The 70,911-nt window shown below is 37.5% G+C and overlaps 5 protein-coding genes and 1 non-coding gene across 10 annotated transcripts; 3 read left to right on the top strand and 3 right to left on the bottom strand.

The window, feature by feature from the left end:
* Positions 1-19,324: 19,324 nt before the first annotated feature.
* On the bottom strand, positions 19,325-26,399 carry LOC130734183 (RHOMBOID-like protein 8). Its single transcript, XM_057586533.1, has 6 exons — positions 25,808-26,399; positions 22,459-22,622; positions 22,167-22,330; positions 21,815-22,086; positions 21,559-21,685; positions 19,325-19,691 (listed from the first exon to the last, which is right to left on the bottom strand). The coding sequence occupies exons 1-6, from the start codon at positions 26,092-26,094 to the stop codon at positions 19,572-19,574; spliced, it is 1,134 nt and encodes a 377-aa protein (XP_057442516.1). The 5' UTR covers positions 26,095-26,399; the 3' UTR covers positions 19,325-19,571.
* Positions 26,266-26,337, top strand: TRNAW-CCA (transfer RNA tryptophan (anticodon CCA)). The gene has a single exon. It is a non-coding gene; the product is annotated as a tRNA-Trp (tRNA).
* A 3,221-nt stretch (positions 26,400-29,620) lies between the features above and the next one.
* LOC130734159 (phosphopantothenate--cysteine ligase 2-like) lies at positions 29,621-34,658 on the top strand. Of its 3 annotated transcripts, none has more exons than XM_057586489.1 (10): positions 29,621-29,816; positions 30,681-30,833; positions 30,928-31,051; positions 31,144-31,188; positions 31,265-31,353; positions 31,799-31,851; positions 32,007-32,066; positions 32,336-32,437; positions 33,154-33,273; positions 34,052-34,658. In XM_057586489.1, the coding sequence occupies exons 2-10, from the start codon at positions 30,689-30,691 to the stop codon at positions 34,289-34,291; spliced, it is 978 nt and encodes a 325-aa protein (XP_057442472.1). In that variant the 5' UTR covers positions 29,621-29,816; positions 30,681-30,688; the 3' UTR covers positions 34,292-34,658. The 3 variants fall into 3 exon arrangements, with proteins under 3 accessions (XP_057442472.1, XP_057442479.1, XP_057442489.1); XM_057586496.1 differs by lacking the exon at positions 29,621-29,816 and adding an exon at positions 29,830-29,971; XM_057586506.1 differs by lacking the exon at positions 29,621-29,816 and adding an exon at positions 29,949-30,486.
* Positions 34,659-36,922: 2,264 nt separating this feature from the next.
* Positions 36,923-40,042, bottom strand: LOC130734149 (chaperone protein dnaJ 11, chloroplastic). The gene is made up of 5 exons (XM_057586479.1): positions 39,552-40,042; positions 38,974-39,048; positions 38,426-38,565; positions 37,694-37,831; positions 36,923-37,355 (listed from the first exon to the last, which is right to left on the bottom strand). The coding sequence occupies exons 1-5, from the start codon at positions 39,793-39,795 to the stop codon at positions 37,146-37,148; spliced, it is 807 nt and encodes a 268-aa protein (XP_057442462.1). The 5' UTR covers positions 39,796-40,042; the 3' UTR covers positions 36,923-37,145.
* Positions 40,043-41,143: 1,101 nt separating this feature from the next.
* LOC130734127 (transcription factor TGA3-like) lies at positions 41,144-45,151 on the bottom strand. 3 transcript variants are annotated; one of them, XM_057586459.1, is made up of 10 exons: positions 44,994-45,112; positions 44,536-44,628; positions 44,110-44,281; positions 43,812-43,883; positions 43,354-43,413; positions 43,147-43,224; positions 42,977-43,040; positions 42,533-42,804; positions 41,761-41,988; positions 41,144-41,491 (listed from the first exon to the last, which is right to left on the bottom strand). In XM_057586459.1, exons 3-10 carry the CDS (start codon positions 44,230-44,232, stop codon positions 41,321-41,323), a joined length of 1,068 nt encoding a protein of 355 aa, XP_057442442.1. In that variant the 5' UTR covers positions 44,233-44,281; positions 44,536-44,628; positions 44,994-45,112; the 3' UTR covers positions 41,144-41,320. The 3 variants fall into 3 exon arrangements, with proteins under 3 accessions (XP_057442442.1, XP_057442425.1, XP_057442434.1); XM_057586442.1 differs by lacking the exon at positions 44,536-44,628 and having other exon boundaries at positions 44,994-45,151; XM_057586451.1 differs by lacking the exon at positions 44,994-45,112 and having other exon boundaries at positions 44,536-44,973.
* Positions 45,152-58,917: 13,766 nt separating this feature from the next.
* On the top strand, positions 58,918-63,137 carry LOC130734118 (uncharacterized). The gene is made up of 7 exons (XM_057586426.1): positions 58,918-59,199; positions 59,553-60,855; positions 61,068-61,123; positions 61,241-61,474; positions 61,647-61,938; positions 62,177-62,373; positions 62,742-63,137. Exons 2-7 carry the CDS (start codon positions 59,614-59,616, stop codon positions 62,893-62,895), a joined length of 2,175 nt encoding a protein of 724 aa, XP_057442409.1. The 5' UTR covers positions 58,918-59,199; positions 59,553-59,613; the 3' UTR covers positions 62,896-63,137.
* The last annotated feature ends 7,774 nt before the right edge of the window (positions 63,138-70,911 follow it).

The following is a 70,911-nucleotide window of genomic DNA, read 5'->3' as shown; positions in this document are numbered from 1 at the left end:
AAAGTCGAGGAGAAAGGAGTTAACAAAGTCCTTGTCGACGGAGGAGCTGTAATCAACCTGATGCCTGGGTTCATGCTCAAGAAGTTGGGTAAAACTGAAGCAGATCTAATCCCACATGATATGGTACTTTCTGATTATGAAGGAAAGACAGGTTCTTCCCTGGGGGCAATCATGCTGAACATAACCGTGGGAACAGTGGCCCGCTCCACATTGTTCATTATGGTCCCTTCAAAGGCCAATTACAATTTGCTGCTGGGAAGAGAATGGATTCATGGCGTGGGGGCAGTGCCTTCAACTTTACACCAACGTATATCCATTTGGAAGGCTGATGGAGTTGTCGAAAATGTACAAGCAGATCAAAGCTACTATTTAGCAGAGACAGGCTACGTTGGTAAGAAGAATTTCGAGAAGAGTTTAGCCACAATTGCTCCTTTAGACACAGTGGCTAATCAATATTTCAACCCATATTCAGAGTACTCAGTGACATTGGATCCCATCCGGGGTCTAAACCTCAATGAAGCATGCAAACCTGATGCCATGAGTGGATGGCACAGCGATGAAGAAAAGGATGTCACTAGTGAGTGGCAAACCAGTGGTAAAAATGATTAATTCGAGCATAGCTCGAATTTCGGCTTACGCAGCCGAAAACAAAATAAGGACGGCCTTAGAGGCCGAAAGAATGGCCAAAGAAATGGCTATTGACGAAGCTAATGTCTCAGTCCTGCCTGTCGAATTGACACCTCAGGAGGAGGCAACAACGAATAAGGATAACACGCGCTTGGAAGAAGACGAGCAGAGTGTCGAAGAGTTTGAAGATCTCCGCAATTTGAGGCTGGATTGCATCTATGATGACAGCCCATTGGGCTTCGAGAAGCCAGCGATCGACATTTCCAAGAAAATGGAAGCTCAGGACCCTTTGGAAGAAGTGGACTTGGGTGATGGCTCAGAGAAAAGGCCAAAATGGAAAGATGAGGGTTTGTATCGACTTTCGTGATCTCAATGCTGCCACCCCAAAAGATGAGTATCACATGCCTATTGCCGAGATGATGGTGGATTCCGCTGCTGGTCACGAATACTTAAGCTTGTTGGATGGTTATTCAGGCTACAACCAAATCTTCATAGCAGAAGAAGATGTGTCGAAAACAGCTTTTCGATGTCCTGGTGCCTTAGGGACATACGAGTGGGTGGTCATGCCATTTGGATTGAAAAACGCTGGCGCGACCTACCAAAGGGTAATGAATACCATTTTTCATGATTTTATTGAAACTTTCATGCAGGTTTACATTGATGATATTGTGGTGAAGTCCCCATCAAGGGATGACCATTTATCCCATCTGAGGAAATCCTTTGAGAGAATGAGGAAATATGGCTTAAAGATGAACCCCCTTAAATGTGCCTTTGGTGTTATTGCAGGTGATTTTTTGGGTTTTGTGGTGCACAAAAAGGGCATCGAGATCAACAAAAACAAAGCTAAAGCCATTCTCGACACAAGTCCACCAACCAGCAAGAAGCAACTACAATCGTTATTGGGGAAGATTAACTTCCTAAGGAGATTCATTGCCAACCTTAGTGAAAAGACCAAGTCATTTTCCTCGCTTCTTCGACTAAAAAAGGAAGATGCGTTCCGCTGGGAGGCAGAGCACCAAAAGGCATTCGATGAACTCAAAAAGTATTTGTCCAATCCACCTGTAATGGTGCCACCCACCAAGGGGAGGCCAATGAAGCTGTACATTTCCGCTACAGATGAAACCATTGGGAGTATGCTGGCTCAGGAAGATGAAGATGGCAACGAAAGAGCCATATTTTATTTGAGTAGGGTGTTAAATAGCGCAGAAACTCGATACACTATGATCGAGAAATTGTGTCTATGCATGTACTTCTCTTGTGTAAAGTTGAAATATTATATAAAGCCAATCGATGTAATGGTTTTTTCTCGTTATGATATAATAAAGCACATGTTATCCAAACCAATCTTGCATAGTCGAATTGGTAAATGGGCTTTGGCCCTAACCGAGTATTCATTAACTTATGCCCCATTAAAAGCAATTAAGGGGCAAGCGGTTGCTGATTTCTTAGCAGATCATACTGTGCCTAAAGAAATCGTAACTTACGTAGGCATACAGCCTTGGAAATTATATTTCGACGGTTCCAGCCATAAAAATGGAACTGGAATCGGGATGTTCATTATGTCCCCGCAAGGCGCCCCCACTAAGTTCAAATTTAGAATCGAGGGCAATTGTTCGAACAATGAAGTCGAGTATGAGGCACTGATATCAGGCCTCGAGATCTTGCTAGCTCTGGGGGCAAAGAACGTTGTCATAAAAGGAGATTCTGAGTTGGTGGTAAAGCAGCTTACCAAAGAATACAAGTGCGTCAGCGAGCATCTAGCCACATATTATGTAAAAGCAAACAATTTGTTGGCTAAATTCAACGAAGTTGGAATAGGTCATGTTCCTAGAATAGAGAACCAAGAAGCCAATGAATTGGCGCAGATTGCTTCTGGGTATATGATATACAGGCTAAAGTTGACAGAGTTAATTAAGATCAAAGAAAAGCTGAGCCCTTCGGATCTCGATATTATGGTCATTGATAATCTAACTCCTAACGATTGGAGAAAGCCAATTGTCGAGTACCTGCAGAACCCAGTAGGGTCAACTGATAGAAAAGTCAAGTATAGGGCTCTAAGTTACACCATTTTAGGCGACGAGTTGTTCAAAAAGAACGTTGACGGCACATTGTTGAAATGCTTAAGCGAAGACGACGCATTTATAGCAGTATCAGCCGTTCACGATGGCCTGTGTGGTGCTCACCAAGCAGGGGCCAAAATGAAATGGATTCTATTTAGGCAAGGTCTGTATTGGCCAACTATCATGAAAGATTGCATTGAGTACGCAAAAGGTTGTCAAGATTGCCAAAAACACTCAGGAATCCAGCACGTGCCAGCTAGCGAATTGCACTCCATTATCAAGCCATGGCCTTTTAGGGGATGGGCAATAGACCTAATTGGCGAAATTCACCCAGCCTCATCAAGGCAACACAAATATATCATTGTGGCAGTCGATTATTTCACTAAATGGGTCGAAGCCATTCTACTACAGAACATAACACAGGAAACGGTAATCGAGTTTATACAAGACCATATCGTGTATCGATTTGGATTACCAGAGTCAATCACAACGGACCAAGGCACAGTGTTTGTGGGGCGCAAAGTGGCAGCTTTTGCAGAATCCTGGGGGATCAAACTCTTAACCTCGACCCCTTACTACGCTCAGGCAAACGACCAAGTAGAGGCGGCTAATAAAATTCTAATAAGCTTAATCAAAAAACACGTGGGTCGAAAACCAAAAAGTTGGCATGAGTCTTTAAGCCAAGTCTTGTGGGCTTACAGGAATTCTCCAAGAGAAGCGACCGGAACAACGCCTTTTCGACTGGCCTATGGCCAAGAAGCCGTGCTGCCCGCAGAAGTATATTTGCAATCGTGTCGAATTCAAAGACAAGAAGAAATCCCAAGCGAAGTTTACTGGAATATGATGCTAGATGAAATGATTAACCTCGACGAAGAGAGGCTCTTGGCACTGGACGTTTTGACAAGGCAAAAGGATCGCATAGCTAAAGCGTACAATAAAAAGGTTAAAGGTGGATCTTTTATTACAGGTGATTACGTGTGGAAAGTTATTCTCCCAATGGATAAAAAGGATAGAGTTTATGGGAAATGGACCCCCAATTGGGAAGGGCCATTTACAGTCAAGAAAGCGTTACCCAATAATGCTTATGTAATTAAGGAATTGAGTAACCAGCGCCAATGTGTTACGATAAATGGCAAGTATTTAAAAGCATATAAGCCAATGTTGCACGAGCTTAAAATCGAATGAAACATAAGCGTTAAAATTGCCAAATCACATTCATTGATCGGAAAGATTACAGGTATGGCAAAATACAAATAAAACTAGAAACCTAAAAAGGAAAAATAGCTCTGTATCCGTCATATTTAGCTTGCATGGGTGCTAATCGATCCACCAGCGCCACCATCTGGCCCTCAAGTCGAGCCTTCTTTTGGCGAGCAACCAAGTCTTCAAGGGAGGCTGCAAGAATCTCGACGACTGATCGAACAAGACCTTCAGGGTCTTGCTGATCCAAAGAGGCCTGGAGAAAATCGAATTTCTCCCTCCACTCATCTATTTGGTGTTCCTGAAAGAACACCATTACTGAAAGTTCCCGGAACTCTTCAAACAGAGGTTTGGCCTCCAAGAGAAGCCCCTGGAACTCCTGAAGAGGAATTCTAACGCACGCGATGATTGGCCTATGAAGCAGTTGATCAATGAGCCCTAGGAGCTCATCGAGGCCAGCAGAGGAGTCATACAGGTTCTGGAAAAGGTTCTCCTGGAAAGCCAAGTCCCTGATACGACGAAGAATAAGTCTGCTATCCATGGTGAAGAATGGAAGGTTCTTGGATCGCAGGAAGAAGATGAGAATGGAAAGAAAAAGAGTTGTTGTTGAAAGACGAGTAGAAAACGGCTCCATTTATAATCGGGAGGTAACAAAAAGCCGCATTAATGCAAGCATGCAGTTACCAAAGCGTCAGCCAAACACGGCAAGCCACGTCAACCACCATCACAAGTGGAGGAAGTTCTTGAGTCGTTGAACAAGAACGTGATAAAAGCGTTATAAATTATCGTGGTTTTCAAAGAAATTCGGAAGTTGAAAGGTTAGATTAAGCACCAAGTTAAATGGTGTGAAACTTAGCACAACACAATGCAGGAAGTAATATGACAAAGACTAAATCGAGAAATAAAGCATATCAAGCATCGCCAACACAAATCCATCCATTAATCAAAAGTCGAATAAAGGCACAAGAATGATTGTTAACAAAGTTGGCAACAAAGGCCACAATAGATTCATGGCCATTACAACAAAACCACAATTATGAAATCTAAATCCTCGACTTGAAGGCCTCAAGCTGAACCCCAGCAACAGCAATCCTAGAATCCAAGCTTTGCTTCATACGCTGCTCCGCTGCTACCTCCTTAGAAAGTTGAGATGTCGATAGCATCACGCTCGTGCACTCAGCAGCCAGCGCATTCAGTCGAGAATTCACAGCTGGGCCTTCATCAATCAACATAGCCTTTTGCTTCTCGAGCCTGGCCACCTCCCTGTGAAGCTCATCCAGTCGAGCATCAACACTCGACAACTCAGCTACGATGAGAGTCCTCCTAGCAGTCAGCTTGAGAGCCTCTTCTTTCGCTGGCAATAGGCCATTGGTATTGGAGGTCACTCGTGCCTTTTTAGTCTCAATGGATTGCTCCACCGCATTGGCCTTGTCAAGCGTGGCCACAATATCGACCACGAGAGTTTGCAACTCGACGAGAGCATCTGCCTGAATCTGATCAAGTTGTTGGCTTAAGAGGAAGGCAAGTAGTTCTTTCACTTCTTGGCCTAATTGAGGGGTGACTCGGACACTGCCAATGAAGCCAGTATCGAAAACCAGCCCTTTTAACTTAACAAGAGCCGCCTTAATCCGGCTATCATCGGGCACTCGACCAGACTGAGCAGTCTCAGCAGTTTCAGCTTGGCGCGGCGGAGACTCGAGATCCAAAGTACCATCAAAGAAGCTCTGGAAGATGGAAAGAGGATCCTCGACTAAAAGACCACTGAGCCTTTCACTCAAAGTATGAGAAGAGGCAGCCGTCTTAGAAGAAGTTGAACCTCCCTTAGCATGGGGTGAGAGCAAAGCGGCTCTGGCATCTTGTTGAAGTCGCTGAGGAGAGAATCGAGGCCGTTGAGGAGAAGTTGGAAGCTGTCGAGGAGAAGGTTCAGAATGAGCAGAGGCCAGAACCCGTTGAGGAGAAGTTGGAAGCTGTCGAGGAGAAGGTTCAGAATGAGCAGAGGCCAGAACATCAGCCTTGGGTGGGGGCATTACGCCAATCACTTGGTCAGGCTGAATGATCGGATCCTCACCACCCTGCACCTCATCATGTGGTATATTTTCTTCACGAGCAGGGGAAGGCAGGTTCTGCATATCCTGTGGAGGAAAATTAGAAAGGTTATCTCGACATTCTTTGGTATAATAGGGTTCACAACCAGGATGTTGCCAAGCAATTGGTTTCGAGTTAAAATAGAATGTCAGTTTGTCCCACACAGGGTCCAACTCAGTAGAGTCTAAACTCGAGCTAGAGGACTCTAAACCGCTCGAAGAGCTGGATAGGGCAATTGGTGAAGGTTTAGAAGAAAACCACGTGGCTCGAGGTACAACCATTTTAGACATGCCAACCTCTGAAGAATAAAAGTAAAAATGATTGAGAAAGAGAAAAAGAAAGCAAATTGAAACAAGATGTGAACCAATGATTCACCTTAGGGCCAGATGCTTTGAGGGGACTGGAACTGGTTGAACTCTTAGAATGGTGGGAAGAAGAGCTGCCAGATTTGCGACTAGACCTTTTCCCGGAGGTCTTCTTGGCTTGAGCCATCTCGACAGGAATTGGTGTAGTACCTTGAAGCAGAGGATTAGAAGCCTGCTCATCAACACCTTGTTCACCACCTTGCTGCACTTCCTCACGTTGACTGGCTGATTTAGCCGGGGAAGGATTTCCCGCAGAAGATTCACCAACACCTTTAGCCCTCTTTTGGCTCGCAGAAGTAGTAGGGGTGGCCCCCCGTTTTTGACTCTGAAACAAAAGCAAATGATCACAAAGATGTACACGTCGAGTAAAGGTCAAAGTTTCACAAGGTTCAGTATTACCTTAGGAATTTTGAGCTTATCAGCCAAGGCAACATCATCATTATCATCATCCTCCACTTCGACAATCGCAAAAGCCACCCGAGGAGAAGCCTGAGGGGTCGGTCGAGGAATTGGTTCAGCTACAAAAGGAAAACAAAGGAAGATTAAGCCATAAATATCGCAAAGATGCCAGGTCGAAATGATTACCTTGACCAATAAGCGTTCTTATCGATATGTGGTTGAAGATTTCAACCGGCACATGGAGAGGATAATTCCATAGGTAACGCTTGGTCCAGGTCACCCGCTTCCGAGGGGGCAGTGCACCATGGTAAAAGTTTTTGATACTTACATGATCAACCCACTTAGGAAGCACCACCGGGAAAGCCAAAGCATACTTACAAGTAGGCAGTGGTGGGAACCTAAAGCCGGTTTTTCGAATAATAAAAGAAAGACCATCCTCATCGGAAGGAAGGCTCAATCTAGTTTTCTTGGCTTTAGCTTCCCACATTCGCCTTAGAACTTGGGCTGCTTTGGCAACCGTTTCCTGAAGTCGAGGACCCGAAAAGTATACTACACCGAAGAATTGTTGAAAAGCTTTGATCTCAGATGTATGCATACCTTTGGTTTTCTTTGGGGCCTGCCTCTGCAAAAGAAAAATGTTTGTTATGCGCTGGAAGCAATCCTCAATTGGCGTCGAAATATCATGCCAATAAGCAGACCACCACGCCTTGAACGCCTGGGTGACGTAAAAGGATGGAGTAAAGCTGAAAGGACTAAGACCAAGTAGCTCCTCCTCGTTATAGTAGCCAATGGTACTGTCGAAAACACTACGTTTGGTGATGGTACCAGGATAGAGGATGAGGGATTTGTCGAACAAGGTATTGGGCAAATCTTGACTCAGCCCAAACTGTCGAGACACGAGCTGAGGATTGTAACCGCAAAGGGTAAAATCATTACTGGCAAAGTTGATGGTTAACACCCTGGGAGACAATATAGTTTGCCAAAGCTCGACTTGGTGTTGAGAGAGGTTCTCCGAACCGGGAAGATTAGGGTACGAATTCCTTAGCCACCGAGGGCCATAAGAGGGTTTGTGATACGGTGCAAAGCTCGAGCGGAAACGTTTCAGCCCGAAAAACATGGTGAAATACTTCTTAAAGTCAAACTCGAACGTGGAGGCATCATAAGGAGGGGTGAGAGCTTCAAGCCTGAAAGCATCGATCCTTGTGTTAGACACTACAGGAGGAGGGTTCTTGGCTGGAAGAGATGGTTCGAAAACCGCATTCATCCAAAGCTGAAGAAGCCAGAAAGGACCGGCTGCATTCAAAGACGCAACCTTAGGATCTCGAATGTCAGCTATCGCTTCATTGATCATTTGGTAGAGATTACCGAGCACGAGCCTGGCCATGGAGATAATTCGACCCTCGTGTAACAGATTGGCTAAAGGAAGGAGTTTAGCCGGAATCCTCAAAGATTTGGTGCAGAACACATAAGCAGAAAGCCAATACAGTAGAAACGCGACATGCTCAGCATCGGAGACTTCACCATTCTCGACATAGTGATCTTTAATAAACTTACTGAAAGCAATGTTATCTGTCGGAATGGCAATAGGATTGGTGGGAGCAGCAGAAGAATGGTAATCATCACCCACCACCCAAAGGCCAGTAATCGCAGCAACATCGAGAAGAGTGGGAGAAAGCATCCCAAAGGGGACATGAAAGCTATTGGTGGACCGCTTCCAAAAGAAAAGATAACTCAGAAGCATAGCGGGGTTGTAACTAATCGGCGACCTCGACAACTGAATGAGGTCGAAAATTCCAGTCACTTTCCAATGCCCAGACTTGCTGGCCTCCACCCTGTCGAGCCATCTCAGATAGGCTCCTTCACCAGCAGATGGGTTAGGAGGCGCAGACCTGAAAGTCCTTTTGGGATCTTTCAGAAAAGGGAAGCGGTAAGAAGGTTGAAATGCAAGAATGAGCTCATCCCCACGAATGCTGGGGTGAAAATGCTCGTAGCCCTCAGGGAGACTGTTAGGCCTGCCCTTCTTTGCCTTCTTCAAAGGGCCTAAAATGGCACGTAAATTGTCATTCACAGAAATAGGAATAAATACGTGGGATTTCCAGATAGCCCGTTTCTCCACGTCATACGGCGGATCTGGAATGGGAGTGCGTTTGGCTTCATTCATCTCACATGCAGCAGCCAAAGGGATGACGTTGTCAGAACCAGAACCAGAAGCCATAGAAATGTTCAGAGAATACACCGGGAAAGCAGAAACCAAACGATTGAAGGTGATCACAAGCAGAATCAGGCGAAAGCTTGAGGGTTTGGAAGCTTGAGTGTTTGAAAGAACGGTAAAGCTCGCAGAGGGCCAACAATGGCGTATTTATAGGCAAGCGAATAGTCGGACGTGAAGCTGCATTACAGGATGATGCATAAAAATGTTTGAAATCCAACGGTTATTTTATTATATAACCGCAAACCCTAATGAAAAGGCTAGAAAAGAGCCATGATTACTCTAAAATAGAGACGGCACACGGCAGACGAAGTCAGACGTCAAGGCTTCTGATTGAAGCAAAAGTCAAACGATTGGATCTTTGATTGGGACTTGAAATCAGAAAGGGAAAAGTCGCAAACAGCCGTCAAGCTCCGTCGAAATGCACGGGCAAAAAATGCTTGATCTCTCCAAGGACTGGTAGTCGAGAATCAACATTTTTGGGGGGCATCTGTTGGCCCAATATTTTGGCCCAAGAAAGAAAAACGCATTCAGCCCAAAACACTCAAGGTAGTCGAATTCTGACTAAAGAAAGGAAAAGGAAAATGCACCAAGTTAATGGGGCAGCCAAATTCGACAACAACAATAACTACTAAACACAGACACATGTAACACGTGCCACATTGACCAAGTCAAATTCTCCCCACGATGGTCGAAAACGTGGCCAGGAAACGGTTGAAGCAGTTGAAGCACACGATCTCCACCACCATGCGTGGAACCTCCGGAGCAAGTATCAGATCGTGGGAGAAACCAGACCTACTAACCTATCCATTGAGGAGGAAAACCGTCAAGGACACGCGGGGCATGAAGCTCTATAAATAGGAGAATCCAATTCAGAAAGAGGGTTCCCAACTCAAACTCTGAAAAATTCACCAGAAAGCTCTAACGTCCGCATCAATGAGACTCAAGGAGCAAGGCGTGATGATGGAGGAGTATGTTGCAGAACCAGCATTTTTAGTTTTCTTGCATTAAGCTTGTTTAGTTTCGTGTCGAATTCTACATCTTTGGTAGTGTTTATGTTATTTTGATCTATCTGACTTTATGTAATCAATCCTTACGTAATTAAATCCAGTTTTCTTCACCATTGTCGAAAAACACTAGTTCACACACGACACTTTGGCAAGACGTTTTCTCAAAAGGACCCTGAAATCTAAACTTCCTTTAGTCGAACCAAGAGGATATTTGTTTACCAAAAATCCGTGTAAACAACTACCCAGCAAAAAACTATCCATAATTGGTAACATCCACAACCAGCAGCAGTCCAGGCAAGGCACAGGAAACACAAACCAGAAAAACAGAAGTCGCTTGAGATACTTACTACCTTCACAAAGTTGCTCAAAGAATTGCAAAGGAGGTTGATGATCGGGTTTCTGAATAAACCAGAATCTATTAAAACCCAAAAGCTCTAAAATTGAACCCAAAAGCCCTTTCAAGCATTCAAACCCAAACCCCCCTTCAGAACCAGAATCTGCAGGAAACAGACATAAAGGAAGATGGAGCAGATGTAATGGCTTCTGAGCATGGAGATGCCACGCCGAGACATCGACCACGTCATACTACCACGCATCCGCACGACCGCCACCGTAGCCGCAACACAAGGAAACGAATCAGACGAACAAAATCTGAGGAACAAAAGTGATTTTTTTTCATGAATGGAAATCATCGCACGGGATCTCGCCGAAGAGCGACAATGGAATCCAGTTGAAGCAAAAATAAGGGTGGTTTCTGTAAGTGTAAGTTTCAGATGTGTGTTTGGGAAGAGATAGAAACCTAAATGCTAAGATGTTTTGGGGCTAAAATGCAGTATTTACATTTTATATCAGGGACTTTTCTATAATTTAATTAAGTTTTATTCCTTAACATTAATAATAACAAATATTACAGATGTAGTTAATTCAGTGATCCACATCACTCAGGTACCCTACCCAAAAAAATAATTGGGGCACTAGAGAATTCGCCAACTTATACTGTCCTGTTTAGGATAAAAGGTATTCGAAAGTGAAGGTTAAAGTGCAATATGTAGCTAGCATTATGAGGTAGGTGGCACCCACACAAACTAAAACAACTGAATCATAATTATATTCTCAACCTTCCAAAGTTAAAGATTTCTTTTCAAGTGGACCACCTAATGACTTTACTATGGAAACTTCACTTCATATTTCATTTGGGAAACAGTTTAAATTAAAGAAAACAAGACAAATGTCGTGCATCCAATCATATAGTGCAATTATTTGTGTGGACTTGTTCTTTGTAGGTCTTTGATTTGCATTTAGTTAAAAAATTGGAAAAAAAAAATCAATCTTATTCTTATCTACATATTAACTCATAATAAATAAAAATGATATGTAAATTTTAACAACAGATAGTAATCAGTCTCGGATATTTAGATATTTGTAAAAAATACATATGTTTAGTATAAAAAATTAAAAATGCATGGTATGAGTTCCTTAAATGTAGGAAAGCACATAGCATTCAAATAAAATTGAAAAGGACACAAGTTGCAAATACCAAGTTGAAGAAGGTGCATGCATATGTTTGGAGAAGATATGACGGGGCATAAATTGATTCCACCTCTGCAAATTGCTTAGAAAAATATAGGTTGATACTTATTCCACCTCCACCACAACAAAAAAAAAAATTAAAAATAGAAGAGAAACGAGTGAAAGATATAAGGGATTTAATTTATACACGCCTCACTTTCTTTTCCATATCATTTTTGCTAATTTTAACTTTTGAGTTTACTTTTTTTAATCAAATCGCATGAGTCATATTTTTCTCACTTTTGTTACTCTATCGTTTGAGATATGGGTGTAATGAGGTGCGAATTAATTACTACTTATCAATAAATAAGGATAATGTTGACATATATCTCTCTCAATATGGGTACAGTAACCACGTCAACAAAAGCCAACAACAAGCTCAGTGGCATAATCATCTCAAAAACCTCTAAAAACCCACATGCATAAGCACCAATATAAGTAAATGTTGATTTACTTTCATTTTTAAGAGTTTTGATTTATTCACATAAATATTTTCTTTCCATCACATTTCCACTCACATTCTTAGCTTATTCTATCTTTCCCTTTTCTCATATGAGTATATGACGTCATGTATTATATCTCTCATTTCTCAATCTTTTCTTCATTTCTATCTCTTGGTGTAAGGATGAAGAAGTGTGAAATAGTCATACATATTGATTTATCAATACTTTCACAAATTGTCATATTGTCCAACAAGGGCAACCGTTAGAGTCTTAGAGCTGTTTTGATAAAACCACCAAGCATTCACAAACATAATAGTTATATTTGGCACACTCAATATTACACTGTCTTATTTAATAATTTCAAAAGGTCTTTTATTTAGCACTTGCAGTTGCACTAGAAATTTTGTGCGATGGCAAGTGATGAGGAACTCCTCGGTGAGGAAAGGGATCTGCTCAATTGGAAATTTAAGAAGGTGAAAATGGATGGTGATATCGAGGCTTCTATTTTCAAGAAGTCAGTCTCATACAAGAACGTTTTCCTCGTGTAAATGGTGGATGGTTATCGTAGGATGAGGCATTGCACAAATGTTTTAACTCGAATTTGGAGGCTGGGGTGAAGATTGGAAATGGCTATAATGGCGGGGAGGATCAGGGCGATTATGATGTTCTTTGCCCCAACGGTAATCATCTCGAGGAAGGAAAGGAATGATATCTGCAGCTCATGGAAGAAGTCTGTGATTGACAAATTTCTAGCTAAGAGGCTCAATTTGAAGGGTGACCACTCTATTAATTTTGTAGGAAGGACTCTTACCCACATTGTGATTGTTGCTCTATCGTCAGGTTGTATGCAAATGGTTCTCCTCCCTAAGGGAACTTGTAACCAGTTGGAAACAATCCAGAGGGATTTTGTCTAGGGATATATGAACCAATAAGCTAGGTGGGAAGTTTCACACAATCTCTTGGGAAAAGATTTGCAATCCCAATGATGTAGGTGGTATGGGGTTGAAGAAAACTTCTCAATATAACAAGGAAATGATTATGAAACTCGGCTAGGGCCTTATTTCAAGAGGTAATTATAAGTTGGTTTGGAGGCTCTACCTAGGGGTGTCAAAGTGTCATTTTGAATCTACATCTTGGCGTGGAATAAGATCAGTGTGGAATGATCTGTTGAAAGGGAGTAGATGGAGAGTGGGTGATGGGAAGGATGTCTGTTTCTTGACAGATAGATGGACTTTTTCATGGCTTACACTCTTAGAAGTGGCTATTGCTAAGGTTCCCTTGAACATTCTTTATAGCCTTGTAGCTGATTTCTAGCTACTATCCGATTTCAGGTTGAAAAGTGGATTGTTTTGCGCCTTTCCTTCTTGATATTATCATTGAAGAGATTTTAGGTATGCCTGGACATTATCCTCTTATGGGAAAGTACAATTCTCTTTGGGCCCTGCCGCCCTGACATGTAATGGCTCGTTCTTACTGCTACGACTTATGATTTGCATATGCAGACGAGTGTTGTAACGGATGGACCCCTTCTAACCTTAGGAGATTGAAGGCTAATATCACATACTTGCCTCTTTGCATCATGTCTCTATCTAGTGATGAGATCATTCTGCACTTGCTAAGGGATTGCATAAATGTTGCCCCAATTTGGTCTCAGCTAGTTCCTCAGCATAAAAAACAATCCTTTGTTTGGTGCTGAATTTTTGGCCTGGATAAAGCATAACCAGGGCCGTGTACAGACATTTTGGGGCCTTAGGAGAAAAAGGTTAAAGGGGCCTTTTTTTTTAGAGAATTTTTAAGAAACTTCACATAAAATATTAATTTTTATAGTAATCTTCTAGCTTTTTTATAGAAGCAAAATCATTTATCAGAGTTTTATAATCAAGTCATTCTAACATTTCACTTTCAATAGATAAAACAGCTAATCCATTCAATATTTTTTGGTCTTGACCAAGGTATCCCCACAGCCGACAGCCGTGAGACTAATCCCTCGCCCCACGGTCAGCGCACTAAGCGGTAGGGGGCTGGCCAAGGAGTTTTTTCTATTCGCAAGAGTTGGGATTCGAACCCCCAACCACTTGCTTAAAGGATGAAGTGCTGAACCACTACACCAACCCACTTGTAACATTGTTGACCTTAAATATTATTTCATCAATTTTAATTTTGAAAAACTTCTTTCAGCAGTAGCAACCGTTAGAGTAAATTTGAGTAAAGTAAGGGAAAATTTATACTCTTTTTTGAGAGAAGGAATCTCTTAATTTTCTAAGGGTAGTTTTGTTGAAGATGATTAATATTCTGACTCAAATAGTGGTGAAAATAATTTTTTTTGGGAAATAGGAATTTTATAATTTTTTTATGAAATATTTTTTATTTTTTAAATAAGTTATGTAACAAAAAATGATGGGGTAATTTAAAAAAAATGATATATCGGTCTAACTTCCTTTTTTGGTTAGCTAATATTTAGGAAATAAATAATACTAATTTTTTTATACTTTAGTTGTTTAAAATTTATTAATAGTTAGTAAGTAATTTTTTTTTTGGGGGGCCTAAGTAATTTAATATTTTTGGGGCCTTATAAGCTATAGCTTATTTTGTATAACACCATCCGCGGCCCTGAGTATAACTTGTTTGATAAGTCTAGTTCTTAGTATGGAGCTTCTTGGGGCATGGCATTTGGTGTATTTCTTTGGACAATTTGGAAGGGGAAGAATAATTTTTTGTTTAACTTGGCAGAGAGGTCAAATGTCCAATCTACTATTCATATAGCAAGGCAGTGCACTTTCTACGTTCACTTTCTTTCATGGGAAACCTTACTTATGCAAATGCGTTTCTTGCTAAGCTCATAGTTATTTCTACAATGGTAGAGATAGTAATTAGTTTGGATATTCCTAAAAAAAACTATTGAGAGCGATTCACTTATTCAGTTAATTATGTCCTCTGATGTTAGTTTCATTCTTATAGAGACTTGGCACAGTCTCTGTCAATTGAAAAATGCCCATGCGCATGGGGCTATACGTTTTCAACATACTCATAGAGAAGCAAATGCACTTGCAGATTACATGGCCTGTGTTGGAGAACGTTTTCCTTTCGATAGTCATATGGTGGATTCTCCGTTTGGAGAATATCATAATAGATAGATCTATTTACACTCATAGTTAGCGTGTTTTCGGGGCGTAGCCCATCCATATAAAAAAAATTAAATTAATGTCATTTTTTGATTTTTTTCTTAAGTGCTCAATTTTTATTTGAGTTTATCTACCACAGACAAAATTATAAAAAAAAACTCAATAGCATATTGTAAATAGCTTTTATAATATTTAAAAAGTATATTCATTGATGAATCAATTTTTAACCTGAAGTACTTTTTACAAGTGCTAGAGAAAAAGGAGAATTGACATAATAAAGATACTGCTAATTATTTGATTCTACAAAAGATGTTTGACAATAAAAATACACTATCAATATCTTAGTGTGAACGGTAATCAACAACACAGTGGGAGGCATAGAAATATTAGAGAAGATTAAAGATCTTGTATCAGGATAACTGTATGTGTCCACTATCATCTAGACTAACATAATCACAAGGCTTCCTAAGAAGATACGTAAAATTTCCATCATTTCAAGACCACCTTTCAACTTGATATATATATCTATGAGTCCGTCGCTTTGTGTGGCCATGTGGGACTAGTTTTGCCTCAGTGCTTGAGAACGCGTGAGACGCTAGCTAGAGAAGCAAAGCAAGCAAAAGGGAATGGACTCGTTATGGGGTCAACGAATTAGCACATTACTCGTTAAGAAACAAGTAATTAAAGGGTTCGAAGAAAAGACCCAATGATCAAATGTTTAAGTGTCTATGATGATATAACCTGTTGCCATGTTTGACTAACATTGATGGTGATAGAAAGGTGATCAAGGAGCTTGGGATTTCTTTTGGAACTTTTTATTCTTTTTCGGTTCAATAGGAGTGACATTTGTAACGCTCTATAGTCTCTCACCCACTTCAGGATTCCCTCCCACTATTGTTATCTTACCTTCAGTCCCATTCTCCTCCCCTGAAAAAGGGAGGCTTCTATAATTATATGAATCTTGGGAAAAAGCTTAAAGCCATCGACCAAGTATTTATGGTAATGCAAGGAAGGAATGCTAGACTGCTAGTGCTCCAAGGGAGGCTTTTTATGTCGACAGGTGGGGGTTTGGAAGTGCCCTTTTCATGATTATGATTCATATGTGAGTTTACCTTCTTCGTGTTAGTGCCTGTTTGGTTTGGTTTGATGTTTGCATCAACGTAAACGGAAAAATCAATATGTATTAATTAATAGAGAAAATAAGATTTGTCACGTTGGTTTAAATCTGAATTGGTATTGAATTCAGCATGCCAAACCAATTATGCATAGAGTTTTTATATGTTCGCCTTAACTTTCTTTATTCTATTTTCATTAGGTTAGCTTTCTATTTTTTCTTATTTTGCTAATCATATATTTATCATTTTCATTTTTATTTCAATTATATTGCCCTTTTAAAGGAGGTGGAATTTGAGGAAAATATGTTATCTTCGGCTTGCATGCAGCTCCCTCGAGCATCTTGACCATTGATTTATATTTTTAAGGGCTAGGATTATTGTATCCAAAAATAATTAATTAAAAAGTTGAGGCCAAATAGGGGTGGAAATAGGCTGAGCCGAGCCAAGCTTTGTGCGGCCTAGACCTGGCCTGCATTATCTTTTCGTGGCCCAAGCCTGGCCTGTGGCCTATCAAGAGGCCAAATTTTATGGCTTGGCCTGGCCTTTTCTAAGGCCTGACCTGGCCTACAAGCCTGCTTAAAAGCCTATTTAACAGACAATTTTATCAAAAGAAGGTTATTTGGTTGGCGGGCTAATAAGCCTTTTATATATCATTGCACTTTCTTTTCAAATAAAAAAAACCTGTATCATTGCATTTCAAAAACTACACCTGTATCATTGAATATGTCTGGAACGTTTCTAATCTAGGTTAGGGTAGGGACTTAGGGTTTTCTTTTATACTAAAGTATACATCAGTTTAAAAAAATCAAATAATATATGATTATATTATATTTATTTATATTATTAATAAAAATAATATATAAATAGGCCGGCCTGTTAGGCCAAATAGGCTTTTTTAATAGTTTGGGCCTAGCCTTTTTAGTTAAACAAGCTTTTAAAAAAGCCTAAGCCTGACCTTTTTAATAAACGAGCCGAGCCGAGCCGAGCCTCTAACGAGCCAAGCCATAGGCCCCTGACGAGCCGCCTGGCCTATTTCCACCCCTAAGGCCAAATGACTTTTGGTTTTATGTTTTGAAATTTTCAAAAACCAAAACTAGGTTTCAGTTTATAAATCCAATTTTAGTTTCTTGTGGTTTTCAATTTTAAAAAAACGGTTGCCAACTTTGTATATTGATAATAATCACCATAATTAATAACAGTGCGCGTTATAAGATATCATTTTTTCTTACAACACAACAACCTGGTGACGGCAGCAGCGATGGAAATGGCAGCGGGAATGGAGATGGCAGCAGTGGTGGTGGTTGTGGCGTGGAGATGATGGTGGTGGTGGAGGTCGGAGGAGATGGAGGTGGAGGTGTTGGAGGGTGGCGGTAGCAGTGAAGGCAGCGGAGGGAGGTGGTGGAGGTGGCAGAAGTGCTGGTGGTGGCGACGGTGAAGGTGGTAGAGGTGGTGGTGGAGGAGGTGGCGGTGGGTGATGGTGGTGTGATGTTATATATTATTGAAACTAAAATTTATAATTACAAAGCCATATTTGTGGTTTTAAAATAGGTTAAAACCGTTTTGAAATGAAGTAAAAAACTATTTCAATTTCATTTCTGTCGTACATGTTTTATTGAAAATCAAAAAATGACAACCACTCCAAATAAGTCCTTAGCAATTTATGATGTGTTATTTTTATGTGGTGGAGAGGTCGAACGGGTTGCTGGAAATCCAAATCCGAATTTGAATGTGATTTTATTTTATAAATATTACTGAGCCACTTAAGATTGAGCAATTTTACGTCATGTCTACTTTTGAATGTAAACAACCCCTCTTTAAATATTTGAATTCTATACATCATATGTGATTTGGTAATGAGAAGATGACACATGTAGAAGAAACTAATGGTTGCCACCGAATGGTGAGGATGCACAAGGCTTGTGCAGTGTGAGGGTGCTGCAATTAGTCACCTAGCATTGTCAACTTTGGAGGATGACACTCCAGTTGATCTTGATAGGTGGGGACCCATCGATTTCCTAGATAATCAAACAATCGCTTATACAATATTGCTTTTTTACGTGCCGAAATATTGTACTGTTTTCAGCTAATTGTCCCTATGGTAACCTAAAATCTTGTAAGTTAGTTAGATTAGTCCCATCAAAGTTGCTTAATTTAGGAACTTAAATTTGACGGATCAGTTGACATGGAAGAGCAACCAGCTGTTCCAGAGCACAGAAAAAAAAGTGGGAGTTATGTGTGTGTGCGTTAAGTGGGCTAAGACTAGCTGCCACCACCATATAATGCACAGTTCAAGTATCCACCGCATACATAAATGCACAGTTCAGTTCATGAATGTGAGGTGATATTGATGGTTTTGATCCACACTGGTCCAGCATGTATATTTTCTTAGCCGACAGTGCCATGTAGTTTTGTACTCCAATATTAGGAACTACCAAAAGGAATAAAAGCAGCTTGCTTTCTTTCCCATATCTTGTGCCTGCCTTTGAACTTGGTCCATGACAATCTACTTGGTTGGTTTGACAATGAGTACTATGTACGAACTCACTCCATTTACCAACTTAATGGATCGCACTACAATTTGCTCAGAAACGCTTTTGGCACTTTAATGTGCAGAAACTATGAAACCCAATAAAATTCTAGTAGGGCATAGCATAGGCCTTTTAGTGCACTAATTTTCTTACAGCCCCATCGTTTGTTTGCTTTTAACTGTAAAGTTGGCTGCGGCAACGGGTTTATACTCAATAACAACTCACAGCAAAAGTTAGATGCTGAAGAGTTATAACTTATAACAGAACAAGCTGGAATTCAGTGGTCCTGGAAAAGTGGTTCCAACTGTCATAGGTGTCTATTAGGTTTTAAAATCGGATGAAAATGACAACATGGTTGTAAAACGACAATAAATGAACAAGAAAGAAGCTTTTGAAGTGAAATTCTCATTTATCTAATTATTATAGACAAGATATGAAACGAAATCACTTTGTTTTCTCACAAATTCAACTTTCTACAAAGATGAAATGTATTCATCTTTATCTTTACTCATGCATCAAATTGTGTCAGACCAGTCTGCTCAAGCTTCTAATTCAGTTCGAATCTCTAAGTTTGCACAAAAGAATATGACAACCTGGTAAGATATGAAGCTATATATCTACAGCTATCCAGCATTTCCTGGTAATTTGGGGAAAATCCTTCTTGATCAATGACAACTGCAGCATTATCATCATACTGTATTATTATACCATTGCTACGTTTGAGTTCTTTACAAGTACGTACAATTACAGCTCTGATCACTTCTGATCTTTCTAAGGGTGTATTCGGTACTGCTTCTTTGATTACAGCAAAAGAATCATTGAAACTGCAACTTGGTTCATCAGCATATCATGTTGCACAAATCATTGATCCTTGCCTGAGAGATGTTGGTAAAAGGAAAGACCCTGAAGTTGCCATTCCCAGTACAGGTCATTGTCATATGAGCATTGTTCACCATTGTCTGCAGTTGTAGCACAATAGCACATAACCAGCATTAACATGAAGCATCACATTTCAGGAATTAATAACTTCCAGTTAAAAGATTGCATTCCCAGGGACTTTAATAATCAATAAAATGGAGTGCTGATAAATAGTAAATAGTTAATTGTTGAAACATTTAAAGTGTGGAAGCAAAGTTGAAATACTTTAAAGTTTAAACTGGCTAGTTGCCAAAACAGGTACACTAACAGTGGGGAAATTTTCAATTGAGCACATCTGTGTACTAAGTTGGCATTCCCTTTCTGTAATATTTTATTTCAATTTTTCCATAGTGATTTCCAAGTGGTTAATGTTAGCAAACAAACAATTTACTTCTGTTCATAGTAAAAAACTAAAAGTTAGGCATATGTCTTGGTTAGCAGAATTAGATAGACTGTCAAAAGATTGATTTAGCATGAGGGTAAGAAAAAGTGTAATTGTTAATATGAAGGTCACCGTCTTTGTAGGAGTCATTGTCACGTCTCTTTTCTCATTTTCCAGGAGCAGGTTTTTATACCTTTAGGAAAATTTGATTTAAAAGATACTAGAAGGTGTGATTTTGCTTTTATCCCTTGAAGACTTTCTATTGATCTCAATTGTGTGCCTAGGTGCTTTAACCCTCTTAGTTGTGGATTGGTGTTGGCTTTTGAAGATTAATCAGTATAGAAACTATCTTGGTTTGATTTATGAGACTCTGACATTCTTTATAATTTGGTGGAGCTGATATTGAATCATGGGTGATGCGTCTATTTTTCAGAACTAAAATTCTCACCTTGGGATCCAATATAAAATATTAACAACTCTTATTTTAATGGCTCAAATCTCAATTATCATCTTCGAGTAGTGCTATTGTTGCATCTCAATTGTTTGGAGACATTTCAATGTCATGCAATTGAATTTCTATTTATATGTTGGGTATTATGCTTTTGGGTGTCATGTTTTAGGTGTTTTATGTTTAACCAGATTTTTTTATCCTCCTTAAGAAGGATTGTCTTTCAAGATTTTATATTATTCTGAATTGATTTTTGGTTTTGGAAAAAAACAATACATCTTATATATATGTAGTAAAGTTTTCTAACTACAGAGCTAAAAGCTAAGCTTTCTCACTTTGCCGACCAAAAGGTGGATCTGCTAAACCATCCAGAATACTTAAAATACAAAGCTACTTTCAGCCCACTTTCTGCTAAACCATCCAGGAAGCAATCTGAATGTGGACGACTCCGCTTGAGAAGAACCTACCTTCAGCTCATGATGTCATTGTTGGTAACTAGAATCCCACCAAGACTCAGAGATTGTCCAAGAGGGTTCCTAAATTTTGTGTTACCATCAATGTGTTGCTGTATAAGGATCAAGTTTGTTGCCAGGGATCAGATAATGAGGCCATGAATATATCATCTCCCACTCTCTCTATTACATTGGATCTTATGGGTATTGGCAGAGACGAGGCATGGCCAAATGGAATGCTTTCTTATGCTGAATAAGTTGCTTTTCATCTCTCTGACTCACCATCTTCTTCAACTAATTGAGAGTTTTACTTGGTTGTGATTCTTAGCCGGTACATTATTGAATCCTTAAAAATATAATAAAGGATGGCATGTAAAACAATTCAACTACTTTCCCTCCACATGAGAATGAAGTAAGTTTAGATTGGACACTCATAATTATTGTGTACAGATATTTATATGTTGCTATATTATATCTTGGCCTTAGTTTTCAAAAAAAAAAAAGATTTCATATTTGTCCTAGTTGTATTGTTCAAAGGATGTATAGTACAAGATAACTCATCATCTTAGCAGTAGATTCTTAGTTGGGTATTTTAAATTGAGGAAATGCCAAAATAAGCTGTATACCTCGCAATATGTTTCTCTCTCTTTGCAGTGCCAGCTTGAGAAAGGGATACAGTTAACATATGGACACCATGGGCAATAACTGCTGATGTTGATTCCATGAAGAACTGCTACAAGACAACCACTCAATCTGCATACAGAAGAAGCTTCTCATCAAAGATTTGAGGCATGCCGAAAAACCTGAGTGTGATAGAAAACAGCTAGCCATGAATATTAAACAAAACAAAAGAAAGAAAAACTAAGCGTAAAAACAGCATACAAGAGGCTGAAGAGGATAAGAGAAACAATCCACAGAACTGGTCTGTCTAGCTTTTGCTTCAACTTTGACTTCATGTAACTTGTGATACCATAATCAATGAGATCACCTTTATTTGGAGCTACTTGTTGAACCTGAGGGCTGAGCAAAAGAACAGATCCAAGAAGGAATCCTGATATAAAACCTCCAATGTTTGAAAAGTTGTCCACATAAGGCAGGAAGCCAAGAAGGAAATTGCACATGAAGACAAAGACAAATGATGCGATGGCTGAGTTCTGCATCAAAACATGAAAATTTCATCAATACTCAAGTAGTAGAAACAAAGAGAAAGACAAATGAGGGAAAGAAAAAGCACCCTTTTGGTAAGAAATTTCCAGTTCCAAACAAGTTGGGAAAGTAATGTTCCCAGTAATCCAAACAAAGCACCAGAAGAACCAACAGCTGGGGTGTTTTGGATAAAAAGAGCAGCCACCAAGGCACCCACAAAAGCAGACAGTGTGTAGATTATACCTATCCTCACTGCAAATAAAAGGTAGAGTTCATAAATTTTAACATCACAAAACCATTTCAACATGAACTTATACATCACTTCAGTAAAAAACAATTGAAACAGAAACTTGAAACCCAGAGAAAAAGAAAAAGATTACAGGGTCCAAACTCCTGCTCGAGGTGAATTCCCACAAAGATCACACTGCAGAGATTGATGATCAGGTGGAACAGTCCAGCGTGCAAAATTGGAAACGTGAAAAGACGCCATGTTTGATGATACTCTCTCAGAAATTTCCCTCGAAGAGCTCCCATTTCAACCAACCTACATTGACATCAACACTTCAGCAACCATGGCATTTGCATATCACCAAATATCAAACGAAAACCTATTTTACTTCCTTTTAAATAAAAACAGGATCAAACATTTTCAAGTTATCTACCACACTATAGTCATCTTTCACAAAATTAACTACCAGAGCAACTAACTTAGAATACTATCATACAATTGTCACATTTTAACATTTGATTCTCAAACAAGATCCTCCAAATTTCCAACTATTTTTCTGCAAAACTAGCCTATCAGAGTGTCTACTTTATATTTAAAGTACTGCAATGCAGTAAGTGTCTGTGTTGAGCTTCAGTCAGCTCTTGTAGTTTTATGCTAGCTCGTGCAGTTGTATAGAGTTCTGTCATGTGTTCTGTTTTAACAGAATATGAACAGACTAACTACCTTGCACTTACAGATTCAACTAGCAATCCACTAACACATGCAATCATAGCAACAACTCTGCATCAGAATCAACTCTACCATACTGAAATTCTCTCAGATTTCCCTATTAATTTTTTCACACTTTCTATCATTTTCTCACTCTGATTCGTAACAGAACCAATGAAACCTAAATTAGAGCATCAGTGTAATGAATCAGCTTGAACCAAATACAAAGAAAATCACATCAATGAACACACACCGCTGATTGCTATGAAACCTAAATTAAAGCATCAATGTGGAGAATCAGCTTGAACCAAATACAAAGAAAATCACATCATTGAACACACACCACTGATTGCTATGAAACCTAAATTAAAGCATCCATGTGGAGAATCAGCTTGAGCTTGAACAAATACAAAGACGAAAATCAATCAGTAAACACGCAAGAATAATTGCTATGAAACCTATATTAGAACATCAATATGGAGAAATCTCATGTAATTACAGTAACAACTCAGCATCAGAATCAACTCTACAATAATGAAATTCTATCAGATTTTCCGCCTCACACTTTCTATCATTTTCTGGCACTCTCTATTTCATAACAGAACCAGTGAAAACCTAAATTAGAGCATCAATGTGGAGAACCAGATTGAACCAAATGCAATCAAAAAAATCAAATCATTAAACACACACAACTAATTGGTATGAACCCTAAACTAGAGCATCATTGAGGAGAATCAGTTTGAAGTTTGAACCAGACAAATAGCGAAAATCACATCATAAGCACACATGACTAATTGCTATGAAACCTAAATTAAAGCATCAATGTGGAGAATCAGCTTGAGCTTGAACCAAATACAAAGACGAAAATCAATCAGTAAACACACAAGACTAATTGCTACGAAACCTAAATTAGAGCATCAATATGGAGAAATCTCATGTAATCACAGCAACAACTCTAAATCGGAATCAACTCTACAATGCTGAAATTCTATCAGATTTTCCTATTAATTTTCTCACACTTTCTATCACTTTCTCACAGCTCTTTCATAACAGAACCAATAAACCTAAATTAGAGCATCAATGTGGAGAATCAACTTGAACCAGATACAATGACTAATGTATGATACAGTTTAGCTGTACCCTTTAGCTCTAAAAATGGAATGTCCGTACAGTTTATTGTACAATAAGGAGCCAACTATGCTAACTTGAAGGTATTTGGCTGTCTGGCTTATGCATCTACATTGCCATCACAGAGAGACAAGTTCAGTCCTAGATCAGTTCCATCAGTATTCCTTGGATAAATTGGATCACACAAACTACATTTCTTATGACAAGTTATCTTCCTAATACAGGACTTCTGTGGGACAGATTTCCACTATTTTTTAACCACAATGCCATGATAGAGGTTGGCAACAGACAATGCAAGAAGAATTACAGGCCATGGAAAACAACAATCCTTGGTCTGTTGTTAAACTACCTGCAGGCAAACAAACCATCGGATCCAGGTGGATTTACAAGGTGAAAACAAGGTCTGATGGATCAGTGGAAAGACTAAAAGCTCGATTACTAGCTAAAGGCTACACGCAACAAGCAGGCATTGATTTTACTGCTACTTTCTCACCGGTTGCGAAACTGACAACAGTTAAAGTTCTTCTCTCTTTGGCAGCAGTCAAAAAAATGGTCCCTCCTCAAGTTAGATATCAATAATGCCTTTTTGAATGGGGAGTTAATCGAGGAAGTTTACATGGACCTTCCCCTAGGCTACAAGGTTTAGGGGGAGAATTTAGTTTGCAAGTTGCACAAATCCATTTATGGCTTAAACAAGCGCCACGGCAATGTTTTCATAAGTTCTCTTCTTAACTCCTCACTCTTGGCTTCAGACAATCTAGATCAGATTACTCTCTTTTTACTATTGGCTCAGGTTCTGATTTTGTGGCTCTTCTTGTGTATGTCGACGATATTATAGTTGCAGGGCCCAATCCTGACAGAATTTCTAAGATTCAGAACCAACTCCAGCATCTTTTTATATGTATATGTAACTCTTTTATCTCAGTTAATACAATGATCAATTTTCCTCTCAACACTCTCTCTCTATGTTTAACAAAACATCGCTCCTAACTTAGAATAAGCCACACCAAAGTCATCCTTCAAAAAATAAACTATCATAGCCACTAACTTAGAATATTATCATATACATTTGTTACATTTTAACATTTGATTCTCAAACCAGATCCTCCAAATTTCCAACTATTTTTCTGCAAATATAACCTATCAAAGTGTCTGCATTATATCTAAATTACTGTAATGCAGTCAGTGTCAGTGTTGAGCTTCAGTCAGCTCATGTGGTTTTATGCTAGCTCGTCCAGTTGTATAGAGTTCTGTGACGTGGTCATTTTTAACAGAATCTGACCAGACTAACTACCTTGCAGTTACAGATTCAACTAGCAATCCACTATCTCATGAAATTATAGCAACAGCTCTGCATCAAAATCAACTCTACAGAACTGAAATTCTCTCAGATTTTCGTTTCAATCTTCTCACACTTTCTATCACTTTCTGGCACTTTCTATTTCGTAACAGAACTAATGAAACCTAAATTAGAGCATCAATGTGGAGAATCAACTTGCACCAAAAACAAAGACGAAAATCACATCAGTGAACACACACACACAAATTGCTATGAACCCTAAATTAGAGCATCAATGTGATGAATCAACTTGAACCAAATAGAAAGACGAAAATCACATCAGTAAACACACACTATAGTGAATGATGATTACTGTGCTACTCACTTGGACTGAGAAGGACCTAAGAGGGGATTCTCGGAGAGAGGCTGGAAGGAGAGCCTTCCGAGAGCAGGGAGAGCACAATCGCCGTGAGAATTGGTCCAGCAATCGTTGACGAGCATGGTGGCGATGAAAACACCGATTTGGATGATTACCAGCACCGACACCACCCACGTATCCACTCGGCGCCGCCGCGGGATTGATTTCACCGGCGGATCTTGGGGAGGACGATCGGGTGCGAACTTCGTAGGAGGCCACAGGTTCATTTCAATGAATTCGGAACTTTCCGCCATTGATTTTCCGGGAAAATTCAAGAGAGAAAGAGAGAGAACGAACAGAGTTGATTAGTTTGTTGTGTTTGGCGGGAAACCTCTTTTCTTTTGTGTTTATATAGTTTGTGACGGTGTGACTGGGCAATACCTCCAATGCTATATATATATGTTATAGCTCCTTTCACTTCAACCGGATCCGTGGCGCAATGGTAGCGCGTCTGACTCCAGATCAGAAGGTTGCGTGTTCGATTCACGTCGGGTTCAATTTTTTTTTCTTTTCTATTTCCATTTTCTTGGGCCCAATAGTTAAAAACAGGTTGGGCGCAAAACCAGCCCATCGATCACACTACAACACCTCATTCATTTCCTCCTTTCTTGTTTCACTTTTTTCAATTCAAAAGAAAAATAACTATTTTCTCCTCTACCACAATACTATTCCTTTTTTTTTTAAATACAACACTATTCATTTACTCACAATTCATTGAATCAATCCCCAATAAAAATATGGGTAATGCTACTTTGACGACCATTGGAGTGACGAACAGTAAATATTTCTACGAATTTTTACTCTTTTATCATTAGCCTCCGGGATTTCCAGACATACCTTTTTCTTATTAGTTGAAAAACATATTCGTGGGTGTCGTGCTATAATGGCATCGTGCCATATAACATTGCCCTAAAAATATATCTAGTCCATCTAAAAATATATCTAGTCCATCCGATTGCAAAACTAAAATTAAATGCATAGCCTTGGATGAAACACTTAATTTATTGAATGGATAATGATTCATCCAACATTTTTTTTTAACATATTTTTTTAATATTTTAAAATCTATTGGACTATTTAGTTATCCATTGGTCTAAATCAAAAAATTATACAATATCATCTTGACATTATAAGAAATTGGTATTCAACTGTACAATTAGATCTCTAAAATTAGAATTAGTTTTTTGACAGTGAGCAATTAGCCAGAAAACCTACATTGACAATATTATTAGGATCAAGGATGGCAACAAGACTAAGACTCATTGAATACCCGTAAAAAATACCCATATGGTAAAAACCCGCTAAGTGGGTATGGGTTGGACATGGATAAATAACCGCAACAAATAACGAGTATGGGTGTGGGTATAGGTACTAAAAACCCACTAAATGGGTATGAGGTTGGACCTGGATAAATACCTGAAAAAAAATATTATTAGGGATCACGGATGGCAATGGGTATAAGACCTATTGGGTACACGTAAATAATATCCACAATAGATATGGTAAAAACCGGCTAAATGGATATGGGTTGGACATGGATAAATAACCGCAACAAATAATAAGTATGAGTGCGGGTATAGGTACTAAAAACCTGCTAAATGGATATGAGGTTGGACATGGGTAAATACCCGCAAAAATTGGGTATGGGTGCGGGCACAAGTACTATAGTACCCAACCCGCTTCATACCCTCACACACATAATTGGTAGTATATTAATAGACCGGAAGTATTACTTTCCAATTTCTTTTAAAATTTTAGTATGTGAAGTCTCAATAATACATATATGATTGTTAATTTATTCTCACTTATTTTAAAATAAGTTAGTAACCTATAAATTTAGGAGTTTATTCCCCTTTGAAGAGGGTGTATATCCTATCAATTTTCTCATCTTTCATCAGTATAAATTTTGCTTTAAAAAATGTTATTAACTTGCATTGAATCAAAATTTAAATTTGAATGAAAATTAGATGGGAATACAAAATATAAATATATAAGGTATCATAAAACTCAAAAAAAAAAAAAATATGAAACCACTATTATTAGAGTAAAAATTACATGAGTTACTTATGAGATTGGTTATGTTCTATGTGACATTTCGGACCCACCGATAAACAACGATGATAGAGACAATGTTATAAATATCGACTTGGTGCTCAACTCAGTTGAGGTACTGGATTAATGGGTTGAAGATTTAACCATATAGTCAATGGTTGGACCGGTTGACTCAGTTATATAAAAATAAGTAAATAAATAAATAATTTCAATATAAATTAATGATTAAAATTTGTAATAAAAATAATAAATAGTTATTAGGTAATTACAAAATACTTATTCTATTTTTATTATTAATTTCATTTAATTTATTTTAAAAAACCTTGTCATCTATATCTCATTTTATCTCATGTGGTATGTAATGAGAGTACCAACGATTTCTTTGAGTGGAACCAAAACTTGGATGGGGCGTATTCTGCTATGGCGGTGTATCGATGGTTGTTGGATAGGCGGGTTAATCCCATCCAGGTGGATCAGAATTGACCATCTTTTTGGCGTCTCCCAGTGTCAGAAAACTTGCGGTTTTTTTGCTTGGCAAGCTACACATAATGCGGTTCCTACCATGGCTGTTCTCTTCCACCGTCACTTATCGGGATCAGATGTTTTTCGTCGGTGTAATGCAGTGTCAGAATCCATCATGCACTGTGTTAGAGATTGTCCTCTTGCAGGTAGGATTTGGCATATGCTATTGTTTTGGTTTTGTTGTCGCAGTTCTTAGCTCCTGTGGATTTTTGCTCTTGGCTGCAGTTGTTTTCTGGTAGCGGGTTGGTGATTGCCTTGGCAACCGCGTGGACATTGTGGAAACAGCGCTGCGGTTTTATTATGGTGGTGAGCTGCTGGTTGGCACCACGTGGTTCGTGAGATTCATGGCCTTTGGGAGATTATCGCGAGGGTGTATTCGACGGCGGGGCGAGTTCATATTAAGCGTTGGGTGCATTGGTGTCCTCCTCGGGATGGTTTTGTCGGCCTGAACACCGACGACAGCTCTTTTGGCAACTCAGATCCTTCGGGCTTTGGGGGTGTAATTCGTGCAGGAGATTGGTCGTGGTTGGTGGGTTATGCCGGACATCTTGGATTTGCGGATTGCCTGCACACAGGGAGTTGTTTGCAATTTTCACAGGTTGGAGGTTTGTTGGCAGTGAGACTTTAGAAGGGTGGAGTTGTTCATAGATTCAACGCTAGCTTTAGGGCTCATCACATCAGCTCACCTTGTTTTACCATCGCTATACGTAGCTTATTAATCGAGTTAAAGAGTTGGTTTGGCGAGATCGAGATGTGCTTTGTCACCATTTGCTTCGTGAAGGCAATGCCGCTGCATACTTCTTGACGAAATTGAGTGTTTAGTCGTCGTCTTCTATGCTGGTGTTGGATGATCCACCCGTTGGCATTGCTCCTATGTTCTTGCTGATCTCGTAGAGACTTCTTTCCTTAGGGAGTAGGCGTTTTTCCTTTCTGTTTCTCTCTTTAAGCATTTGTAACAAAAAAAAAAACAAATTTGGGCTCAGCCAAATGAAGCCGTAAACCCCTATGTTTTTTTTATAGGCAAAAAATGCATTAATGAGAGTATAAAGGGTACTCAGCCCATAATACAAAGAAAAAAAAAAGAGCAATATCAAAAACTAAACCAGCTGAAGCATCAAACGCAGAAAAAGGCCCAGCAGAAACGCATGCTGTCAAATTCTCCCAACCCACCTACACCTACACCCATCATCTAAATCAAACTTTTAATCCTCACCACAATTACATGAAAGAAGCTACCACTGAATACACCCAAAAAAATACCAAACTAAAAGAAACAAGAAACTATCCCCAGCACCCAATATAAGCCGAGAAGAGATCAATATAAGCCGAGAAGAGATCACCCAAATAGAGAGAAAACAACAGCAGTGCGACGTAAACACCTACGTCTACGTGGGTTAGGCAGGTCATAACTCATTAGTAGTAGTTGTTAAATTAATTCACTTTTATTGCTAGTAGCTTAACAACTCACCAGTTATTGTTACTCGTTAATTTTGGGAATAAATGAAAAAGCCTAATTTAGTGTGACCCCCGTTCCACTCGATCCGTCCAAACCCGAAGGTGTTGATTTGTTTGTTTGTGTGTATCATGATTCTCCCATGTTTGTTCGTACTCCTCTTTATCTCTGTTTTTTCATCATACTGTGCCATTTGGGTTTGATTGAAAGTTTTCTCATTTCTGAGTTTCTTAGAGTTAGTTACCCACGTCTTTCTGGATCGGATCATGCGTGTGATATTGTTTATGCATACTTGATTTGGGATTGCTGCTATGTGGGTTTGATTTTTGTTTCTATGCTAAAAGGGGGCGGGATTGGGGAACATGGGAAACCCAATCTGTAGTTGTTTCTATGCTTTTTGGATTTTAGCTGTGTCGCGGTACCAGTGTCGTGTCTGGTGTCTGTGCTTCATAGCCAGTAAGTGAGCTGGGTTGGCTCACTTCGACACCAACATATTCTTCTTTGCCCAACTGAGTTATCCCAAAATTTCTCTCGTTTTTTTCGATTTTCCTCCTTCAGTTCGTATCTCTTCAGCACTTAGGGTTCACCATCCTCTGAATTTCAGGCTATATTTGATTAGGTATATGAATTCCGAGCTCATATTTGATGGGTTTGTTTCCTAGCTTCATTATATACCATAATTTATTCAATTGGGTTTACTTAAGTTTTTCGCATGATTGGGTGTTTGTGAATACATTGTGATAAGTCCTAGTGCATTGTCATGCAATTCATGATGATGGATGTGTTTCTGACATATCTCGTGAGTCTATGCAGGAGATTTGATGGATGCAGAGAACGGATTGAAAGATCAGGGGCAAACCCTTGAAGCACAAGTCCAAGCCTTTTTTGACTCTGCTCCTCCTTTGCGGAACATTCATGAAATAACTGAGAAATTAAATCAATTCATTCACCGGAATTCTTCACCAGGCAAGTTGGCTTCTACAACATTAAATTTTGCATTTTCTTAAATGTTTCACTGCAGAGTTTCTAAATGATGTCTGGTGTTTTTTGGTCTCCCCAGCAAATGGGGAACCCAGGAGAATTGTTTGTGTGACTTCTGGTGGTACCACTGCTCCATTGGAGCAACGTTGCGTTCGCTATGTTGACAACTTCAGTTCAGGTCATAGAGGGGCCACATCCACCGAGTATGTTTCCCTCACCTTATTCTTGTTGAAAAGACTTTTGTAAATATTTATTTTCATCTCTTGAGGAGAATTAATTGCTGGTTATGTTGTAGGTATTTTTTGAAGGCTGGATACGCTGTTATCTTTCTGTGCCGGAGGTGATCTTCTTGCTTTGCAATAAGCCTTGACTTATGTTAGATATGTTGATGTTGATTAGCAATCATTATCATGCAGGGGAAGTTTCCAGCCATTTTGCAGATCCCTTCCTGATGATCCCTTAATTGAATGCTTTGAGCCCACCACCAATGAGTTAAACATTCAAGGTTTCTTGTTTCTGTTTTCCCTTCTTTTCACATCATACAAAAAAAAATTAAGACTTCTAATTGTGTGAGCAATCTTCAACCCTAGATACATCATTTACAATGTACTTGATATCTTGACAGACTGATATACTTCACAATGCATTTTATTAATTTTGTATTGAATGATGATGTCAAGTGTCTTGTGAGGAAAGTTTTTCGAGATAAGTGTTACTTTTTATCATGATTCATCAAAGAAAAATAATAGTTTCATATGATTCCTTCATAAAATGTGAGTTTGTTCTTTCTTTCCCAATTCTCAGATGAAGGCTACCCAAAGAATCATACTTCATTTGCTATTTTATGACAATGTTAATTAATATGTCTATGTCATTTCTTTTTTGTATTGCTATTGCATACAAACGACTGGGGTTATCTTCATTTTGCTGAATTCTGCACCATACTTCAGTTCGCGAGGCTTATTCTGAACCAGTGAAGAGGGCTATTGTGGATCATCATGCTGTATGATCTGTAGATTGTGTTTTGTGCTTTACATTTACCTTATTTTTTTCTTCTGTAATTCATTTTGTTCCTTTTAAATTTTCAATCAACGTTACATTAGCTTTGGACTATTCAAATATAGTTTTAGCCTCATTGGGGTTTTCATTCCACTGCAGGCAGTGGCAGGTGGTCACTTGTTAAAACTTCCTTTCAATACTATATTTGAATATCTTCAGGTAAGCTTTAGTTGATACTTGTAAGTTCCATTTAATGCAACAAATAACGTAATCTATTGTATAGTGTCTGGTCTCTTTCTCTGTTAGTGTGGGTGCCAACCAGCAATCAACCATAGAGTTGGATGAAATTATTGTTTTTCTATTTTCATGTGTTCAACTGATTGCAGATTGAGCTGCTTCTTGTTGCATTTTAAATTTTAGTTGTAGAAGTTTAATCAATAGATTTCTCAGTGCTAATTAGTCACTGCTAATTGCCTTTGTTTTTGCAGATGTTACAATTGATTGCAATGTCAATGAGGTGTGTCGGCCCCCTTGCAATGTTCTATCTTGCTGCTGCAGTTTCTGATTATTATGTTCCTTGGAAGGAAATGGTATAAAATGATGAGTTAATTCTTTATTCTATGAAAGTTTTGATGCCATATGGCTTCAATGTTGGTTAAACTGTTTTTATAAATGTTTAAGGGACAAGGGATTTGGATCCCCTCATGTGTTAATTTCACATGTCCATGTCATGTGAAAGATCTGGACCTTTAATTACTTTTTTTAATGAAATCTGATGGTCAGTATTATTTCTCACACAATTTTAATTTTCTCTCTCCATATATCTATTAAGGGCCCAGATTTCATTAAAATAGAACTAAAGGCTGGGATATTCACATGACCATGTCATGTGAGATTAACACATGAGGGTATCCAAATCCTTTAGAGAAATTTCCTGTAGCTTCATGTGTAAACATAGGGAATGTCACACAACTTCACTTCTGTCTCAGTATCCATACTACACTTGTAGTTACTCTTGTGAAGCATAACTTGCTCTATCAAATGATTTAATAAAGCCATTCTAGATGCTGTTGGATCCTTTAACATATACCAGAAATTTTGGAACTTTTAAATCTCTCTTGGCATTAGAATGGCAATTGACAAGTACAGTAGAGAGACGTCAAGATCCGCTGAGGAAAAATCAAACTTATTTTTGTATGGTCTATTGTTAACATAAAACTTGCTCTGTAATGCTAGGTTTGAATTATAACATTTCAATGATGGGATATACTTGGCAGTGTCATCTTGTTACATGTTGATCTTGCAGGTAGAGCACAAAATTCAGTCAGGATCTCATCTCTTGGACGTGAAACTAGTTCAAGTACCAAAGATGTTGTCAGTCCTTAGGAAAGATTGGGCTCCTCTTGCTTTCTGCGTATCTTTCAAGGTATTGACGGTATTTGGAGAAAAAAATTAAGGTGCAAAAACCAATTATTTTTTCCCTTTTATAAAAAACAATAAGGACCTTTACCATTTTTACAAACACTAAATTGCAATTATTACTAATTAACATATCAAAATTGTCTTGTAATGGGAAGTTGGAATGTTTTGCTCAAAGAACATGGGTGAAAATACATTTACTCTAACTCTACATGTGAAGATTCCTTTTATATCGGCATGTGTCCTTTGCGCAGTTATAGAAGAATAGACTATTTTTCTTAAGGAACTGCGTTATCCATGTTTTCCATTAAAGTATATTAGACAGAAAATGAACTGTTCGAGTCTGAAATAGCATCCCATGTGAGAGGATCAAAACACCACTTGGTAGTGATAATGGATCTAGTATTCAAGTCAGCAAGGGTACTTTTTTGTTTTCCAATAACAGGCATCCAAACGTAGTATGACATGACATTGAGTATGTTTGAATATTAAGTGTGTTTGAATACTAAATTCATAATAAGAGTTCCGCCAACTTTTTGTCTTGAAGCATGTGCTATGTCCGTTTGCACTTTGCACTGATGCCAATGGATATCTAAACATAACCTAAAAAAGTCCGTTTATGCACATTGGGATGGCAATCTTGCTTTCCAAAATCAATTACGCTGAAGGAAATTATGAGTTCTGTTTATGTGAAACAGAAATTAACTCATACACAAACATACACTCAAATACCATGACACATTATAACTGTTGGCTGAGATTTACCTTACCTCCTTGATTACCAGTTGGAGACAGATTCAAGCATTCTTCTGACTAAGGCCGGTACAGCTCTTGAAAAATACAAGATGCATGCAGTTGTTGCAAATGAACTCTCAACTCGCAAGGAGCAAGTGGTAGTTGTCACTGGTGCTGAGAAGATCAAGGTTCAGCGAGATAAGAGCATGTCTGTTAATGATGTAGAGGATCCCCTGATCAACCTTCTTTCGGAAAGACATGGACCTTACATTGAGGCTTCTGCCATGTGAGTCTACAGAATGACTTTGGCTCTAAACCTTGGCTTCTTCTCCTTGTTGCGATTCCTGGGCACCTGCACCACAACCTTGGTTGCATGAACTCCTCGGTTCTTTATTAAGTATTGTTTAAGCACATATATATATCAAGGAAGAGCAGTGCTATATGAGAGAAATGTATCTGAGACAAAAAGTACAAACCACACATGTTTCAATTTTCTAATAAGAAAATTTTGGTTTTAAAGGAAAATATAGGATTTTTTCATAGTTTAGCCAATTGAGCTGTTTCATGTACCAATGGTGCCCACTAATATCATGCTACAAATGATCTCTGATAATGAAATATAATTCAGGTTCTCATTTATATTAAAATTATTATTTATTTTCTTACTGTCTTTTACTTTTTTAATATATTTATGTACAATTGTCATTCTTACTATTGGATTAAGCAATGATGAGGAAGCGATTTGTGGCCTTGAGGAGGGTTTTAGGGAGGTGCAATTTGAGTTTTGGGGCGCTGCTTCCTTTGGTTTTACTTTGGGTGATATTTTGAGGATTTATTTGTCTTTCGGTTTTCTAGGATTGGTTTTTTTTCCTTCCTTTGGGGGCGGGGGCGGTGTGTTTTTCTTTTCTTAAGGTTTTTTGGGGTGCTTTTCTTCTACTGTTATTTTTTTTGGCACCATTCAGGAACGATTTAGCTCACTAACTAATACCCAATAAAACACTTTGAGAAAATCCAAATAGAGACGAAATTATCCACTTGAGGATCTCAATATGCTCAATATCTTCATTTAATGTCTCTTCATATAAGACATTGTTATGGATCTCTATATTTTATTGATGGTGAAGTAAGTTTCCATTATTGGTTATGATTGATGAGAGGTTCACGGTAGTGTCTTAAAATAAGGATGAAATGAAGTTTTATTTTTGAGCTACTATTTTGGGCTAACCAGGCCATTTTTCTAATTTAAATCGTCAATCAATATGGTGCCTTCTGGTTCTTGGGTGCTATACAAACCCCTTTTCTTTTTTGACAAAAAAAAACCCCTTCTTGGTTTAATGTTTTTTAAATGTTGTCAATTTGGAATTTGGAATGAGATTGATTTAGGAAAAGGAATGGAGAATATTGATTGATTTTAAATTTGAAGAATTTCAGGGTGGTGGATTTGTTACTACTAGTAGATTGAAGAGAAGAAAAAAAAAAAAAAGGCTTAATTCCACTTTGGGCCCCTGATCTTTTAAAAATGAGCGATCGGGGCCCCCGTGTTTAAACGTAGCGGTTAGACACCCAAACGTTCCAAAAACGTGCGTTCCAAACCCTTCTGTTAAGTGTCGTTAGTTTGACCAACGGAACTAGTGACGTGAATTTTCTTTTTTATTTTAATATTATTTTTTTTTACCCAAAAATCCTCCCCCCCCAATTCTCTTTCAATCTCGACATCTCTCCCTTTCTCACTTTCTTCTCCATTTTTCTCTGAAAACCCTAAAACCACACAACATCATCTTCTTCTTCATGGTCGCCACCACTGCTCTTCGGCTTCTTCTTTCCTCCATTTCTCTCCAACACTTGCCAGAAATCTGTAAGGAAAAACCCATCAATTTCCAGAAACAATTAATTCTCTACCCTTTAATCCCCCCAAATCACCAATCTCAATCTGAAAAACAGTGAGAAAAAAAAAACGAACCAACAACCTAACCCCTCTTCTCACCTTTTTAGTCGATCTCGCGGCCACTGTCCTTTACCTTTTTTTTTTCTTCTCACTTTTTTTTTTGTAGCTTGAGAAAGGTAGGATGCTGTAAAAAAAAGCTTGAGAAAGGTAGGAGCTTGCAAATGGGAAAAACCCACATGCAACCAGGTCGATGTCTTCCAAGATGGAGTGAATAACAAACACCACCATCAGATCTGAGTTGAAGGAGAAGGTGGGTTGCAAGTTGTTCTGGGTTTAGCTGACTGAGACAAAATGGTGGACAGTGGTGATAGGGGGAGAGTGGAGATGAAGTGGGGGAGAGAGGAAAAGGAGGAGATCAGGGCCAAAGGGATGCAAAACCTGGGTTCTTATGTGGTGGTTGCCGGTGGGTTGGTGGGAAAATCCCATCATAGGGACGAAGGGGAGGAGGAAAATTAGATTCTGGCTTCTCAATTTTTAATTTGTTCAGAAGCAAAATTACAGAGACAAAGATGATGGAGATGCACGGATGAAGATATGGAGGGAGAGGTTTTGATTTCTAAAATTGGGAGGTAGAAGATGAAGAAGAGAGAGGAGAGATTATGGGGAATTAGGTTTTAATTAACTTAATTAAAATTATCATAAATTAAATGTGATTAATAAATATGTATTTTGCTCTGTTTGGTCAAACTAACGGCACTTAACAGAAGGGCTTGGAACGCTCGTTTTTGAAACGTTGGGGTGCCTGACCGCTACGTTTAAACACGGGGGCCCCGATCGCTCAATCAGGGCCCAAAGTGGAATTAAGCCAAAAAAAAAAAAAAAAAAAAGATTGAAGAGAAGAAGAATATTTGATTTCTTATTATTGAATAACAAGCATAACGAGTGATTCTCACCTCTAATGCTTTGAGAGAATAAGTTTTACTTAGAGTGGTTTGGCTTATTGAAAGGGAGAGTAGAAGCCACTGTAGGTCTCCAATTTATAATGAAGTAGATAATAGAAGTAGAATTGAATTTACAATTTTAATTACACCCAAATTTGTAAAACTTATGATCTAAAACCATTTTGATTTTGGTATTTAGTCCTGAAGTAACAAAATATATGTACACATAACTTCTATATAATTATAATTAAAAAATAATTAGATTCATGGAAAGAGACATGATGGTGTTGAATCAAGTATTAGCTATTGGTAAGTTCACTACAGCGCCTCATCACTATCTGAATCTAGCTCAAGACCTTCTGCTGCCAAGAGCTGGCTGATAGTCATTTTCTTTTCTTCCTCAGCTTTTCTTCGCATCAAATCTCTTTTCTTAAGTATAAGTGTGTGCCTTTTAAGGGTATTGCTGAAATTTTCAGCAGAAGCCTTCTTTTCTCTTGCCAGGATCCTCCTTGCTTCGTCGGGATCAATCTGAGAATATTTCACAAAATACCTCCACTCAGATGCAAGGGAAAGAAAAAATGGAATAGCTCTAAGAAAAGATGAAATGTGTGATAATGACACTTCCCAATACCCATTATTGGGTGAAAAACAGCTATCTGTGATGTTATGTGTGAAGCAAGGATTGCTTCAAAATTCACTTAAACATGTAATCAAGAAGTGATGAAAACAACTTACTCTCAGTCTCTCACTTCATTTGTAAGAAAGAAAACCAGGTAGATCGTGGTTAGAAGAAAATTTGACATCTTTGATAGAATCATTCAAGCCTATAGTAAGCTGGCAACATTTATTCAAGCATACCCCAATACCTTTGAACGAGAAAGTTGTCGGACGCGAATATTCAGCTCGCGCTGTTGCTGCTCAGCCCAAGCAGCAATTGCCATATCACCCCGCTGATCAAAAGCTTTTCGCTTTTTTATAAGCCACTCCATCCATGCTTGAGATGCCTGAAGGAAACAAAACACCACATCAATCAAGAGTAAGAAGAAAACTTGTGCATTCAACCCTAACACCTATTTTAAAAGTTTACAAATTAATGCTTAGAGGTCCGTTTCAGGCTGCATCACTGATTAAAAAGTGGATAGCAAACCATTTCAGAGTGTTCTCTTTACAAAAGATGAAACAATAGTTATTTGTTGAAGTTCATCTCAGTCTGCTATGCTCATACAAAAGGATAGAAAATTGTAATATCTGTTGCCTTCCTACAGCATTAAAAAATGAGGTGGTTTGATTGGTTCAACATTTAGGTAGCTGAGGAGTTCAATACTTGATATTAGTTTTACTGACCAGCTTGAGAAATAGAAAAAGAAATCGAAAGGGATGCTGAGATGCAAAAATATTATAGCTGCAAAGAAGTCATTCTGGCTTGATACTACTAAACACACAGCATATTATGATCCACACAAAATCCCATATAACAAGTTCCAAACTCATGGACAGCGAAAGACAGAAGGGTAAATTAGAAAGCTGAAGTTCCTTTATAAATGATAGCGAACAAGTACCAAGTCAACCACTGACAATGAGAGACAAGAAAATCTAACCTTCATAGGGTTGACCCGGTTATCCATGTCATACTTTCTTCGCGTCTCCTCATCTATAAGCAATTCATAAGCAGCTTGAATCTTGATGAACCTAGCTTCTGCTGTTTCACCTTCTTCAAGGGTTCCTCTACCATCGTAGACTAAAAGAATAAAGTGAAAAGTTACTATACATTAAGAGGTCATATTCATCTTCAAGAAACAACACAGCACAGAAGAACCATATCACAACTAAGTTGCGCGCCAAACAGACAAACACTAAGGATATTTCTCACAAGCCCCAACTGCTTCATAGGATCATACATATGGAATAAATAGAACAACTCACACATTCTCGTAAACTAGCATTTAAAACAAGATCTAAAAACAAAATGCTAACAGCACAGTAGTTGCTTAGCTTCATTTTGATTCTTGTATGTTGTATGATTCTTGTATGATAATATAAGTATATAACGTTAGACCACCACAATCAGCATTACCCAATATCAAGCTGACTGATACCGTTCATATGACATCGAACGAAAACAAATATCTAACATTAAGATACATACCATCTGGATGATAAAATTTGGCCAAACGTCTATAAGCAATCTTTATCTGCTCCTCATCAGCATCTCTTTCCAATTCTGTTATGTCAACAAAGAAAATAGAAGGAAGAACTGTCAAAACAAAAATCCACAGGAATTTCCCATCTCTATTCTCTTCCTACAACATAGACTAAAACTACACCAGCATGCTTGACATTGACAAATCCAAATACATTCATTTCTTCTCTTTCCAAGGAAATTTCCCAGTTACCCATCACTAAAATAATTTTTTTTATAGGCAAATGTCAATGGTTAATAATGTTAGTAAATTAGTCCGTCCTTAATAATGTTAGTAAATTAGTCCGTCCTCATAGTAGAGTTCGAACCCTGACCCTTCATCCTTCATCCCACTCAACCCTTATGTCTCCTAGCTCTTACCACTTGAGCTAACCCTCGGGGGACCCATCAGTAAACTAGTTAGTCTTTAATCTTTTGAGCAGCAAAATTTCTTATTTCAACAGGAAAATAAATTTTTTTTCTTTCAATTTTCTCAATAACTAGGATTGTCAGGGAAAAAGAACAAACTTGAAAGCAAAAATTACCAAGAGTTTCATATGGGGATTTCTCTTCATCCCATTTTGATGCCTTGGTCACAGTTCTTCTCTGATTCACGCGAAACCAGGGCACGGTCCTGCTCGAACCAAGGCAAGTAGAATACAGTGACGGAGATTGCAAACTCGGCTTCCAATTAGGGTTCCGAAACAAAGCCCTGGATCGAAATTGGTGCCTGCAACTGATGAAGGAGAACACCGTGTGACTCCTGCATAGGGTTCTCAAATTGCTCATAGTTTTTCCCTGATTCAACGACCGAAACCGATTCAATGAAACGGTTGAAGAAGAATCAACGACGACCCAGGTGTAAAAATCCTTGTTTTTCGTCACAGAAGAGGTGGTGGATATAACCAACACACATGAATCTGACAGAATCTTCCAATTTTGTCAATTTTTGTTGGAGAGGAAATTCTGATTTTCTTTTCCTTTTTTTTTTCTTTTTCTTTTTTGGTGGGAAATATGTGGTTTGGCTTCTTTTCCTGTTTCATTACAGTTACTTGTTGGTACTTTTATGCCCATGTCTATCTCCCAAAATAACTAATATAAACCATCATTTTTCTTCTAAAACAAATCATATAGATATAGAGCTTCTTTCGTTTCGTTATCCCGGTAGGATAGTTTAAGTGGTAAGAATTGAGTGACATATGAATTGGGGAGGTGAAGGTCAAGCGATCAATCCCTGACGATTGTAATTTATCTTTCCGATGTAAAAAAAAAACTATTTCGTTTGTGATTTCGCATTTTTTTCATGACGATGTGTTGCTATGCCATTCTCTAAAGTCGGGATTGGGTTGCGTTTTGAATGTAGATGGAAGCTCCCTTGGTAATCTTGGTCAGCCTACTTTTGGAGGGACTGTGGGGGGTGGCTTGATCACTGGTTTTCCAAGTTCCCGCAGGGTCAATGAGTTTTAAAGGCTAAATTGTTGGTCATTTTTCATGGTTTACACCTTTGTGGGCAACATAGATATTGACGTGTTGCAGTTTCTTTGGATTCCTTGTTGGTGGTCCAACTTGTCATAGTTGCGGTTCCTCCTTGGTATCATTTTGCATCGATCATTGCTCCTATCAAAGGGTTGTTGTGGTTGCAGTGAGAGATTTCGCTGTAACATTTGCCTCGTGAAGGGAACATGACAACAAATTTTCTTGCAAAGTCGAGGGCTTCTTTTTCAGTTGATCTCTTGATTCACTTGCAAGACATTTTATTCACGGTAAATCAAACAGAGACTTAAAGTTTACTTTGCACATTCAATACACGTTTAGTAATAAGCTAAAGACGACTTGTAATTTTTACGAGAAATGGTTATATTTATTTTACCATGGAACCAATGATGCTATTATAGTCCTAAAAAATGATGCTATTATAAGCTTTGCATTTTTCAATTCTAGAGTTTTATGTCAATCTGTTTATTTAGGGTTTATCAAATCAACCAACAGTAACATGTAATTTCTATACCATTTCTCTTTTATGAACTCACCTTGTGCCATTGAATTGAACTGAATTTTCCCAATAACAATGAACTCAAACTATCAATTAAAAGTAAAGGAAAATAATGGACACTTGAGACTTTTTCCCTCAAAAAGATGCGAAACCAAAAATAAACTCCTTCTCATTATATAGTATGTACAAGCATACTCTCATCAAGAGCAGCGAATTACATAGTTTTGCTTCATGGTACACATATTAAGTTTCATTCATACACCTATGTTCTGTTCTGTAAACTAAATAGCAGCATTAAGTAGAAGCATGCTGCCTTCTCCTCTATGGAGCAATCTTAGGTGACATGGAGTCACATGAACGTTCATTCCAACGAGAACAAAGAGCACGAAGACGATGAAAGTATTCTCCAAGAGCTAGCAAGCCTCGAACAGCTTGGTTAGTCGACAGGATGCGCGACATGTGCAGCAGAGTTTGCTGCCGAAGGTGATCTGCCTGTGGAGAAGAGAAAGCATTTGATTATTAACATGTTTGGAAACCCTTCTACAATTGATTATAAAGTCAGAATCAATTTTGGGGAGAAGCTTCTCTAATTTGAACACACAGGATTTAGGATAAGTGGTTAGCAACATAAGGCCATTTCTATTTGAATCAACAAGTTGGTTTCTAAAATGAGGACATGACTATCTGAAAAAGAACTAAAAAAACATAAGATATCCAGTTCTAATGTTATTTGCAACAAACTTTGTCTGATGTTACATTACCTGGTTTACAAAATTTTCTAGTGCCTCAAATTTCTCAATGGCAATAGCCATCTGGATTCCAAAGTTTCCTGCAACCAATGGGTCAACCGCCATGTCGTGGACGAGACTCTGCTGGAGTTTATCCAATCCTTGTGAAAGAGCATCTTCAGCTTGCTGAGACGATAGGCGAAGGTTGTTGATGCTAGCAATTTGTTGATCAGTCAAAGGCTCAAGTTGTGGCACAATGAGCTGTTAAGAAAATATCAAGTTGTTAAGAGGTTTATTGAGGCTGCCACATTGTGCTTTTTTAACAGCATGCAAATTGAAGCATGACATGAAAAGTACCACAAATCCAGCTGATAAGACACTCTTTGTTGTGCAAAATCATCAGATACATAAGATATTTTTGTTCTAAACATCATAGTAAAGCACAAGGACTAGTTATGAAAACTTTTCAACTTAAAAAATGTAAATAGATTGAACCTTGAGAGAATGTAGGCAGTTATCAGAATCAGATTTATAGCATGTTTGTAAACTCTTCAGTTTTCCAGTTCAATCAAAATAGATTTTCATTTGTAAATGCATAACTGTAAATCCTTCTACAGTTGATTTAGAAGTCAAAATCAATTCTGGAGAGAAGCTTATGTGGGTAGCAAGCTTCTGGATGCCTAAATTGATTTTGAGAAAACAATAGCTGATCCAAACATGCTAAAGAATGAGAAACTACTCATTGTTACTTCTATTGTGCAAAATCGAAGCATATCCAAACATGCTATTAGACCATAAGGTGTACATTTAGAAGCTGCGAGGGGCGGGATCCTCCAATCCAAAGGAAGATGCGCTCCACTGACGCTTTCCACATGCCGGAGAGTAAATAGAGTACATCAGCTTTTGCAGCATATTCTTTCATTCTGCAAAGATTCGCGTAATGGTTCAAGATGCTCTGAACAAGTAGCCGGAGCTGTACTTCAGATGCATCAGTCTGAAATGCTGTTCTAAGTTCTTCATTCCGTCTATGTTGCTCTTCAACCCATTGTCCATATTCGATTTCAAACGCAACAATCCCTGCTTCACAGAATAGAAGGAGCACTTAAATGTAACAAACTATAACAAGGAAGAAAACAGAACCTTAATGCAAGTTCCTCAAATGCATACAAACTAGAACAAAATGATATCTCACAATCAATAAAAGAACACGTGTTAAGAAAACTTGAAACTGGTGTTAAGGATCACAAACCTGGGTTGATGGTTTCTGGTGATCCCATGTAACTGGTATCTAATACATTGCCAATGTGCATACCCTGCAAGTAGATTAGACATTTCAGTATATGCTTAAACATGACAATTGAAAGGATCAAATAGCAATAAACAGAAAAAGTATAGGTGACGCTTTGAGTTTTGGTTCACCTGCTTTCTTGCTTTCACAATCTCCAGCTCTAATTGCATGAGCTTCAATCGACTTGTTTCTAATTGTTGAACATAAGCCTATGTATAAAAGAAGTATAAATCAGATGAAAAATACAATCTACCTTGAAAACCAACAACAACAAAAACCTTATATCATTAAGTGAGATCGGCTATATGCATTACTTGCACCAACATTTGTATAATTACCTTTTTCCGCAGCCGGCATTTCCTAGCAGCCTCTCGATTCTGAGCAAGACGCTTTACCACCTACACATGCATTTTGAGCAACAAAATGTCAGACAAATTAACAACTCAAAATCATTCATGCATTGAGGGTATGGATGCATTGCAGTTTTTATCAGCATAAAAATGTTTGGGAGAACCTAAGACTTGTACCCTCCAAAGTCTGTTCTTTTTCTCTCATATTTTCGACAAAAGATCCCTCTTCATACTTCTTAATTATAACTTACAATAATGTACCATGAAAGAAGGGTATACAATTGATTTTAAAGGCAAAATTAATTCTGAAGAGAAATTTCTGTGAGTAGCTGATGGTGCCATAATTGATTCTGAGAAAAAGAAACTTATCCAGACATGACATAAGAAATAAAAAAAACAGTTCAGTAGATATACATGAAGGAGACATGTTGAAGAAATTTCATCACCTTAACATCTTTATTCTTAGTCTCTTGATCAGCTCCAGAAGGCTCCCTTGGTCCATGAAGAATATATTCAGACTGGAAAATTCAAATTCCAAAGATTGTCACAAACCAGTTTCCGCATAAACTTAGACTAAGTATATGTATGAAAATCCTTCTACAATTGATTTTAAAGCCAAAATCAATTATAGGGAGAAGCTTCTTTGAGTAGCTTCTGAGTGCCATAATTGATTATGAGGGAAGAAAAGTTTATCCAAACATGCTATAACTCACACAAAAAGGGGTAAAAGTCATACTTTCTCACCTTGGGCTCTATGCTAGTGTTGTTCACCAGTAACATTGGGGAAGCAATTGAATTCAAGCTCTCATCAACTTTAAAGCTGTCCCCCCACATGCTAACTTGCTGGAATGGCTCATATATATCCATTGATCTTCTTTTATCTCGTCCAATGTCCAAATGATAAAAGAAGAGTTTTCTACATAATAATAGAAATATTAAAAAAACAACATCAATTTGATGCCACTTTCCACTAAACAAGAGACTCCTGAGTATGTTAAACTAAGTCACTTTAACAGAGAATCAATAGCTGTCTCGTAATTCTGATCTATTATGATTCCAATAACTCAAAAAGTTCAAATACCCCAGCTCTTTCCCTCTCCCTAAAAATACATAGATAGACAACTGATTTAGAAGACAAAATCAATTCTGTGGAGAAGCCTCGGTGAGTACCTTCTCTTTGTCAGAATTGATTATGAGGAAAAAGAAAGATTGATCCAAACATGCTAAAGAGTGATAGTATGAGCCGTTCAATCCCAAAAATTGCTGCAACCAAGCAATTGTTAATACAGCACAGATGTAACTGTTATATATGTGGAACAAACTTCAACACCTCCCTTTGCAAGAATGATAGCAAAAGCTAGCAACTAAGCAAAGCTCTCAACAACAAAAAAGTAGAAATTATAAAAAAGTCAACAGCAACAACCCCCATAAAGAAGTAATAAAAAAGTGTTCAACTTCAAAGTTCAAATGAAGTCCAATGTCTTTCATGACATGATAATTTTCCAGAAATAAACAGGAACCAGCCACACTTGAGTCCAAGCTTTTGCTCTCTAAACGACAATTTTCAAATTGGATATATCCAAATTCAAACCAAATTCACACACTGTTACAGATTGATGAATACTAACCTACATGTATAGCTAGCTATCTTGATAGAATCTTCAACCTCTGAATACAGCTACTCCCTGAAGGACCCTGATTGGTGATCACAATTGAGTATTTATATAGCTCACAAAACTCATTAGTTAGAATATCATTTTTATTTTCCCACATGCAAACAAAATTATTAAAGCAAAGCTGAGACTAAAGATGACAAGTGAAATATAAAAGCTACTGAAAACAAAACTAATCAGTAGTCACTTTTTCTTTTTCTACATGGCTTAGAAAACTATATTTTCAAGTGACACCTTGCAAACTTCGTTAAGTTCCCACTCCAAGAGAAAAACAGTGAATGCGACAGCATAAAAAATAAAAATTGTAGGGCATTAATAAATAAAAAGATTACATAGAAGAAAAGCTCACATGTTCATCTTTTCTTGAGGCGATTGTGATTCATTCCTCGTCTTTCCTGCCAATTACGTATAGAGTAAGTTTTTCTAATTTTAGAAAAGTATTAATCCACTTGGGTAAGAATACAAGACTAAAAGCATATTTTAATCCTTTATATATCTATTACTTATCAATTTAGCCATTCAAAAAATGGCGGTTTCTAGCACTATGTTTGTCAAGTTTTGTGTTCTCTGCATTTGAGGATTAGGTTTTCTATTACCATACATCTACAAACTATTTAGAGTCGGCCCATACGACTGACGCTAATGGAAGAATGATAACGTCAACCTTCATGTTAAGTATGTAGCGTCAGCATAGAGTCGACTAAACCGACATTTTGTTCTTAAGTTACAGAACACTAACGTTATATTCTTTGTTTCATCGTAAAACTTTACAGTGTGTTTGTTAGCACTCATATTTAAAATAATATAAGATGCTGAGTATTATAAGGATAAATATTAGGGATTTCAATGAAATGAGAATGGAATTTATTATAGTATTAATGCTGTTAATTCTATAAAAAAGTATGGCCTAATTTTCCAACTCTAACACATTAGCATGTATTCTTATCTTAAGAGAAAAAGAAAAGTGTAACTTTAAAAATAAAAGAGAGACAGTAAAAAAAGAAGAAGATAGGAATGTAATTAAATATTACGATGAGAGTTGATCAAAATGGAACCATAAAAAACCTTCATGCTATGCTAAGGCTTCCAACTTTTCGCTCTATGCGGTGGTTATCTAATCTAAGCATGCGGGGGCTTTTGGTAGCAAGATTAAAAGGTGCCATAGTCTCAAAATTAATGTAAAATCCACATGAAATGAATTAACTAAGATGAAAACCGAGCTTGAATAATTGATATTTGTAGTTGTGGAGGCAAGGGGAATTATTGTTGGCTATAGTTGAACTCACTGTTATATCCTTTTGGTGATGGCAAAAAAAAAAAGGGGAAAAAGTAAGTGATAAAGAAGAAATTGGACTACTTTCGGAAAATATATCCTTTTGTCTTCTTCTTTATAAAAGCATAATGTGGATGTAAACGTCGTTTATGTTCGTCATGACTTTTCCTGAAGTTGGCAACTTCGATACAACTAGAGTCGGATATTAGGATTTTCATATGTGAGAATGCCAAATGAAATATTAGATAATTTTTTATTTCATATTCAAAGAATTGCATTTATTTAATATTTTATTAAAAGAGAAATAACATAAAATTTCAACATGATAATATCATATACTCCCCTCGCTTATAAAAAAAAATCATATACTCCCCTCTGTTCCTAATTATTTTTTTTGGTGCTTCGGAAAACTAACAAAACAAGAGACAAAAACTAAGGTGTAGCGAGATAGTCTTGCAGCAGCAAGACTTCTAATTCCGGCGACGGATGCTCCACAAGCTGAACACCAATGATAGCCGTTGAGGACGCTTTCTTGGCCAACCAATCCGCAACAACATGAGACAATTATGCTTGTTAAGAAAATATGTAATGAAACTAATTAATACATTGGTTTTAAAAAAAATTAAACAATTTTTCATATTTACCCTTATCTCCTCCATCATTCTATTAATTGTATCTCACTATCTCTTTAATGTTAATTATTTTACTCTCTCTTAATAAATGCAATTGGCTAAAAGGAAAAAAGATAATAACTTTTTCTTGGAATTAAATGTGGTCTTATATTAAGGGACACCAATTTTTTTCAAGGGATCTTAAAATTAGGAGCAGATGGAGTAAAATTTATGTATGAGAGGATCATGATCATGGTTGATCATGGGGCAATATAGGTCTCAATTTAGCCCATGGCCCTAGGGCGAACCCACCAAGCCCCCTATAATGGCCATTACTTTTTAATCCCACCCCGCCTCAAGGCTTTTTAACCTTGGCCCCTTACATCCCACTAAAGATGTTGGTCAAGACACAACCAGTCTCAGGGCTAGCCCACACGCTATCACTTTATTAGTTGACCAAAATATTGACAAAAAAAAATAGTTGACCAAAATTGTGATTACATTACATTATTTATACCATTTTTAATTTGTTAAGTGTGTGATCTTAAAAATTAAATTGACAAAGAAAAGACTAAAAAAGGCAATTCCCAAATTTTACCCCGACCCCTACTTTCGAATTGACTCATCTCCGACCTAACGTCGACCTACCTCAAACCTTAAATTTGGCTAGCCCATTTTCTTACCAGACCTGCCTGAATTGGTGCTGACATGCCCAACTCGTTGCCTATCTGCATGACCCAATGCCGACCATACCAACTCTGATCATCGTTTCCCCGGCTCCAACCCTCCATGAACCCTAATATCGGTCATAAACCCTAAACTTGACCTGAACTCTAAAATTAGCTATGAACCATGAATTAACCCGCCCATTTTTCCTTCCCGACTCTTCGCCGACACGCCTGAATTGGAGTCAACTTGGCTGACTCGCACCCACCCTCCCAACTCGACATTGACTTGCTCGACCCATCGTCGTCTCGCACGAACCGAAACTAGCCCGAATCGACGTCGATCAGCTTAAACTGATATCAACCCGACCCTTTCAGGTTTTGTTAAGGTCTAAGGGTTACAGAGTTTAGATCGACATGACTCGTTCATACGAGTTTAGAGTTTAGAGATTAGGGTATATGGTTGGGTTTATGGTCATATTTATATCACTTAACTCGTTCAAATTGACTAGGCCTGGTCTCGTTCGTTACAAATGTTGAGTTTAAGGTTTAGGATTCAGGGCTGAGTTTAGGGTTTAGGTCAACCTGACACGTTCTGGTTGGATAACGTAACCGACTTATGTCGGGTTTAGTGTTAGGGTTTAGGTCATCTGACTCGTTCAGTCTGATCCGACTTTTTTTGGTCGGTCGAATTGTTAAGGTTGCCTCAAAACGTTATGATCGACCCGAGTTGTTTATGTCGCCAAGGTAAGTTCAAGTCGGCCCAACTCGTTTAGGTTTGATTTTAGAATTTGGGGTTTAATGATTAGAGTTTAGGGTCGGGAGATTGTTATTGAGAGAATGAGAGAGATTTTAAAAATTTTAGCCATGGGCTAGCCCTAACCCATATGATTTTTGAGGGTTTCTGAGGATTTTCCTAGTGTGAGGGATTTTTGCCCCTGGGCTTTTAGACCTGACTTATTCATATTGGACATGATCAACTAAGCTTTACATATGACTTCATTATTGTCAATAAAGGTGGGGTATCATTGCCAAAACTATTATATATTACCTGTCAGGTGTGTACGCCTTTTGTTAAACAACTTATTTTAGCTAATAAAACTTGGATACTTAGGACAAGTGGTGCATATAATGTATAATGTATTATGCGTAAAGAGCTGACACAAAGAAAGGAAGGATTGCATGGATCAAACACTTCAAAGTTAGAAAAGATTAAAAGGAAAAATTAGTTACTTTACTTTTTCCAAGTGGCACTAACACGTTACCTGTTCACTTGCTAATAACTAATTTTATGTTGTAAAAAGAAGAACGCATTTTAGACAACTACAAACTAAAGGTGATAATGATAATTGCTATAGTGGAAATATTAATTAAGTAGGTTATTACATTTTGGGAAATGGAATGTTTAGATTATGGATGGATATTTAACATATCTTTACCTCTTTTTTCTTACTCTCAAAGGATGGCATATACCTTCTTTTCTTAATTTCTCCTCGCACTTACCATGTGTACCTGACGTGTATTTCCATTAGTTCAAAGGAATATCTAGTAGCTTATAAAATAAGTAAGGGTTAATGGTCAAATCAGTCCCTGTCTTTGTAGCGAATTTTGATTTTCATCCCTCCCCGGAAAATTTTAAGCGATAACTCCTGTAATTGCATGCATTTTGGTATTAGTCCTCGCCGGAGGGCGGAGCTCCGGCGAGCATGCCTAGTGGCAGGCCAGGGCTGACATGGCATTATCCACGTCATTTATAATTAAATGTATTTTCCGCCTTTAAAATAAAAATAAAATTTTAAATTTTAAAAAATTAACAAAATGTATTAACCCTAATTAATTAAACTAATTTAATTTCTAAATTAACTAAACAAACCTAATTTTCATCATCTTCAACATCCAACTTCTTCTTCTTCTCATCTTCATCTTCACCCATCATCCTCCTCCTTCTTCTTCTTCTCCCCACATATTTCCCCTTCATCTCAACAAATTAATAACAAACCTAGAAACCCAACTCCAGAAACCCAAGATTCCAGAAACCAAAAAAACAAACCCAGAATTTTGCTCTTCACAAAATAACATGTTAGAGCACTCTCAAATCACATAGGATAAGAATCAAACCAGAACATTCGCAGCTACTGTAAAAAACTCAGCAAGGAAACCCGCAAAATCAAACCCACCCTAATCCCCAATTTGAGAAGAACCCTATCCCAACTCAAAATCAAAGAAAAAATTGAAACTTAAACCGTGGATTGAAGAGGAGAAGAAGATGGTTCTGGAATGTGCTTTTGTTTTTCGTTGGAATTGTTTAGATCATTTCGAAGAAGAATAGATCTGAAACTAAAATCGTTGAATCAGCCACCAAGACTGTCGCTCGCTCTGACTTTCAAAACCCAAGACTTATTAGAAGCGCTTCGAGCCCGATCAGAAGCGATTCCCTTTTGCCCTCCACTCCCATCACAAGATCAACTTCCAGCAGAACCCGCAGCCTCCAAGGTCACACCTTTAACCTATTTCGAGTGTGCGTCTCTTGGTTTCTATACAGGTGATGATGAAGAGAAGAAGATGACGCTGATGATGATGAGTTTGAAAAGATTTTTTTGTGGGGTTTTCATGGAGGATGATGGGAAGAAGTGTTTTGAGAGATGTTAGGAGAATAAATCTGGGGAAGAAGAAGCGTTTTTTAGTTTTCAAGTTTAAATTTTGTTTGTTTGTTAAATAGTGGATCAATAATCAATATCAATCAGGGAAATTTGTTAACAAGATATGGTGAACCCTGATTTTTTGCGTTAATTCAATTTGCGAACAAAAAAAATTTTGAAACTAAAAGTCTAAAACAATACGATTGGACAAGTTAGTCTAATTTCAAGTGTTAACTAATTTGTGTAATTTTAAATTATTAATTTTATTTTATTTTAATGATTAATTACACACGTGGATTTTAAAAATTAGACGTGGCATGCCACATAGGCGTTGACCTGCCCCTAGGCATGTTCGCCGGAGCTACGCCCTCCGACGAGGACTAATAACAAAATGCATGCAATTGCAGGGAGTTATCGCTTAAAATTTTTCGGGGAGGGATGAAAATCAAAATTCGCTACAAAGACAGGGACTAATTTGACCATTAATCCGATAAGTAAACACATCTCCATGAACCTTGGTGAAAAGACAATTTGCTTGACCAATTCGGTAGAGTATCTCTTATCTATCTTTTCCTAACTGTGTGTGTGCCTTTAAGGTTTGTTAAAAAGTAGTCTTGATTTATTGACTAATGCTCCCACACACCCACTCGCACACGGTAGTGACAGTACAAATAAAACAACTATATGGAGATGAATATTTGGCTATAGCTAGTGGAACTTGCAGAAGAATAAAAATATTCCCTTTTACGTATATGGAAGGAGCAAACCAGGGCCGAGATAATGGTACCATTGATTATTGGCTTAAATACTCTGAAGATTCCTGAAATTGTTTCCTGTATGAAAATAAGTACTTGGAAATTTTTTTTCCGATTCCGGATCCCTGAAATTTTTTTTAATCAGAATAGGTCCCTACTCGTGTTACCAGTTTAGGTGGCTCAATTTTTGCTGAGTCATTGATTCCACGTGACTTTTAGAATTTTTTTTAAATACACATGGATTAAAAAAATAAAATTAAACATTTAAATTTAAAATTAAACCCATAATCTAATTAACCTAAATCCCTAATTAGATTTAAAATTTGAAATTAAACATTTAAATTTAAATTAAACCCTTAGATTTAGGGTTAATTAGGTTAATAAGATTTTAATTTTAAATTTAAATGTTTAATTTTATTTTTTTAATTCATGTGTATTTGAAAAATATATAAAAGCCACGTGGAATATTTGACTCAGCAAAAATTAAGTCACATAAGCTGGAAACACGAGTAGGGACCTATTCTGATTAAAAAAAATTTCCAGGGATTCGGAATCGGAAAAAAATTTTCCGGGGACTTATTTTCTTACGGAGAACAATTTTAGGGACCTTCCAAGTATTTAAACCTTGATTATTTTACATAACATATTTTCAATTGCTTCCCACAACATGGCACCGAGATACTCTTGTACAACTTTGATACATTACACCCATCTTCATTTCTCATTTTATCTTTCTTTGAAAGTGGAAGTGGAATGATTGTGAATATATAAAACATTTTCCTTACTTTTAACATTTGGTTTCCTAGCGATTTACCATTTTAAGGCCTTGAGAATTGTATATTGACCATTTTATGTTCTTCTTTGCTAGCTATTGACACTTTTCATTCACGGGTAGTTTCTTTCTGTTGAGAATTTAAATATGAGTAAAAAGTTTCATACTAAAAAAAAATAGTGTTAATGAGTTTATATGTGAAATGATTCATACAATTAATGCATTAAGATTTTGGATGATAAACTTAGTATTGAATCCACTTGTAAACTTATTGTAAGTCCAAATTGGAATTCTCCCGAATTTTAAGTATCTCAACAGGTTGCTAACTATTTTGAAATTGTTGGACTATGAGACTAGCCTAGTGGTAACTTATATGCCCGCCCATTCTACGTATTCAAGGAGCTCGGGATTTTGATGTTATAAAAAAACAGCTAGGTATTTTTGCATTAACACATTGTTTTCTGTTAAAATCAAAAACAGAAAAAAAGAGAGGAAAAATAACAACATTTTATGAAGTTTGCTCACTATGAAATAGGCTCACTATTGGATTCCCTCATGTTTTAATTCTCATATGACCATGTCTTGTGAAGATTCGAACCTTTAATTATACTCTAATGAAATCTTAGCCTTGATTGATATTTGGAAAGAGAAAATTAAAATTGTGCGAGAAATAATATTGACCATCAGATTTCATTAAAAAAAGTAATTAAAAGTTCATATCTATCACATGACATAGTCATGTGAGATTAACACATGAGGGAATCCAAATAGAGTGAAAAGAAGAAGAAAAAAAAAATCCATGGATTTTATGGGAGCATTGATACTTGGTTTCTTTTTTACAAGGTACTTGGCTCAGCAAAGGTGAGAATTATGGGTCCATGAAGCTAGTGTGAGTAGGATATGGTGCTGCCAAGAGGCCCAAAAGAGTCACGTTATTTTAAGATGCTCTTGTTAACAACCGGTTTTTTCTCTGTTAGGGTAAAACATGAGCAGAGCCGTCAACCCCCCTTTGGGATCTCTTCCCCCATTGGGGGTTCCTCCTCCATTAGGGAGTTTTCCTTTCTGCTTGGTAGAAATTTTCTCCCACATCAGGTGGGTTTTCTTCCACATTAAGTGGATATAATACCCAAATAAGTGTGTTTGTTTCTCTTGCTTTAGTTTAAATTCTCTTCCCTCTCCTTGGCCACTACTTTCCTTCTCCACCCGCCGCCACCCTAGCTTCCATCGGCCAAAACCCGCCGCCACCGTTGCTGCAACCATCTACCACTGGATCCCCATCTCCAGATCTCTCACCCTCATCTCCACCGGCCAGATTTGTCGTCACCATCTATCACCGGGTGCCTAAGCTCCAAATCTATCACTTTCTGCTGCTGTGTATTTGGAGAAGTTTCCCTCTTCTCCTTATACTCAGAGTTGCTGTTTTGATCCCTTTTAGTGCCAATGAAGCCATACCGTTGGGTTTCCTGTTCACCGCTGCAATACAACTCCGGCAGAGTCATTTCGTTGTAGGAAGGGAGCACTGGTTAAAAATGTTATTATTTCTTCTTTGCTCAGAAGTCATTTGGCTCTCTGTTATTTGGGGCTTGAGGGGCTTTTGTTAAACTCTAGGGTTTTTTACTCCATGTTTTTAGCTGGTTGTTTTCAGCTGAGTGTACGCACATGCTTGTTCTTAACTTTCGTATGCTTTTGTGCATTGTAGTAGCACTCTTAGAGATGCATTCTCGCATGTTGTAAGTGATGTTTGGCAAATCCTTGACTTTTAATCTATACACCTTTGACAAAATAGACAAATGTTTAGTTGGGGTTGTTTTTTTTTTCTTATTGTGGTCAGGGTTTTTTCAACTTTGGTAAGGGTTTTCTCACCCATTTCAAATATGTATCACATCGATTATTTGAGTTAATTTTTTTGTGCCACAGACTTAATCAGCACCTCCCAACCCTCCATAGATAAAGACTTCTCCTTCCAACCTTTGAGTTTCTTCCAAACCTCTCCTAAATAAAATTGTACACTTGATTCTTTGATCTACCAACATAAGCCGATAACTCAAGATACTTGGACTAAACCTCAACTGCCTTAACCTGGAATCTTTTCTGAATGACATATTTACTTTAATTTGGAACATTTCAGCTATAAGAGATTTCTGATTTGTCTAAGTTCACAAGTTGATCATATATTTGTAGGTAAGTATTCAAGACCTGATTTACACATCTACCTGTGCCACATACTTTTAATCAGAACCTCCCGACCCGCCATAGATAAAGACTTCTCCTTCCAACCTTTGAGTTTCTTCCAAACCTTCTCCTGAATAAAATTGTACACTTAAGTCTTTGATCTGCAAACAAAAGCCGATAACTCAAGATACTCAAGCTAAACCTCAACTGCCTTAACCTGGAATCTTTCCTGAATCACATATTTACTTTAATTTGGAACATTTCGGCTATAAGAGATTTCTGATTTGTCTAAGTTCACAAGTTGATCATATATTTGTTGATAAATATTCAAGACCTGATTTACACATCTACCTCATCCTAAGTTACGCGGAAGAATTAAATACTGTCATCGGCAAAGAAAAGGTGGGAAACTTCCAGAGCTTGGGGTGCTATTCAAATGCTATGGATATCCTGGTTGTCATGGTCCTTTAAAAGTAAACCAAAAAGAACTTCAGCACATAAAATAAGAAGATAAGGGGAGAGAGTATCCCCCTGACGCAAGCCTCTAGATGATATAAAAGAAACCCCATGCCTCCCATACAGAAGAACATAAAAACTAGCAGTACAGACACAATCGATGATCAGATCAGACATCCTCTAAGGGAAACCCATGGAGATAAGAACTACACACAGAAAATCCCACTCAATCTTGTCATACACCTTTTCCGTGTCTAGTTTGAGCCCCACATAACAAACTATACCCGTAGCGCGCTTCTGCATGAAATGAAAAGTGTCAAAAGCAATCAAAGCATTATCCATTATCAGCCTACCTGGAAAAAATGCACTTTGAAAGGGCCCCATAATTGACGGCAAATACACACATTTAATTCTATTTCCCACCATTTTAGTAATCAACTTATAGATCACATTGCACAAGGAGATGGGTCGAAACTCCTTAGTATGCTTTGGCTTCTTAACCTTTGGGATGAGCCACAAAAAGGTATGATTGAATATCTCAAGACTAGCCCCCTTATTCAGGACCTCCAACACAATACTAGCAATCTCATCCTCCATGCAAAGTTTCGCTTGGACATAATTCACCGCCCTCATTTGTCGCTTCCTCGCCGCACAAGTGTCTCTACCGCCGCCGAACCCTCCTGCAATTGTGTTGATGCCTTTGGATGGCGACTTAAGTTTCCTCTCGACAACCGCCAAGTCTTCTTGTCGCCTTGTCGCCCTACCGAGGGCTGTCGGCGATCGCCTTGGTCATGACGTCTTAAGCGTTCTGCCCTGACCAGCTTCTCAATGCCCTTTCCTAAGGCGTGGCAATCATTGGTGTCGTAGCCTACCGCACAGTGATATTCGCACCATTTTGTCACATCAACGTCCCTCGGCAGGCGCTTGGGCAACCCAGGATCACCAATCATATGTACAGCCTTCAACTCCCCAAAAATGTCTGCCCGGCTGGCGTTGAGCGCCACATCTGCCTCGTCCCGCCAGCTCGTCCCCTGACGCCCCTAGCGTCAACGTCGTTCCTCGCTCTCTCGCCACCATGGCGGCGCTAGTTGTTCCTTGATCGGTTTTATCGTCAATCTATTTTTCTCACCGCCACGTCTTTACTTCCCAGGCCGCTTAACTGGAGCTCCCATATCCTCCCTCGCGCGGGCGCGCTTGAATGTATCATCCTCCTCGTCCAAAATATACGTGTTCGCTCGAGCGCGGACCTCCGTCATGGAACGAGCCGGTTTCCTGCTTAGCTTGTTATTTAATAGCCCTGGCAACAGTCCATTCTTAAACGCTTGCGCAGAAACGCACAACTCAGATTCCTCCACCTTCACATAAGTCGCACTGAAACACGCCACATACTGCTTCAAAGTTTCGCCCTCAGTTTGGCGCACATTATACAGGTTGTCTATAATAACTTGCTTAACTTTACTTGCAGAGAACTGAATCAGGAATCTCGACGAAAAGTCGCGAAAATTGGTGATGGAACCGCGCGGCAGGGTCGTAACTCATGCCATCCGCGCTGATCACCATTTTTCATGTTGAAATAAAGAAGGTGATCTTTCGGATCGGTTTTTCCACTGTAAGATTCCAACACTAAGTTCTTCATGTTGTCCGCTCTTTATTTATAGTGGGGGAGCTGGGCCTAATGTGCATAACTGGCTCTGTTGGGTCGGTTGGGCCTCGCGGGAGGAGGCCCAATTCCCAGGCTGGGCGACCGCCACTTGGCGGGGAACCCCTGGGCGTAGGCCCCCTAAGGGCTCGCCCAGTCCACACTCTTTGTTGCTCTAGGAACCCATAGATACCAGTAGTTCTCCATGAGAGTGATCCATCATCAAGAGAAATGAGAAAATCAATATGGTTCTGAGATGTGAATAGCAGAGAGATACCAACATCACTCTTCCACATTAGATCCAATCCCCCTGCTCTTCTCCTTCCCTCCCCTCATAACTAATAGTAATAATGTTCTCCAAACTCATTAAGCCACACAACCGATTCATTTCATGGTCTTTTCTCTTTGTTTCCATCAAGAAAAGACATGTGGGATCTTGTTTTCTACAAAGCTCCTTTAGAGCTCAAATTGTACGCCGGTTCCCAAGCCCGCGATAGTTCCAGAATAGTGTTTTCATGGTTGTCGGCAGGGCTGAGCCTCAACCTCAACCATTGTTGAAAAGCATTGTTTTTTCCCAAGAGCCATGTCTGAGAATTGTGCATTCATGAGGTCTGAATCTTCCAATTCACGCTTGTTACCCTCCTTGCTACCAACCTCTCTTTCCTCAAGACCAGTTGGAGATGCTACGAACATCAGTCTTTTATACTTTCTCAAAGATTGTTTTGTGCCAGTGAAGTCCTGACACCACGAGCTGATTGTTATACACAGTTCCGAAACACCCATGGAGAGCCCTGTAATATCCGCTTCACATCCTTGTGCTCCCCCAAATGGAATAAGAAGACCTTGCTACTGATGTCCTCAATCCGAAAACAGTTCCGAAACAAGAAGCCAACAGTTCCAAAACAAGAAGCCCAACAGTTCCGAAGCACCCAAATGGATTGCACCAGATATTCCCCAACGCACTCTAGAGGGAGCCCTTATGAATAGGCTTATTAGTGAGGAACCGGCCCACTAGACAGTTCTCATAGTTCCCCAAAGCACCAACAACATCGTCATCATAAAAAACTATGATAGAGGCATCACCCTCCTTCGCCGCTTCTTCATCCTACCTTTGCGGTGAGTCTCAACTCATACCTAGCACACTAGAGAATCCTCCCAGTGCTCTGTACCCAAGCCAGACACTGAACAAGATCCACTCGGGAAACCAAACACGAACCACACCGGAAAACACACGATAAAACAGATTGAAATCGCTATACGCCGTTGACTCCCCATGGAAACCCTAACACATGTTCAAGGGGAATTATCTAAATAGAATTAACACTTCAATTTAGATAATGCTATTTTTAATTGAAGTGAAACAAGACTGTTATATTTTTAATTTTTTAAATAAACTATACTTATCATTTTTATAAATCTATCTTAGCCTTAGGAATTGATTTTTTTTTTTAAAAATAAATACAGCCTTAAGGATCTATCCTTTTCCTTTCAAAAAACCAAGAATCTAATTTAAAAAAAACCAAGAATCTATCTTTTTTTATTAAAAAAAATTATATTCCTTATATGTTTAATTTTGGGAATTTTTTATTTAAAATTCAAGTGAATTATAATAATATTTTTGAATTTAAATTCTAAATTTGTTTCTATTTAAATAATTTATAGTTTATGGTAAATTAATACACATTGTTTATTATTAAAAAAATTAACATACTCTAAAAAAGTGTATACACAATGGATTTTTTATTGACAGGAATTTTCAAAAAAATAAAATATATAAAACTTATAATATTTTCAAACCTTTTTTTTGAACTCATAATATTTTCAAACCTTGATGAAACAAGAAGAATATACTAATATGAGTATCATATACATTTTTTACAATGTATTTTAAATGTAAATTAATTAGACATGGTATGGAGAGAATATTAATATTTATCTATTTATTATTATATTATTATTATTTTAATTATTTCATATTTTTATAATGAGAAAAAAATATAAGAATACTTCTTAAAAATAATATTAGAATTTTTATAAATTGATAATTAAGAAAATAATGAAAAATAAAAATTTGTTTCCTACTTGCCAAAGGAAATAACTATTCAAAAAAAAATTAACAAATAAATTTATCATTTTAATATATTTTATTTTTGTTATGTTCAATTAAAATATCTTATGTAAACGCTGTCAAAAAAAAATCTTATGTAAACTTATTATCGAAGAGATTTTTCTCAATTATAACTAACATATCTTATTTTTCAGAAAAAACTAATATACAAAATAGATAAAAATATGAATATTGAATATGTAATATATTCTCTAAAAAGATGAAAAAAGATGATAATACATACGACAATCAATTCTCATCCACCTCCTACGTCGTGAATAATGTACATGTATCTAAACTATCACAACACCCTCTCCGACAGGTGAACATTTATCATGGAGGTATATCAAATGTAGCCTTAATACATCTCTTCTCTGCTAAATCTATACTTTTAACAAAAAAAATTTCACACCCCATTACCCTCCAAGCTTTACTATCTTTTTTTTTGTGGTCAATCCAAGCAATACTATTTTTTTTTTTATGGGAAGCAATACTATCTTAAACTTATAAGGTGAACCCTAATGTGGACCACTTTTAAAGTGGTCTAATTTTAGACCACTTTTTTTAACCTGCTATAATAAGTCAACACATCTTTTTTTAAAGAAATTTAATATATAACAAATTTTTAATGATATTTTTTTTTTAAAAAAATAATGTGTTGACTTGCTATACTGGTGCATATTATAAAAGATGAGCTCATTTATGGACAAAGGAACAAGAATGAAGGGGTCCAAAACTTGGGGCCGAAAAGAAAGAAAAGTGAATATACATTTTGGTGGAAAATAGTAAATAGAATTAATCTGGGTTGGTGCACGGAATTCCCGCTTCTCCCTCCTTTCTCTGAATTGTCAACCTGACTGACTGCCGTTTCATCTCTCTCAAACTTTGAACTCCCAAAACCAAGTCAAACAAGTAACACACACACAGACTCCATTATTTCCATCCTCTCACTTTCCTCCTCATTTCTTCTCACTTTTCTTCTCCGATTCCTCGATTCAACAACATACCTTCCTGCTACGCGCTCGTTCCTTCTTCTACAAACTCCGAAAGGGTTTTGTGGTTTCTTCGCTAGGTAATCGTTTTTCCTTTCGATAGATTAGGGTAGAACTAGAAGGTACTTAATTCACAGATTTTCGAAATCCATGTGTTGTTGTTGTATGATATGCGTTTTCAGATTTTTGTTATTCATACTTGTTTGTTAATTTGGTAGTGGAATTATGGAAAAAGCATTATATGAGATTCGTTTTCAGATTTGTGTTATTCATCAAGCGATTGTTAATTTGGTATTGGAATTATGGAAAAGCATGCTATGGATATTCTTTTAGTGTGTTGTTTTCAGAATACAGAAAGCTATAATTGTGTAGTGGTAAATGAAGGAAATAAGAAAAGATGATTAATTACAACATGTTGTTTGATTTCATGCAGATCTAGTAATTAGAGTGGTGTTATTTAGCATATGAACTCTATTATCTAGCTTGTTTTCGCCATGGAAAATCAACAATTGGTGGATGCAACTTCTCAAGCTGTTGAGAAGCTGCAAGTGGATTCCTCTGCCATACAGGATGAACAATCGAAGGAACATGTGAAAGATGTTAGGCCTGAGTCTAATACTCATGAGGGAACAAGTGACAGTGTTGTCGGAGAATCTGAATTGGCTCAGAGGAAAGATGAGAGTACTAGGGATTGGGAGTCTGGAACTGAACAAGAAAACATAGAGGCTAAATCTGAAACTGAAGTCAATTCTGATGGTAAGGTTGATGCCGGTGGAGATTTTGAGCCTAAAAGTCAAGAAACAGATATAGGTAATAATTCTGGACAGAATGACTTGATGAAAGAGGAGGATGATAGTAGAGATGAAATTCCAACTGAGGACAACAATTTGGACCCTGTGTTTGATGGAACTGAGATTCCGGGAATGGAAGCCAACCGGAGCACCTCTGGCCGTAGGTTCGATGCAGGGCCGGACACTCCAGGTGTGGTTGAGAAAGCAGTTGCTCTTAAAAATTTTGTTAAGCAGAAAAGTGCAGTGGCAGTCTCCAATGTGCTGCGTCGCCTTTCTGGAAAAAGTGATGATGGTGTTGTGGGTAATTCTGAGGGTGAAGGTAAGGATGTTTCTCCTGAGAAGGCTGTGGAGAAATCTGGCTGGAATCCCTTGAATTATATCAAGAAATCGTCTGATGTTGATCTTGAAAACATAGCTGAGCAGAGGGATTCAATAACAGAAGGTTCAGCACCACCCATAGCAATGAAAGGAAGGATTATGCTTTACACAAAACTAGGGTGCCAAGAATCTAAAGAGATTAGGCTATTTTTGCGTACGAAAAGGCTTGGATATGTGGAAATCAACATAGATGTATATCCCAGTAGAAAGGTTGAGTTGGAAAAGATTTCTGGATCGACTTCTGTTCCTAAGGTTTTTTTCAATGAAATACTTATTGGAGGCTTGAGTGAGCTAAAGACCTTAGATGAGTCTGGAAACCTTGATGAGAAAATTGACTTTCTGATTGCTGAAGCACCATTGTTTGAAACCTCATCACCGCCTCATTCTGGAGAAGATGATGAGTCCAGCACTGGAGCACCTGATGAACTGGCTCTTATCGTCCACAAGATGAAAGAAACTATTGCTGTGAAAGACCGATTGCACAAAATGCGCAGGTTCACTAACTGTTTTCTGGGCTCAGAGGCTGTAGACTTCTTATCAGAAGATCAATATTTGGAAAGGCATGAGGTAAGCTTGTCTAATGTTGCAAACTACCTATCTAATACTCGCCGTATCTTATGCAATAGTTTATTGCATAGAATTTAGTCTTATTATAATGCTATCTATAAATTCAATCACATGATTAAACAAATTCCCTAAATATCCCATAGATTCATTTAGTACAATTTTCAGATTCATAAAACCATTATTATCTTTCTAATTCTTATCTTCTGGTACAGGCTGTTGATTTTGCACGAAAGCTTGCCGGCGAATCCTTCTTTCGGCATGTTCTTGAGTGAGTCTCCAAATACTCGATTTGGTGTTCCCACTTCTCATTATTTTCATTTGTTTTCTTCTTACAAATTTGGTAATCCTTCCGTAATTTTTTTCAATGACTTTTGTTGTACCTCAGTGAGAATCTATTTGAGGATGGTAATCACTTGTATCGATTTTTGGATGATGATCCAATTGTGGTGTCACAATGTCACAACATTCCTAGGGGCATAATTACCGTGAAGCCGAAGCCTCTGGCAGAAATTGCATCAAGGCTAAGGTTTCTCTCCAATGCAATGTTTGAAGCCTTTGTTTCTGAAGATGGACGAATTGTTGATTATACAAGTCTGCATGGAAGTGAGGAGTTCGCAAGGTTTCTTAACTTCTTCTGTCTTTTGCCTTGCATTTTAGAACCTAGCTGTGCAATGAAATCCTGATAATCCATTCATAGCATGTTTGGATAAACTTATTTTTCTTCAGAGTCAATTCTGAAACCCAGTAATTTTCATAATTTTTAACTGTTATTTGTACAAATATCATTTTAGGTATCTGAGGATTGTCGAAGAGCTCCAACGAGTAGAAATATTGGATTTGTCTAGAGAAGAGAAGCTCGCGTTCTTTATTAATCTCTATAATATGATGGCCATCCATGCAATCTTGGTACTGGGTCATCCAGATGGGGCACTGGAAAGAAGGAAATTATTTGGAGAGTTCAAATATGTTATTGGTGGGTCCACCTACTCCCTTTCAGCTATTCAAAATGGCATATTGAGGGGAAACCAGAGACCACCATATAACATGACGAAGCCATTTGGTGCTAAAGATAGGCGTTCAAGGGTAAGGTTTCTAATGTTAACAATTTAAATACTTTTGTGCTGTTAATAATACTTTTAAGCGATATGCAATTGAGTTCAAGCAATTTCGAACTGAGACAAAATCAACAGTCGTATTAGGAAATAAATAACAATTTTAGTCTCATTAGATTAGATTCCATCATTTTCTGTAAACTAATTCGCGAGTGTATCGCAGAACTTAGTTTGTTAGCATGCTAAAGTTCGACTATCATTTCTTTCAGGTGGCACTTCCTTACCCTGAGCCTCTTATTCATTTTGCTTTGGTGTATGGTACCCGATCTGGGCCTGCACTGCGGTGCTATTCTCCTGGAAAGATTGACGAAGAACTATTGGATGCAGCTCGTAATTTCTTAAGACATGGAGGGGTTGTAATAGATTTTACTGCAAAGGCTGTACAAGCTACCAAGATCCTTAAATGGTGAGTTCTTTGGTCGAGGACTCTGAATATGGTTGATTTGATTTTGATAAATTTAACAAAAGAAAAACGGATCTAGTATTTCATACACTAGAACATTCCCTCACTGTGAGAAAGCAACTGTTTCAAATTCTATACTTGGCTGAATGGTTCAAACTCAAGAGTATTTTACATTTACCTTTATTTTTGTAAGTTTGTCTGGTGGGTAATTTCACTTGAAACATATAAATACGTGAAGGATGCAGATGTAGCAATATATCAGTGCAAATCCCTCATGACATATTTGATCATGAATAGTACTAAAATTAGTGTTTTACTATATTGGTAACATTGAAATCTGAATGTAGTTATTTCCCCTTGTTCATTTTCAGGTATAGTATAGATTTTGGTAAGAACGAGGTAGAGGTGATCAAGCATGTGTCAAACTATTTAGATCCAGCAGACTCAGAAATATTGTTGGACCTGCTTGCTACTTCTGAGTTGAAGGTGACATATCAGTCTTATGACTGGGGTTTGAACTGCTAGCATGTGCTATCAAAGTTCTGTTACTTAGACTGATACAAATTTTTCTATTAGTCAAATTACCAAAAAATAAATCAATATCTTGTAAACTTTTCCGACCAGTTTTTACCCTCTTTACAGAGGGGTACATGAGGAAGACCAAAGGTCCACAGAAAATATGTATCTATTGCTATAAGTACTCGATACTTGTCCTGTTGTCCATACTTTCAAGTTTAATGCAACTTATGATGGTCCATCACATATAATCTGCATGAAGAGCTTCAACTAGTGATTCAGCAGCATCACTCTGGTCAGTGGGGCTAGGTTATGCTTTGGCCCATTTTTCTCAAACCCACTCTCGGATTTAGATAGGAGTGAAATGAACGGGTAGAAAATTTGAAAATAAGCACTAACCAAACAATAATGGAAGTGAGACCGGAAATTTTTCTCCATATATTTACAACAACAAATATTTCTCCTTGTTTTTCTTTATCTTTAAGGTTGAAACTAGAGCAATGACTTTCTTGTCAATTATTCTGAGCATTAGTGTGAAAATGTAGTCTCATCTTTCAACCATAGTTTTTTTTTTTTTTTTTTGAGATGAAACGGAACATATATTAAGTAATCAAAGAGCTCAATACATCTGCCTAAAGTAAAGCAACAAAACCTGGGGGAACATTCTCCCCCCAATCAACATTCGGAAAATCATAAGCCAATTTTGAAAGAAAATTAGCCGGTTGATTCCCACTACGCCTAATAAAACTGAAATTAAAAGACTCAAAGGACAAAGTCATAATCCTACAATCAGCAAGAACCAAAGCAAAATAAGAGATCTCTTTATCATTCTTGTGCCAAGCATTGACTAGCACCTGACAATCTGATTCGAACTCAACACGTTGCAATCCTAGCTCGAGGGCTTTGAGGATTGCCCAGCGTAAGCAAGCTGTTTCCGCCATAAGAGGAGAGGAGCATGAAGTGATCGGACCACAAGCCGCAGCCCGCAATCCCCCTTCATCATCCCTCGCAACAAAACCGAAGCCAGCACCATGAGAGACATCAAACGCAGCATCAATATTGACCTTGAACCGCCTAGCACCTGGCGGAACCCAACGGCCATAGTTAAAAATACACAATTGTGTATATTAATTTGATATGTTGATCAGCCGGATTCATCGTCTTCATTGTGGTCATTAATTACAATTGATGGAACTGTGTAACTGTATCTCGTCATAATGTGGTCAATTGGATTAGCTCAGTGATTTTCTCAGCCTTACATAATGTACCAATCTCATCACAATGAAGGCAATACCATACTGACCGGAGAAGTGGTGTTTAAGACAAAAAAGATGATCCTAACGATCTATTGAATTTGGGAGGTCCCATTGGACACTTCAACTCTATAGTGGAGGATTTTCTACGACGACGCGCTTAAGAAATTTGGTGCCCATATTCATTTTCCATTCAACATCTTTACCATGACTACATTGATCAGCCATTTTGGATTCTCAATTTCTCTAATGAAACCTGCTTGCAGTAATTTTGAGGTTTCCTTCTGGATTGTTTTGCTCTTCTCCTCTCTCAGTTTTCTTTTCCTTTGTGCCACTGGTTTAGCTTTGGGATCAAATTCCAACTTCTGACAAATGAAATTCGGATTTCCTGGCAATTGAAGAAAAATAATTAATAAGTAGGAACTTCACTGGTGCTGGTTTAGTTGATCAGCTTTCCACAAAGAATACATTGAACTCAATGTACCTTTGCACTTCAACTTCCTCATTGGTGAAGCCGACATTCTGCCGAGCCTTCAGCTTGGAAACACTTAACCAGTCCAATCGTTATGTAAACAAAGGTAAAACAATTATAGTTTTTTAAAAAGTCTTAATAAAGAAAGCGTTTTTGGTAATTTATTTTCAACATGTTGTCTACAGCCGTAACATGATATATATATATATTTTGTCTTACTTGTTTCTATTTTCATTTTACATTGTGTTAGAAGTCCCACATTGGCTAGAGATAGAGCATAGATAGCCTTTATAAGGGTTGTGCAAACCTCAACTCTTGAGCTAGCTTTTGTGGTTGAGTATAGGCCTCCCAATTTCTAATATGGTATCAGAGCCTATCCTAGATCCATTTGTTGTGTGGAGACCTCCCATATTTGGGCCACCCGTTGTTGTTCCCACGTTCCAGTCTGTTCAATCCTGGATGTGTTAGAAGTCCCACATTGGCTAGAGATAAGGCCAATCAAGTGTTTATAAGGGTTGTGCAAACCTCAACTCTTGAGCTAGCTTTTGTGGTTTAGTATAGGCCTCCTAATTTCTAATACATAGCATTCTACAATTGAGAAAGTTTTTTGAAAAACACAATTGAACCTCTTTCAAGTGTCCCTGTTGTTTTTTTATTTATCTCATTCTTAAGTAGTTTAATTTCTTGTTGGAGAAGCTTATTCAACCTTTATTTGGAGTCACATTTGAGCTAACTCTTATGTTTTGTGTACTTTTCTTGAGTGTAAGCTGTTTTAGCCTGGCACCCAATTTCTCTTTATTTCATTCAAAATTTTGTACGATTAACCCCTCGTTTTAGTTTCAAGCAATCTTGTTAGTGTACGTTTAAATATTTTGAGTCTGGTTCCTCTTTTCTATATTTGTTAAACTTTTTTTTGCTTGATGACTAGCCAAGATCGTTATAGAAGGATATTATAGTTTACAGCATTGCTATATGGCACGACGAAACCATTATCGCACACCACGCAGGATGAGAATTTTCAGCCAATGAAAGTGGACTTAATTGGAATTGGGGAGTAAATGATCAGTTAGCTAGAGTAGTAAAAAAAAATGTAACTGCTCGTGCCTTGTCGTGACCAAAATTTCGTGCCACACATCATTACTGATTAACTTAATAATATCAATTTTCTGTAATTTTAACAATGATAGTCTAATTTAATAGTAGATGAATTCTATTTTTAGTAGTAACTTTGATAATTTTTTTGAGTTCAAAAAAAAACTTTGATAATTTTATACTTTTAAAGACTTTTTTTATTATTTTGATATACGTAGTAGATTTCCTAGCGTTGGGGCACCAGAAAGAGCTGGAGTACAAGTGTACAACCGCTTTTGTACTTAGATTCTGAGGGTTAGGAACTTAAGCATCCAACATATAGATTCTAATTAATCAAATTTTAGAAACTAATGTTTTTTACCGCGTTGCACGGGGAATATATTTGTCGGATTTGATACGTCTATTAATATCTTGATTATTAAAAATATATTAAACAACAGATGAAATAGAAGAGCTTGAAATTGTAAGTAAAGTGGACAAAAAGATTTCTCTTATTAGCCTGATTGAGATTAGCAGGAACTCGTTTGACATTCGTCATGAACATAAACACAATAGCACAAATCATAGATATAAGGAATTACCAACATATTAAACAACATGAAGACAATGAAATTACTTGAAGAATTTATAATTTCAGAAAAAGTAGGATATGACAAATATGGAAAAACAGATTTGCTTTATTTATACTCAAAATAATAAATGCATTAGTTTAAATTGAATATTCACACCATAATTCATGTGATCATTCTTTTTTTTTTCTTAAAAAAGTAAAAAAAAAACCCATTAATTATTTTGACAGGATTTACAAATGATTTAGGATGGAAAAAAATAGTATTAAGTGTTTAAGAAAAAGGTTTTTAAATCTAAGAGAAAATTTGGCTCCAATTACTATTATTCAGTACTCATTTTAAATTTCAAACTCAAATCTAAATATTATTTTTTACAATTTAAAAAAAAACGCATTAACTAAAATTAAATATTAACTCCTTAATCTATGTGGTTATTCCTTTTTTTATATTTTTTTCTAAAAAAATTAAAAAAAAACCAGTAATTATTATGAAAGGAAAAATCAAAATTTGTTTCCTTTAAACGATAATTGACTTTTTTTAATTTATTTTACTTAAACATCATATGTTGCTAAAAAAAAGTTGAATAGTCCTTACCTTTTTCATTAAAAAAAATGGATTTTGATTATTTCTACTCATTATAGATCCACAATTAAAAAATTACGGCATACTTATTAATTTTTTTTGAACTCCGTATTTTGATTAATTAACTAAAACAGAATATGCTTAATAAAAATCAAAATTTACTCACTAAAACAGAATTGATTTTTTTTAATTTATTTTACAACGAAATAAAATGTATCCCAAATAAAATGTTTTTTTTAAATTGATTATTCATTTCACTTTTATTCTAAAAACGGATTTTCCTTATTTATACTCAAAATAATAAATGCATAAGTTTAAATCGAATATTCACACCATAATCTATAAGATCATTCTATTTTTTATATTTATTTCTTTAAAAAGTAAAAGAAACCCCATTAATTATTTTGAAAGGATTGACAAATGATTTACGGTGAAAACACGTATTAAATGTAAAAGAAAAAATATTGGCTTAAATGCATTTGTTGCTCCTGATGTATCGTCAATGTGCAAAAGATAACCCGACTCTTTTTTTGTCGACGTTTGTACCCTCAATGTTTTGAGAAAGTATAGGGAATGCCCCTCCGTCAGATCGACGTTAAAAAACTAACGGAGGGGCTGACGTGAATTTTCTTTTTTTATTTTTCTTTTATTTCCTTAGATGCCACGTCATTAAATGAAAATAAAAACCTTGAAATTCGTTGGAGAGGTTCGAACCCAGGACCTTGTAGTGGCAAAACACACACATTACCAATTGAGCTACATGGACAATTGATATATTTGACAACAGAATTTTATTTATTTCATATATCTTCTTCATCTTCTTCCTCATCATTCATCTTCTTCCCTTACCAATCCCTAACCCCAACGGCCCAACCCAGAATCTTCTTCCTCTTTGTCTAAGTTCTTCTTCTTCTTCTCCCATCCTTTTGTTCTTCCTCTTCTCCTTCGTTCTTCCTCTTCTTCGACCTGAGTTAATTTTTTCCCACAGAGACCATCAACAACAGAGGCTCTAAAGCTCTGGAACCCCTTCTTCTCAACAACAACAACCCACTGTCGCAGCTCAACGAATCACCACCCAGCGACACCGTCGCCGCCAACAACAACCCAGATTCGTCTCCCCCGCGACTCCGACCACCTCTGTTCTCTACATTTTTCTTCCCCATCTCATTCTCGGTCTTCCGATCTCCCTCTTTTTTTTTGAATTTCAGGTGTTGTTGGGACCCTGGCTGATTGGGGAAGGTGTTCAAGTTTCAATCACGTCCTGCTTCTCTAAATCCCCTATTGATGCAAAACCCATAAAAAAAATCTCTCCTTTTCATTCGATCTGAAGCTCTGGTTTATGTAGAATGAAATTTCTGGGCTTGGATTTGTGTGGATGAAGCTCTGGTTCATTCGATCTGAAGCTTTGATTTTCATTCTTTCCCCTGAGTTCAATGCAGATGCTGAATTTTCAAAATATGAGATGAGATGATGAGAACAAAACAACAAAGTATTATTTAGATAAAGATCAAACAATTGGTGATGCTTATGAGAGGAACAAGCCAGAGCATGCAGGAGCAGTTTCGCACAACTTGATTGGTAAGGGAAGAAGAAAGAAGATGAAGAAGATATATGAAATAAATAAAATTATGTTGTCAAATATATCAATTGTCCATGTAGCTCAATTGGTAATGTGTGTGTTTTGCCATTACAAGCTCCTGGGTTCGAACCTCTCCAACCAATTTTCAAGGTTTTTATTTTCATTTAATGACGTGGCATTTGAGGAAATAAAAGAAAAATAAAAACAGAAAATCCACGTTAGCCCCTCCGTTAGTTTTTTAACGTCGATCTGACGGAGGGGCATTCCCTATACTTTCTCAAAACATTGAGGGTACAAACGTCGACAAAAAAAGAGTCGGGTTATCTTTTGCACATTGACGATACATCAGGGGCAACAAATGCATTTAAGCCAAAAATATTTTAAAAATCTAAGTGAAAATTTGGCTCCAATTACTATTATTTAGTACTCATTTTAAATTTCAAACTTAAATCTCAATGTTATTTTTATTTTATTTTAAAAGAAGTAAAAGGGTAAATAGCGAATCTCAAGCAGTACATTATTTTCAACCACAGACTTATCCAATCAGTTCAAAATTGCTCAATGAGGACAAAACAACCAAAATTGCCCAATGAGCACAAAACACGGAAAGTATGGGGTGCATACTTTGGCAATAACAACATAACGAAAATCGCAAAATTTTAGTCTAAAGGAAAAAACACCACCGAAAATTACAAACATAAAATCAGAGAAGACTAAAAAGAAGGACTCTTAAAATCTTCTCCTTTTTGACCACCTTCAATAACTTCTTTCCTGCACCAGAAGGTCTTTACCTTCAACCTCAGGAGGGGAAGGGCGCTTGAGCGGGAGAGAACCGTTAGAGTCATCCCCAACATTTACAAAGCGTCCATGAACACAAAATTATTAATAGCAATCTCATATTCTAAGTGACCCATGTACACCTGCCATGAACACAAAATTAAAATTTCAGTGCCAAAACTTAGGAAATAAAGGACCAAATCGAAAGGAGCCGTGAACACAAAATTATAATTTCAGTGCCAAAGTTTAGCAAATAAAGGACCAAACAACTGAAAGGACTACTTATGATCACTTATAATAATAAACTTATATTTAGCTGATTATTTTCCAATGAAAAAGGTGTAAGGTGAAAGCCTAGCAACCAAATGAGTTATTGCTGTTGAAGATAGTGATGATGCAGGAAAATAAACTTCTCTCTATTTGTTCTTGTTTCCCTCTCTTACACAATAAAAATAGAGCTTCATTTAGGGGAGGATGGGTACACCATACTCCTTCTACCCTCCATAATCTCCATCAAATCAACTTCTTCTTTTTCACGCTACAATCTCTAGAGAACCCTTTTTCACATCACCACCATTATCCAGTTATATCATATTTTAATTCAAAATAAGCATGAATCAGACATGAGGATGATAAGGAGGAACACAATTTCAGAAATCGGAGACACATCCTTATATACTAATAGTGATTCATCAGAGAAAAAAACTTAAGAGATAGCAGCAAGTAGTTAGGCTAATAGGCAGCTAACATGAAACACAACCAACTCATTCAGCCGATTAGTATCTAGCATTAAACTCTTTTATAGGAACTGCATATTGAACTCATGTGTTCCCCCACAAAAGACTATTTGGCATATTCTAGAAAACTATCATGGATAGCTTGGTACAAAATTTTCCACCAATATCTATGTATTGTACATTGGAAGCATCCTGCATAAAAAATACTGAGACTTAGAAACGTAATGCCTGAATAAAAAAAAGAAGAAAGCAACTTCATTTTCCTATTATCAAGAACATGTCTGATTCAATGCAACTATATATTTCATAACTTTTTCTTTGAAATTTAAAACTAACAAAGAAGAGTACCAAAATAAAACAAACCTGAGTTATATCTATGCCTTCTTCCATTGGCCCATCAATAGCCCCTTCCATGACAACAACCCCAGATGTAATTGTGTGGCTCAAGTAGAGACGATCATTCTCAACTTGTAAGGTCATATATGATAGGATCCCCAAGACTCTAATTTGCTATCAAATTTGACAATCATCAGCTCCAAGCTGAAAGAGTTAGTCCTATCACACATTCAAGCTGAAATCCAGTCACTGAAATTCCAACAGTCCTTGCCCATTCAGTTTGAGGGAACCATTTAAAGGGAAGAACAAAAAATCAGTGCTTATCAACAGCATGCCTTTCTTGCTCCATCACCTGCATAAAACCATCATGAAGTGAAACTCATAAACTAAACCATACTGATTTTAAATTTTTTGTTATCATTTTTTGCATTTATTCCAGAATTAGGAAAATTGAGCCATCCAACTTCTGGATTAATTGGAATGCAATTAAAAACTCAAAAAAGAATGACCAGAGATCAGATATAAAGAAACACAGCCTTGGAGATGGGACACATTAGCCACAGAATTTGCATCACCTTATTGTTCTTGTTGTTACCTTGTAAAATCAGATTTATATCCAAGCACAAAA

This window comes from Lotus japonicus, chromosome 1 (genome assembly GCF_012489685.1).
Source record: "Lotus japonicus ecotype B-129 chromosome 1, LjGifu_v1.2".
Taxonomy (NCBI): domain Eukaryota; kingdom Viridiplantae; phylum Streptophyta; class Magnoliopsida; order Fabales; family Fabaceae; genus Lotus; species Lotus japonicus.
This window is presented reverse-complemented; position numbering and strand designations above follow the sequence as displayed.

Bases quoted from the DNA above. Each gene is read 5' to 3' on its own strand.
- LOC130734183 (XM_057586533.1), bottom strand. From the start codon at position 26,094: ATGGCGGAAAGTTCCGAATTCATTGAAATGAACCTGTGGCCTCCTACG. The intron at 22,623-25,807 runs GTGAGTAGCACA...ATGTCAATGTAG, and splicing joins TTAGGTCCTTCTCAGTCCAA to GTTGGTTGAAATGGGAGCTC. The intron at 19,692-21,558 runs GTATACAGCTTA...CTACAACTGCAG, and splicing joins AGAGAGAAACATATTGCGAG to ACAATGGTGAACAATGCTCA.
- LOC130734159 (XM_057586489.1), top strand. From the start codon at position 30,689: ATGGATGCAGAGAACGGATTGAAAGATCAGGGGCAAACCCTTGAAGCA. The intron at 30,834-30,927 runs GCAAGTTGGCTT...TGGTCTCCCCAG, and splicing joins TCACCGGAATTCTTCACCAG to CAAATGGGGAACCCAGGAGA. The intron at 31,354-31,798 runs GTTTCTTGTTTC...ACCATACTTCAG, and splicing joins CAATGAGTTAAACATTCAAG to TTCGCGAGGCTTATTCTGAA.
- LOC130734149 (XM_057586479.1), bottom strand. From the start codon at position 39,795: ATGAGCAATTTGAGAACCCTATGCAGGAGTCACACGGTGTTCTCCTTC. The intron at 38,566-38,973 runs GTATGTATCTTA...TTATTCTTTTAG, and splicing joins CAAATTTTATCATCCAGATG to TCTACGATGGTAGAGGAACC. The intron at 37,832-38,425 runs GTTAGATTTTCT...TGTTTCCTTCAG, and splicing joins ACCGGGTCAACCCTATGAAG to GCATCTCAAGCATGGATGGA.
- LOC130734127 (XM_057586442.1), bottom strand. From the start codon at position 44,232: ATGGATATATATGAGCCATTCCAGCAAGTTAGCATGTGGGGGGACAGC. The intron at 42,805-42,976 runs GTTTGTGATCCT...TCTGTGAAGCAG, and splicing joins ACCAGAAACCATCAACCCAG to GGATTGTTGCGTTTGAAATC. The intron at 41,492-41,760 runs GTAATGTAACAT...TCTTCTCCACAG, and splicing joins TAGAAAATTTTGTAAACCAG to GCAGATCACCTTCGGCAGCA.
- LOC130734118 (XM_057586426.1), top strand. From the start codon at position 59,614: ATGGAAAATCAACAATTGGTGGATGCAACTTCTCAAGCTGTTGAGAAG. The intron at 60,856-61,067 runs GTAAGCTTGTCT...CTTCTGGTACAG, and splicing joins AATATTTGGAAAGGCATGAG to GCTGTTGATTTTGCACGAAA. The intron at 61,939-62,176 runs GTAAGGTTTCTA...CATTTCTTTCAG, and splicing joins CTAAAGATAGGCGTTCAAGG to GTGGCACTTCCTTACCCTGA.